The following is a 54,276-nucleotide window of genomic DNA, read 5'->3' as shown; positions in this document are numbered from 1 at the left end:
TAAAAAAAATTGACTAAGAATAAAACATAAGTTGAGATGTGCAACGTTGCAATCGGAGATAAGAACACTTTTTTCGGCGTGCATACGTCGATAATTGATTTCATTCGCGGCAGGCGTAATGAGATAATTATTCGACCATGGGTGTAGGCATTTTGCCGCTAGCCGTACGGAAGGCGCGTCGCACTGCAGAGATTACTCCATCGCGTTTCCTTCCCTGGCTCGCGCGACGCGCCACCGTTAAACAAGGATTACATGTCATCATTTTATACTCTCTGCTCCGGTTTTTACACGGAAAAAATAAAATTGCTGATTTATAACAATTTTGTAGTTAATCAAGTATCCATCATGTTTCCATGTAGACTTTACAGTAAACCACCCCCGTGGTTAAATGTGCTCTCCACTTTTGTAAAATGTACATTTGAAACATGTCGGACTTATCTTTTAACAATTTAATTGTTAAATCAGCAATCCATTTTTTCCGTGTACCGTAAGTAAAGGGAAAATATGTGTCCTCATTGTAATGATTCAGAAACTCTGATTATATTTAATTTCTTTTGTAACATAAACAGAAAATAGAATGAACGAAAATAAAGCGTCGAAATTTTCGATGCTTACATTTGAGATCATTTAGGAGAATTCATGAAATTTTTTCAGAAGAACTGTCCGTAGCTTTTTAAAAAACAATGATGATTATAAAAAAAAAACATAAAAGTTATGCATATCGATGCAATCAGACATAAATACCCTTTCGTTCGCGTGCACTCGTTGGTTTTTTAATCCATTCATCTCATAAAAAACTTGAACATGGTTAATATACTATTTTTTTGCGTGTAGTTTTTCCCAGTGGTTAGCGGCCGCGTAGCGGCCACAGGCCCCTAGTTTTTTAATATTAACGATAATAATTGGACCGCGTTTAGCAGAAAGGAACCAAGCCACATCAGCTATTGCGAAATTTAATTGGGCAGTTTAATTTTTCACAAGAGAACGTTTATGCGGGTTCTTTTGAAAATGTTAAGGAATTTGCCTCTCACTATGCAGAAAATTTCCCTGAAATTCTCACAACCGTTTTCATGTAAAAAATTGAATTTCCCAATTAAATTTGACGATAACTGATGTAGCTCTCTTTCTTTCTGCTTACCTATCGCGGTTCAATCTATAGAATCCTCTGAAAATCTTCAAACGAGATATTTTGGTTTATTCTTAAGCTAAATGCAATACAATTTTCTTTGTTCGATTCGATGTTAGGTTAAGGAAAGAATATGTTCACAGAGTGACTCCGACCACAGCCGTGAATATTGCATGGTATAGAATGAATTATCCACTCCCACATTTTTTTTGATCCTCTGTAGCTTTGCGCAAAATAAGCCATTGAGTTTTCTCTCTCGTTAAACGCTGTCCACTTGGACCGCTTTCAGCAGAAAGGAACCGAGCCACGTCAGCTTTTGCCAAATTTAATTGGGCATATACATTTTTTACATGAAAACGGTTGTGCGGATTTTTATGCAAATTTCAGTTAATTTTCTGCATCTTACGATGCAAATGCCCAAACATTTTCCAAGGAATCCGCACAAACGTTTTCTTGTAAAATATTAAATTTCCCAATTAAATTTGACAATAACTGATGTGGCTTGGATCCTTTCTGCTTAGCACGGTCCACTTGTGGAATTGTGGATCGGAATAATTTCGAATATTTAATCAGAGCGATTTTATCATCTTTATGCTCCCCTTCCTCCCCCCCCCCACCCGCCCGTTATTGCATAAGAGTTTTCACCGGAATTCAGCAGAAATTGGCGAGGTCAAATGCCACGCTTGTTGCTCCCGTAGGATTTAGATGTTCGTCATCGCAAAGGGAGTCATCAGAGTGACGCACTTCAAATCTTCACCCGTCCACGTCATTTGATAGCGCGGCGGCTTCGACGAGGCCTTTTACCTTTGCGCGGTGCAAACGTATATGTCGTCCAACGCGGTGTTGGACGACATATAGTTCCATCCTAGCGAGAGTATTATGCCACGTTTGGGCCGGTCTCCGATTGGTTAATCAGTTTTGGGCTTTAACTGAGGCTCCAGTTGGAATAAGAAACAAGGTTGCCACAGTCAGGGGAAACCGGGGCATGACAGGGAATTGCAAAAAGTCAGGGAGGGAAAATCACAAAAATGTCAGGGAAAATTGTCAAGTCACTTTTATTTCAGTTATAGAATGAGTTTGACGTTTCGAACAAAAAATTGTACCTAAAAATTATACTTCAAGTCTTGTCTTTTTTTGCATCTGGCATATCCTCCATTGTCAGGGAATTTTGCCAAAATGTGTCAGAGAAATCAGGGAAATGTCAGGGAATTGCATGTTTTATGTGGCAACCCCGAGAAAGCATCTAAATATGGCACACGGTTTTTTTTTTGAAAACTGGCTTATTTTTACATTTTCATTCAAAAACAGATCCACTGCGCTTAGAGGCACATTTCAGCACTGCTCATACTAAAAAATATCTTTTATGAAACCTGAATTATAGCTGAAAGTATGCGGACGTGAAAACCGTCAGATTTGAAAAATCGAATGCAATATTTTACGTTCGAATGCTTTCAGCGTTATTTTAGGATTAACAAAATAGATTCTTTATGAAGACCAGCTGTAATGCGGCACATATGCTTTTATTCCAACCTTAGATTACAAAAAAAATTGAGATTTTGGAATCTACATAGGTAATCCCAGCCTCAAAAGATTTCAACAGACTGTGCAAAAGAGCCTGTTCAAACTGAGCTCAACAGTTATGTCGTGAGAAAAGATCCACGAAAGCAGCAAAGGTCAATTTTGATGCTTTTCTTGCCCTTTCATCGGCTAATAGCCACTTTCGGTGTGAAAGATAACTGGCTTCCTATGACTCGATCTCACTGGTTGAAGGTGAATCAAGAACATCTCATTGTGACTAGTAACATTCACGTTGTTTTTAACTTATCACGCGTTTTTTGTTGTTTTCGATGCAATTATTTTCTGTTATGGCGCAATCTTTTTATGTAAGCTGTCGCACGTACCTATCCGCGGATCACAAAGAAAAAACCAGCAACCTTACATTAACATTCAGAGTGAGATCCTTTTCGCAATACTTTGAAAAAAGTAAGAACTCTACTTGTCCCCCCAAAAAAATATGATATTGAGAATAACATATTGAGAGAATTATCTTTATGAGTAATGAAATGAATGTACGACCAATCATTAAAAATTAATTAAAATTCAACTATTTAAAAATTTAATTAAATAAAAATTGAAAGAAGAAAATAAATTAACCTAACCTTGTAAGTAAACCTTAGAATCATACCTTACCAGTGGTATCTTATGAGTATATTAGTACTAGGTTACCTTTCATTTATAATCACTTCCAACCCATATTCTCCATTGTGGGAACTTTTCGATCCCATTCGATATTCAGCCAGGATGGGATAGAAAAGCTTCATAAAATGTAGCAGATGGATTAGAAATAAGTATGAATGAAAGGTGTCAAGGCTACTGATGTACTTATTTTATTACAAAAAGAAATGGGTATACATTGCAGAAAAAAGTCGAAGAACATATTTTGTTTATCCAGCCTGAAGGAGTTTTCACCGATCAAATGCAACACTTTTAAAAAGACTGTAGATGTTTTATCTCGAACTTCCGGGAGTAAGTGCTTTTTGGAAAATTTTTAATAAAAAAACGGCGAAAAGTTGTAAGAAAAAAGGAAGAAGAAGAGGTAAGCAGCGTGGAATCCAGCTGGGCCGATTTTGATCAAGACTGTTCAATTTTCCTTATCCCATGCAGTATTCTTCTGAGTGTAGGTCTTTTTCTCTTATGAATCGATAGTTACTCAAGGGCCGTTCAATTATTACGTACGAACTATACCTGAGGGGGACAGGGGGTCTGAGCTTGTCTTACGGGGTATACGAGAAGAAGGTTTGGGGGAGGTTCGCTGAATCTCACGAAAGCCTTTCATTGAAAAATGCAATATAAATACTTTTTCCCATTCTCTTCTCAAACTGTCTCCGTGATTATATGAAAATTGGGGAGGGGATGGCCAGGTCAGTCTTACGTAATCCAAAGGGGGGGGGGGCGGAAGGTTGTTTTACAGTTGCCTTTCAAGGGAAAGGAGATCAAAATGTTGGCAAAACGCCTTACGTAATATTTGAACGGCTCCTCAGCTTTTGTGAAATTCATGAATTTCTGGGAGAATATGACAACCTCTGAGAGCAGGAAGATGACGCGTCCAACATTATGACGATCGTCTGGGCCGTCTCTCATACTGATTTTGCAAAGGTCAGTAGGCAATTTTCCCTGAGCAACGGCGTTAATTTTGCAAAAATATGTCCCCGAATCCTGCAAAATCCTCGATTATCAATCACGTAACGATCAGACATCACTGTGCTGCCATAAGCGACCACAGCAGCGTAGACGTGCGCCCCCCATTATCATAAATTACCATCCTTTGGTACACATATATTAGACACCGAAAATAAATATGTATCGGTATCACAACTTTAGCATGCCTCTACAAGAATACATCAAGATCGACTGGCAAATCGGAGATTACTCGTATACCTTATGATTACTGATGTGCGAGTGTTTTGGTAACAATTCATGAAACAGGTTTTCGTCCTCTTCATATCAGCATAGTTTTGAGGCTGCATGCTTCCTGCCTCCTCGAAAAATGGTTACATGAAGTTATTGGCAGTTGGTTAGTTACTGAAGTTAGTCGCAGTGTTACACGTTACGCGGTTTGGGCCTGGATTAAATAAAGTGCCGTTCCGGGGATTGATAATGCAGATTTTGGTATGTCTTCATCAGATATATTTTATTTGAGGCTCACAGGATCAAAATCGAATCATCTCCAATTTCTCCGACCTTTGAAAATACGCTAAAAACTGTCATCTTGCTGGTTTTTTATGGAATTTTCCCTTTGAATAGAGCCTAACATTTTCCGAGCACTACCTGAGAATAATCAGCACTCAACGCTTTGAGCCTCAAAGATCATTAGATTTTTAAAAAATCAAGCGCAAAAAAATTGGAGATGGTCTCTTTTAATCTTACTTAATTCTAATTCTAGTTTTTTTGTCCTAAATAAAACATGTTATCGAATTTTCTTGCTCGAGGAAATTGATTTTATAACACAAAGCAATGAAAAAAAAAACATTTAAAAAATGTAAAATGTAAAACCATGAACAAAGTTATAATAATTAGTTTCGACAAACGTAAAATGAGTGACATTTGACAAGTGGCATCGCAATGAAGGCAATTTTGCTGTTTTGACTGAGTCAGTCTGTTTATTTGAATTGCATCAGTAATTTTTTTTAGAAAGACTCGATTTTGAAAATTTGGACGTTCCGGCCCTTCTCCGCGAGACCAAGCATCTCCGTTTGCAACGTTATAGACCTCCTTTGTACTTTATTTCTTCTTCGGAAAACTACTCAACGTATGATTTCTTGAAAACTTCCTCGAGTTATCTTATTCTTGGTAGCAGAATATTCTGTATGAATTTCAGGCTACTAAGCTAGCTTGTTTCTTCTCGAAAACATCAAATAGGAGCGGAAATTTTGAAACACTGCGATGGAGATACGTGATTTTGTACTTTGGCCATCGATGTATCGAATGGTTTGTCATTTAAACTTATGGAGAAGAATCGATAATCAGGGTGTTCGCAACAAACACCTGAAATCGGTTATTTACCGTAGCTTCAAATGGAAAAATATCGATAATCGATCATTCACGCCACGCCAGTTTCGTGGATCCTCTGGCAGGAAGAAGGGAACTTCAAACTTCACATGTGTCGCGTGATCATCGTTAAGCCGTGCACAATAATCAAACACGCAGCTGATGGATGCGCTGACCTCCAATTTCTCATCTCATCATTTTCTCCGTAAAATTAGCTCGGCACAGCATTGAATTTTCACGTTACATCCGCGTAATGAGTGGAATCAGTCCTGGTATTTTCCGATCCCTCACTCATGGTCATGGCGTGGCGTGCTTTGCGATATCGATCGATCTGTCATTTAAACTATAGAAAAGGATCTAAAAACAGGGTGTTCGCAACGAATACCTTAAAAATAGATTATTCAAATAGATTATTATCTAAGATTGATCATTTACGCTGTCTCGTGGAGCGAAACGATGATGAAACCCCGTTACCAGGACGGTAAAATATTTTTCCGGCGGGAATATCCGCGGCCCCGAAAACTCCTCAACTGGAGTCGAGATTTTTTCCCCAAGCTGGCGGAATTTTCTAAAACTGCAGACAGCTCGAATGTCGTAATAATTTGTCGGATTTTTGTCATTTTTGTTGAGTTGCAGCAGCCGGGAGCGAGGATTTAGGCTCCAGGAGCCAAGGTTTTTGGAGAGTGGATATAGATGGATTTTGGTTGTGGTGTTTGAAAATTTCCGCTTAGTTTTCATATTTTGCAGGAGAGGCTCCTCGACTTTTTTCGCGAGATTTTCAGAGAACATTGCTGAAAGAACGAAGAGAAATCGAACGACTTTAGTAAAAAACGGTACTGAGAAAGAACTATGGTTAAAATTTCTAAATTACCGGTGTTCGATTTGAACTCTTAATGTGTATATAATAGTCATAACCACAAAGCCACCATGTTTTACCACCATTAATGGTATATTTTACAATTCAGGTACATTTTTATTCACGAAGTGGTAAAATGACCAACATAGGGATAAAATGACGAATAGTTGTGGTAAAATTATTACTAATTTGATGGTAAAATTACCAGAAGATATAATTGTCACTTAGGTGAAAACACCACTCTTACTGGTTTCATGTTTACTATCTAAATTAAGAATTCACATGGAACACTACTAATTTGATGATTATAATCATAGTCTTCTCTGAGTAGAATTATCAGGGCATCAGGCCTTCTTTAGGAAAGTGAGACGTGATAGCATATTTGCAACGCTGCGAAAGCAAGATTTTTATTTTCACCATACAAATATTTTCTATCTTCGTAAGTTAGCAGGTTGAAATCTGCGCAACTGGATACGATACTTCATCAATTTCATCGAGGGAAAATTTCATGATATGTTTAGGATTTGTAACCCAAAGGGAAAATGAGTTTTGTCCCAAAAAACTAGAAAATTTGAAACTTGTGCCGGCTGCGTATCAGAAAATAATTTTTCACCCTATATACAGACGCCAAAGAGTGGAAAATCGGACCGTAGTTATGACGGGTTGAAGTTACAGTTCAAAAACGTCGCTTTGAAGAAAAACTATCTTAAGTTTTAATCAGCCAGCTTCGGGTGGGGCGCAAGGCGTCGGATTAAAATGCAAATTTGAGTCCTCTATTTCCAAAAGAATGAATTATGCAGCTAGAATCTTATTCTTTCGAGGAGAGTGTCTTTTGTCGGAGACTCAAATAATTGCGATTTTTCGACTCGATTTGGCATAAATCACTTACCAGCGGGTTGATCATTGAAATTGATAGACAAAGCTATAGACAAAGGATACATAAGGAGTATGGAGCTATGTCGGGTTTTACTTGGGTCGCCGGTTAGTCTATTACTTACCTCCTTTGTCCATTGCAACTACCCGCTTCCACCAATAGGATCCCTCCATATCCCTTTTGTCTTCTTTGTTTACAGCTTTGCCTATCAATTTCAATAATCGGCCCTCTGAAAACTTGCCTCTACACACTAAGGTTCCTTTTCTCGTAAACAGCTACATTTAAGTGTAGGTATGGAATCGTCTGCACTAACCCAGTTGTACCCAGACAAAAGTTAAACCTCTTCCTGGTAGAATCAGCCCTTTGAACTACAATTGTTGGCTCAGTTTACAAACAGCGTTCGTAGCTTTAATTTCCCTATGCACATAAGTGTTTTTACGGATATGCCGGAAATTGTAGTTCCCGGCTGCAAATTGTAGTTCAATTAATACAGAGCCAATTGGACCACATTTTGAAATAAGGAACTACAATTTCTGGCACATAAAAACACCTAACATAGGGAAACTAATGGCACCTGGCTAAAATGAGCTAGAAACAATAGCTCCTTATCGCAAAATGTTGTCCAATTAGAAGTCATATTTATTATGATTAAGAACCGACGGGGCAAAAAATTAATGGAACTTCAATGGATAACATGCATCGATGAGAATTATGAAAACAGTAGCACCAGGATTGCAGGATTTCATGATGGGTCAATGGCACTCATTTTTATTTAAACCATTTTCTAAAAGTACGGAGTGGAGTGAGCTCCTAGAAATTTTTCAGATTTTTTTAACCGCAAATTTCAAAGAAACCCTGTTTTAAAAATTACAAAAATGGGACCCGTTTGCATGAAGATATTTTTGACGCTGATGGCGTGGCCAAGCGGGGGAAACAGCGTTCGCTGATTGGCTGAACTCATATTTAAGCATCGCAATGCTATTGATATATCAACTCAACAGTTGGATTTTGATTGGTCGAGCTTAGGATCAGCTTTTTCTTCCCCTCGAAACGATGGTTTAAACTTTTCAATGATTTTTTTTTCGAAATTGTACGTGAGGATAACTACATTACAATACTGTAAAAATTCCTTACCACTGACTCATTCCCATTTGCCCGTAATGTTTCAAGAGAATATGAGAACACATACTGTTCATCCAAAATTTTCATAAGGTGTTCTTGAGGATAGAATGTCGCTCGACAGAGCAAAATTTTGCGAGAATTTTGCAAAACCGAGATGAATGGTTTTGCGGTTTCGCCGCTACATGCATGTTTATAAAATACACATGGGGCCAAAAAAGAGTAATAGAGATAAGTTACCACCAAAAGGAACCAAAGCAATGACGATCCTTCCACGTTGGCAACACTGTATTGAATCCATTATAAATAGTCGATTTTTGTGAAGCAGCCTGCTTGAATGTATTTCGATTTTTGTTCTAATCGCCTTATTAGGGTATGGAGTAAGAAATAAATACTATCGAGTAGTGCTGCAATGAGCAACGAGTTTCAGCATTGCCAACTTCACAGAATTGCCATTGACTGTTACCAACACGTCAATCTGCAGGCTCATTATTAAAATGTATGGACAATCCGATAGACAAGATAGACAAAGTGAATATGGAGCGATCCTATTGGTGGAAGCGAGTGGTTGCAATATGGACATTCGAGATAAGTAATAGACTAACTAAAGGCAACTCACGAGAGACCGTATTGTTAGTCCACCATTTTCCTACTTAGTCTATAACAAACACCTGATTTAACCAACACGATTAATATAGATAGCTTTGTCTATAAATTTGAAAAACCAGCATGCAGATTGTCATTCATGAAGATATCAGCGGCACTGAAAGAGTCTATTAATACTCCTTCAGCCATACCGAAACAAAATCCGAACCTCTCTAAGATTTCCCCTCCCCCTGCGTAAAATCATGCGGTTGAACCCTTCAAAACCTCCAACTTGTAGGGGTCCGCACCGTTTTAGCGGGCTGATTGTTGAAATAGATAGACAGAGCTATAGATAAAGAAGAGAAAAGAGATATGCAGGGATCCTATCGGTGGAAGCGGGTGGTGACAATGGACAAAGGAGGTAGGTAATAGACTAACTAATAGCAACCCTACAAAGACCCTATGGTTAGCTCATCATTTTCTTCCGTAGTCTGTAGGAACCAATCATTTCAACCAATAAGGTCGCTCCATACTCCCTATGTCTTCTTTGTCCATCGCTCAGTCTATCAATTTCAAGAATCAGCCCACAGATCTTTGTCGATCCAAAGGGAAACGTCGTAGCCGTCGACTGACTTTTGCAAATGTCAACGAAATTTACATGAAATATATGGATCCTCATACGGTGGTTTACGCAACCTCAGTTCACCTTGCTCCGAAGATCCGGGTAGACGAACCCGCTGCCACGGCATATTCCACTAGATTGCATCCAGTGCAAAATGTTACCGCTCGGCAACCACGTATTAATTGGACGTGTTTCTACCAAATGGAACTATGTGCAATAAGACATGAGCCCTGAGACCCATAAGAATATATGCATAACAGGGCTCACGTCATAATGCACACAGTTCCGTCTGGCAGAAGTACGTCCAATACATCTTAATTTCTCATTTTGATTATGATTTATGACGACCATCAAACAGTCGAAGAATCAGAATTTCCGCCCTTTGAACAAGGAGGAAAATGCGGTTTGAATTAACAAAATAAGTCAGGGCCGGATCTACTTACTTGCCGCCCATGGGCCGCCTGTATTTTGCCGCCCCCTTCTCATTCGTTTTGAAACATCAATAAAAACCATCAAGTGAACGTGCCGGAGGGGGAGGGGTTCATAAGACGCGTTTACTCGTGTTGGACACATTTTTTGCGAGAGCCCTGTCAACACTATACTAGCAAAAGTTCACGGAACTTGGCGCGATAGTAAAGTTCCGTAAACCTATCTCCCTGTGGAAAATGCCTTCCATTTATATGAAATGAACGAAAAAATAATGATAGAACATTAATGTGGTTTTAATAATTTTAACTTCCGCCGCTTCGCCGCGCTGACCGCTCTGTGTTTGACGCAATGCATGAAGTATTCATGCAGTCTTGTAGGCGCTATGCGTTTCACGCCGCCCGCTGCTGACTGCAGCGATCGCACTGTCTTTAACGCAATGCGGGAAGTATTCATGCAGTCCTGTAGGCGCTAATATATGTGTTACATACCAACCGCCGCGCCGCGCGCCGCCGAGGGTTTCTCCGTTGCATCTCAAGTTCTCGTCATCATTGCTCTCTGCCGCCGCGCCGTTCCAGACCAAATTCCGTGTCCGGTTTCTCTCTTAGTCTTAACTCGACTAATTAAAGGTCCTGTCTATTGTACCACAGAAAGACGAAAAATTAGAAATACACTCCCAGTAAATGAGAGATTTTGTCACCTTTTCTCGTTTGTAATTTTTTTCTCTGATTCCGAATTTTCTTTATAGCTACATTTAAAAAAATTGCAAAACTTGCCGCCCCCTAAATTTGCCGCCATGGGCCGCGGCCCATGTGGCCACCCCCTAAATCCGGCCCTGAAATAAGTGGTCTTTTATTTGTGTAACTCTTAATTCGTAGTGGTTGTGACCAATGATAGTGGTAATTTTTACTATTAAGTGTTAGTTCCATAAATGCGATGGTAAAATTAACACAAGATTACCCTCAGCTAGAACCATTCCTCGAGTTTTGAAGATTTCCTTCGAAAATTCTACTTCCGATTTTCCAATTTAACTTAAAAAAACCCGTCTTTTTGAGGCCGTCTGCGCTTTGAAGACTTAAGCACATTCCCAATACTTTGCCTTCAATTTGCATGTAGGCCAAAAAACGTTTTTTGTGTAGTCCGTGCGAGGATTTGCGTGTCTTGTGTGTGCGTGTGTGTTTTTTTTTTTTTTTCATATATTTTTACATATTTTGCCTCGCAAAAGATTACATTAAAGTCCGGGCTAACGATTTTGATGGTTCACATATTATTTTCTATTTCGATCTCAAAAATCGAGGATGGATAGGTACATTATCTAAAAATAATAACGCTTTCCTGCATTGCTTTGGAGATAGAGGCAATAATGCTTCAATGATTGGAAGATATACGGCATCAGGATTATTTCAACGATTTTTAATTTTAAATTTTACGTTATTACCGCTAAAAAAACTTAAAAAAGGCACGCCAGATTTTACCGGAAGTAAGATAAATTCTCTCATGAGTCTACTCAATTTTTAACAGAGATACCGTAGGGCATCAAGGATGACCAGACATCTGGCAACATTTGTCATTTTTTTTAATGATATTAATAGGAGATTGACTTTCTACAATGATTAGACTAGATGCTTAAAAAATATTTATATTACATGAGGTTTATGTTAAAAGATCGATGCATTTTAATCAAGGCTGATCATTGTAAAAAGTAAATATAAAATAAATGCAAATAGCAAGAATACAATGAATTATATAGGAGATTGATCATCGATGTACTGTGTTTAAAAAAAGACTGCAGTTTGCAAAGAGGAACTACAATTTGTAGTTCGTCCGTAAAAACTCCCATGTGTATGGAAAAACTAATGGTACATACATCGTTTCTGAACTGAGCCAGAAATATTAATTCCGAATCGCAAAATGCAGTCAAAACATTTCTTTCCTGATTACGTGTGGACGAAACTGATAAATCGATTTTTTTCTCTGTTTATTTTGGAAAAAATTTCTCCTTCCGCGTACTTGCAGGACGTAAATGCTCGTAACAGCTACTCTGCCGTGCTAAGGAAGATCGCTGTATGCACATTCCAGAGTTGCCAAATTTCCTTCGATAAAACGTTTATTTTTGAGGAAAGTTATGAATACTTTTCCTTGAAATTTTCAGGAACTTTAGATGAAATTGCAAGCAACATTATCTGAAAGATTGGAAGAATCCCCACAAGTTTCCTTGAAAATTCGTATCTTATCAGACGAAATTTGGCAACGCCTGAAGGGTCATACGGCGTTTTTCCCTAGCCCGGCAGTACTGTCACCATGGCCCAAAACATCTCGCCCATTCAATATCCTCCACAGCTGACCCTCCACTCCCTTCAGCAGCCTGCTTGAAGAAGGGACGGAGGGAGGGAGGCACTAGGGATTAGGCCACGGGGGAGGGGGGGGGGGGGGCTGCGGCACTTACACGCGCTTTTGGCGGGCCATGCGTCGCGCCCACAGCCCCACCCGCACCCTCTTTGTATACCGCACGCTCCATCTGCACGCTCCGTTCAAACTCCAGCCGAATTTCGTCCCGAACGAACGTCCCGCAGCTCTCGCTTCTGGAACGAAAAAACGGAGAGAAATAAAACCAAAACGGACTGAAAAATAATCGCATAGTTGCGGTCTGCACCAGTCGATTTTTGCCTGTTTTCCCGCACGCGTTCACACGCGAATTGCTGCAGGTTCCGTTTTTCGAGTCGAGTGTGTAATGTGGTGTAACATGTGACGTGTCGAGTAACCTTTTCGGCCACCGAAAAGGATGAAAGGCTCCTCGCGGTGGAATCTGTGAAAGTTACGGCGCAAAATTTTCTCAACCTTTTTTACCCATGGATTGAAGGACAGGCTGGATACCGAATTTCGGTAAGGATCAAAGTATACACAATTTGATAAGGTATCGTTGGTCAAATGGAAATCTGTCTTCTATTTTTGTACAGAATTTCATGTAAACTTGCTCTATAAAGGATGACAATCGCAGACTTGGCGAATGTAAGAGGCCCGTTAAAATATACAAATTGGGCATTTTTTCTTGCTTTCTTCTTTTTTTGTCGTAAAATGTACGCAAAAGTCACTTCAAGAACAAAAAAGTCATGAAACAATGTGCCTACGCAAAAGTTACTTCAAGAACGAAAAAGTCATGGAACAATTTTTGCATTGAGATATTGTCAATTTTTAAAAATATTCTTTGTGATGTTAAACGCTGAATAATAATGCAAACTATACAGCATTTAAAAGTAAATGTGCGTAATGACACGTTTGAAACTGACTGGAATAAAATAGTAAAAAGCTCCTAAAAATTCGAGAAAGCATTTTCTGGTAAACCCTATGGAGGTGGAAAGGGAGAATCTTTGATGTGGATCCAGTGAAAGGCATTTTCCGGGCAGTTTTTAGAGGCAATCTTTCTCTTTTTCTTTTAGAGATTTTAAATTTATTCTCATTGCTATGTAACTGATATTGGCTTTTCCAGCCGAGACGTTTTGGTTTTCTAATTGGACTGCATTTAGTAATTTGGAACTATAAATTCTGGCTCTTCTGGAAAAACTTTTATGTGCATAGGGAAACGAATGGCACTTACGTTGTTTTTAAACCGGGCTAGAATTTTTTGTTCCAAATTGCAAAATGTAGTCCAATTGTCTTTTAGCCTACTTACCTGCGATTCTTGTTTCTTGTATATTTATAGGATTCAGTTTTAAGTTGAAAAATCGATCTTATTATATGTTGATGTTGGTGCGGTCTAAAACTGTGCTCTGGCATCATAAACTTTTTTCCATTAGTGTGACAGCTTTAGACGTAGGATTATGGAGTGTTAATTTCAGAATGAGCTTTGATGAGGGTGCAATGTTACACAATTGAGGGATCACACCAAAATGCGAATCTCCTTACTCTTTCGTCTACCGGTGCCCATGAGAAGTCTTATCTACACGTGCTTTATTGTGTCAATATTGACTCCAATCCTGGAACAATTCCCGAGGAAAAATACGAAACTTTCTATTAAGTTTTGGTGTGCTCTATTCTCAGTAACAATAATTCACAACATTAAAAAAATTTATTTGAAATGAACCACTCGACAAGACAGAGCCTATACATTAAATCATGTATAATAATATCTTTTTATTCATATTCCCCATGAAAAACGGTACCCGATGAATTCGCATATTTAAAGTGTTCTTACCCACCCCATACACTGAAGAAAAATATTATCTCATCTTTAAATTTCAATCGACATAGTTGCCAAAAACCCGATATAGTCTAGATTTACCGGTATAGTGGATATTAAAATAGAATAGAGAGCTATTTTTAAAAGCCATAGCCAATACCACTTCCGTCGAGATTCTCTCATTTTTTCCTTTCTTTCTGAGGAGTTGAGGGGAAGGAGGAGATTCAAACTGACCGATCACTCTAATTTATATTCAAAATTTAGCTGAGCTAGAATCCGCTGATTGTGCTTTGAACACCTGTTCTCATACATATTCGCACAAGTTGCTTGTGTAGCACTCTCCGGCGCAGTGCGATCTATTCCCGACATTTATTCCCAAAAATCCGCAGGTAGGTACATCGTTGCGAAAAGCAGGCACTGGCACTCTCCTTTTTGACCACTATTCTCGCTGCTAACTTTTTCAAAGCGTCTTCTGTTTTTGCAGAAATCGAAATTATACCTAGCTTTTTTCTTATGCTTTTACGCTTCTGACTGAACTTTTGTCTAACTTTTCAGCGAAAAATATTAAATTATGTTGAGATGCTCGCGTGACTTTATTCTGAAATGACCATGAGACGACCTCGTCACTTTCGTCATTCTTAGATAAGGCCTAGTCAACATGTCAGGACGACAATGTTTAATATATTCAAGCAATCAAAGCATTATTGTTATGTCGTGAAACAAATAGGTAATAGTTTACTTCATCAGCACTATAGGTAACGCTGAAATTAGGTTACGACTTAAGAAAAAGGAGTTGGTTACGATCAAATGCGATGAACACTACAGAATTTTCATTTTAACCCCTGGATGCAACTATTCGGACTCCATGGATGTCCGTGTTGCATACGCACGCAAGTGAAGGCGTTTTGACTATTCGGGGATTCGCCACTTCAACTTCACCTGCGGCACCGCAGCGCGGCGAGCTTCACTGCGTGAATCCAAAATGGCAGAGCGCTTTCAATTCTGTGTTTATACTAAAAATATACCTGCCCGACAGAAATAGTTGCATACCGGCGTAAGATGTTAGTATTTCTTGTGGTGGTGATCGCGACTTACAATTGTCGCAATCTCAATGATCTAATTTTTAGTTATAGTACCACGATAAGTTCGCACATTCACAATGCAAATGGAAAAGGAGTGTTCAGCAAGAGTACCAATCCTGGAATGCTTTTGCTCTCTTTTTTATGAACACCACACAGAGAAAAAAACTTCGTGCATGGGAGCCGAGGTTGAGGTCATATGGATCTCTGAAGTTTTCTGATCACGCATCCGAAAACTTGAGGTCGAGCTGCCGAAGTTCGGGTCAGACATCGAGGCACTTCGGTGTGTACCGGAGTACTTCAGATGTGTGACCCGAACTTCGGCAGCTCGACCTCAAGTTTTCGGATGCGTGATCAGAAAACTTCAGAGATCCATATGACCTCAACTTCGAGTCCTACGCACGTAGTTTATTTCTCCGTGCATTTGACAGAAAATGAGCCATTTCTTTGGCTACTTGCTCCTCAGTCTATTCGATGCGCTTGGATCCGCCTGCCGGATCAAAGCGTTCATTTCAGTCCTGATGTTAACAACTGAAGAGTGTGGGAATACAAAACCTTTCAAGTGCCAAAAGTTGTTGCTAAGATCGTATATGTTACTTACTGTACATATTAGATTGTTAACACCTCCGCTTGTTAATTTTTTATTGAGAATTTCCCTCTAAATTTTTATCCTATTTCCAAGTCGACATTTTTCTCTCGTAAGCCACTGGGCTCCCGTTAAAAGAAGAAGATAATTGCACAATCTTAGTAACACACGATGACGCTTTCCAAGTTTTGAGTTTCCACACTTCACTTGAGCCACATTATCATGCGTTGCCATCCGGTATGAAAGTCGTCCCGGTATTTGGACCGCAGGACGCAGAAACGAACCAAGCCACATCAGCTATTGCCAAATTTTATCGGGCAATTTAATATTTTACATGAAAACGGTTGTGAGGATTTTTGTGAACATTTCAGTGAGTTTTCTGCATAGTGCGACGCAAATCCCTCAAAATTTTCAAAGGGATCCGCACAAACGTTCTCTTGTAAAATATTAAATTGCACAGTTAATTTGGCAATAGCTGATGTGGCTTGGTTCCTTTCTGCTGAACGCGGTCCAGTTAATCTCCCTGCAAACTGAAAGCTCTCGAAGCCGGTGAGACCTCTATTTGCAATAATTTTGCGGCTGCGTTAAATTACGTAGATTAGATAAAAACGCGACAGAGGAAAGCACCGATATCGAGTCATAAATTTTTGCTCCTCTGACGTAAGGGTGTATACCAACACCTACCAGTGGCGTGGCGTGTTTCGCGATTTAAAGATTGGTCTGCCATTTAAACCTATGGAATAGGATCGATGAACTCGGCGTTCGACCTTAATAATCGATTCTTTACCATAGCTTCAAATGGGGAAATATCGATAATCGATCATTTACGCCACGCCCTTGACACCTGCAGCTTCACGAGGGCCCTGAAGAAAATGAAATCTTACGGACACCTCGGCATATCTCAAAGTGTTCACGCCTTTTCGTTGTGCGGCGTGATGGAACGAATGCAGCCACTTCCTTCCGATCGCGTGACGCTTTCTCGCACACAAAAGTGTATCGACGCGTACAGACTGTCGGGCCCGCACGTTTAGTCAAACGTCATTAGCAGAGCTAACACATTATAATGGGGTCTACGGTATAGAGGTAAAGCACACGGTTATTCTGCCTTCAATTTCCGAGGTAGGCCAATAAACATCCGTCGTGCGAAAACAGTAATATGGTTGCGTGTGCTGTCTTGCATTGAGGGAAAGAGTTTCCGGTTCATATTGAACACCAACGTTCAGTTCGCTATCACAGAACCCGCACCATGGTTCAGCTAGTCGAAATTTCGTTTCCGTGACTGGAAACTTTGGTAACCTCGACCGAAAAACTCTACTCTTTAATATGAGCTAAAGCAAAGCCCAGTCCCAGTACGTAACCAACGTTTTTTTCTCAGAGTGTGTTGACTGAGAATCGATGTAAATCATACCAAATCCCATTTGACGATTTTAATGATAGCTCTTTATTCCATTCATGTCAGTAAGATGAATGATAAGTAAATTTTTCAAGAATAACGTAAATCTCCCGAACGTATTAAGAGAAGGAGTAGTTCCGTAACGTAAATGGAGAGCACACTAAACTTCCCATCACTCTCGGAAAATTTAACTATTTTGACGAGGGAAATGGCATCGTCGGAAAGAAAAGTACTATAAAATCAAAAAATATTTACATAACTAGAAAAAATTCGTCCGAAAAAGAAAAGTCGTTTATCACAATAATTAACATTTTAAGGGGGCGGCCACATGAGCCGCGGCCCATGGCGGCAAATTTAAGGGGCGGAAAAAATTTGCAATTTTTTAAAGTGTAGGTATAAAAAAAAATCGGATTTATAAAAACGAAATTAAAAATGAGAAAAGGCGACAAAATCTCTCATTTCCTGAGAGTACAGTAATTTCTAATTTTGTCGTCTCTCAGTGATACAAGAGACTGCACCCTCAATGAGTCGAGTTACGAGAGAAACCAAACACGCAATTTGGCCTAGAACGGCGCGACTTAGCGAGAACTTGAAACGAGGACTTGAGATGAAAAGGAGAAGCCCTCGACGCGGCGATCGGCATGTAAAACATATTAGCGCCTACAAGACTGCACGAATAATTCACGCATTGCATCAAACACAGTGCGATCATTTCGGTCAGCGTGAAACGCATAGCGCCTACAAGACTGCGTGAATACTTCACGCATTACGCCCAACACGGTGCGGTCTGCGCGGCGCGGCGGCGGAAGTTAATATCATTGAACCACATTTATTATGTTTGTTCTTTCATAATTTTTTCGTTCATTTCTTATGAATAGATGGCCGTGTCCACACAGAGATAGGTTTACGGAACTCATCTTTCGCGCAAAGTTTCGTGAACTTTTGCTAGTAGTGTTGACAGGGCTTTCCCAAAAAATGTGTTCAACACGAGTAAATGCGTCTTATGCACCCCTCCCCCGCTGGCACGTTCATTTGATGGTTTTTATCGAGTTTCAAAACGAATGAGAAGGGGGCGGCAAAATACAGGCGGCCCATGGGCGGCAAGTAGGTGAATCCGGCCCTGTGGTGAACAGGACTTTTTGCATTCGTGGATTCGTTTCTTCTTTTTACCCTGGAAATTCTTTGGTGGGAAAAGGGACTGCTGCCCTCTTCTCCCATTCCTATATATTTTAAATTTTCACGAAAAATGTGTAAATTTTGGTGAATTCTTCAGAGATTTTACGAAGTTTTGTTTCGTAATAGGTTTTTACATTTTTCAAATATTTTAGCCGCCTTCCTCTCTAAAATGTGACTGAATTTATGTCCCTAAATATCAATGAGCCTTTCACATTCATCTCATTTCCGGGCAGGACGATCAAAAAATGACAAACGGAATCACTGATAAATCTATTTCGGTCGCAGCTCCTCTTCAAGTTTGTCCGCTATGAATCATCGCCTGCCGTTCCCACGTGGTGCGCTTTCATTATCAATGTCAGCCGTAACTCTCAGCCTTAGCTTCAAAGTTCAAAATGACCCGCGAAACTGCCGACTGGCAAAATTGCGGAGGACCTAATCACCTCTCTGCAGGAAATGTTTCGGGCGCGTTTATGTAATGGGGAATCGTCATCTTTTGTGACTTACGTACTCTCGCGAAGAGTTACTTGCACGTCAGGCCGCTCCAAAGACCGTAACATATTGTTCATAAATTCACGTGGACTTGATGTAAAATCCTGCGGTGGAATCGAATTGCTTAGGATGACAATGTCGAATACGGAAACCTACCAGGAAATATACAGGGTGATCCCACGTTAAACTCCCAACCCGCAGAAGTGTGTTTTATGTGTCAAAATAAGACTTTTTTCGTCCATTAATTTTTTAACCAAAATTGCTTTTTAAGGTGGCTATACATCGACTCTCCCCCCCCCCCCCTCCGCATAGTTCTGGTAAATACATTGTTTTTCCTGCATTTCGACAACGGTAGTGCACCGAATCTCATGAAAATCAGTACGTCCCAATAATTTTATACTTTGAATTCATTTGTGGCATTAGAAAAATCTCCCTCTCAATTAAATATAGAGTTTCCTCGGTGGGGGGGGGGGGGGGGTCTTAAATTTAAAAGAGCCAATAACTTGGTTCGTGCATAAAAGTTGTATATTATTACCCACGAGACCCTGCTTTTATCAGAAGTTTAGATCTATCTAATACCTTTGATAGTTTCAGCGTATCAAATTATGTGTGCATATTAATTTTCATGATATTCGGTGTATTACCGTTACCAAAATGCAGAGAAAACGATTTATTTTCCAGAACTTGGGGGGGGGGGGGCTGTAGCTCCCTTATGAAGTACCGTTGGAAAAAGTTCAATAGTATAGAAACAAGTCCTAGTTGACATCTAAAGCATCCTCTTGCGGTCCAGAGGTTCAATCGTGTAGAACCCTGTATATCTAAAAGAAGCTTCATCACGTTCTGGCAGTCAGTAAACTCAATTTCTAACTGATCGGAGCGTGCGTCAATTTTGCGGTTTGAAGGTCACCGCAAACGAATCTAACCTACGAAATAATAAAATGCCTAATATGGTATGGGTGTATAAAATTGAGCTTCAGATGAAATTGGTGCAGCATCCAATTAAAGCCCAAAGCGAAAACAGACGAAGAATAAGACGCACGAGATAATTCACGCAAATCAGGTACTTATTTCGTCACTGTCCCTTTTATGTCGCCAGTTTTACAAACGCATTTTATGGTCTGGAAGATAGCAACTGCATAGGTCGTTATCATCACAGTGCTTTCCATTTCCATTCATAATTTTTTCAATGGCGTGATCCGAAAATCCATGACACTCAACCCTAATTTCCTCATAAAGCTACCAATTTGAGGATACTTTAGGGAGTGCTAACTTTCATTAACTTCTATAAAACTACTTGAAGCTATGAAATCCGAAGAAGTTTCTTGATTGCAGGACACAAATTTTGTCTCATACACTGAAAAAAAAAACTCCAGGCGTGAAAGCCGTACTTACGGGCTATATAGATTTACCATCCGCGTTCCGGGCTCAGAGACCGAAAGTTCCGGGCGTAGCATCCGGAGCAGTCGGAGATACAGCTCCAGTACCCGGAATTTTCCGCCTCTGAACCCGGAACGGCCGGTATGTCTATACAGCCCATAACTTTTTTTCAGTGTACTATTTTTCAATTGAAAAAATGACTTTTGGTCTATGGAGTCATGCATCTTTTGAATTCAGATATTTTTACTTATAGATCTCTTGACGACTTTTTCCACCAAACGAAACGGCGTTGCTGAATTCTCGTCACCAAAACAGAGTAATTTACGGATTAAATCGGCTCGTCCGGGCCGATGCACATTAAATCACCATCACAGGCGCGTTAGATCTCGCATTAAGTCGAGGCGGAAATTAGCCCAATCTCGGTGCTACGCAAATGCTCGTCTCGCGTGTTCGCCTCCCCTCTCCCCCCCCCCCCCTCGATTCTGGTCGGAATTCAAATGAAAGTCATTTGGTTCCTGCCAACAATGAATTCGACCAGCAAAGGCCTTTCTGTGAAACTCATTCGGATGATGCGATGCGAAATCAACATTCATCCGTTGATGTGTATCGATGGTTTGCTAAAACTATCTGTGAAAAATACAAATTTATGACGTGACAGGTAGAATATCTGAATAGGTAGCCCGTCAAACCTCACCTATGAATTTGAATACCTATGAAATGTAGGAAAGTTGATTTAAAAGTGAGAGAATGTGCCATTTTGTGACGTCATGTGGGGGCATTTCTCAATTAAATAGATGTATTATAGCACACTACATCGCATATTTTCATATTTCCTCCAACAATTGTTCAATTCAGAAACCAAGGGAATCCTCCTGCTCAGTTCTCCTATAGTAGTTTAATTTAAACATTTATTTACAAAATTTCAGACACTTGCAAATTCTTCATTGGGGTCCATCATGTGGACCGCGTGAAGCAAAAAGGAACCAAGCAACATCAACTTTTGCCAAAATTAACTGGGAAATTTAATTTTTTACAAGAAGACGTTTGTGCGGATTCCTTTGAAAATTTTAAGGAATTTGCCACGCACAATGCAGAAAATTCACTGAACTTTGCACAAAAATCCGCACAACCTATGTATTGTACAAAATTAAATTGCCCAATTTTTGGCACTAGCTGATGTGGCTTGGTTCCTATCTGCTTAACGCGGTCCATATGGAGATTCAACGAGAGAATAACTTGTTTCTTTTCCTGGTTTTCCCATCGCGACTATAAATAGATTCGCTATGTAAGGGAGGGATCACTTTCTCTCCCGCATTCCCGCAGCGCGGGAAATGGAGAAATTTCTCGGCTTTTAAATCGGTCGTCGGCGGCGATGGGATTAAATATTGACAGGGCCTGGGCGTGAGCGCGTGGGCCGCAGCATTTTTCGTCGAAGGCCCAAAGGAAGGCGATAAATTGCCCTGGTTCCGGAGCCACTTGCCCCCCCCCCCCTCTCTCACCGATCCGCGAAGAAAATTCAAAGCTCCGGCGGCAGGCATTCCTTCGAGCTTTCGCTAAACGCTGAATCGATTCGGGCCCGTCGCACAGTGGATTGAGTCAAACAGAGAGGTCGGGCATGACATTTTTTACTAAAACTGCAAATTTTAATGTTTTATTTTGTCTTATTTTAAATTTCAAGGGGTGCTTCAAGATGAAAATTTCACAAGGAAACCAATGGAACCACTTTTAAAACCCCAAAGTATTGTAAAAAACGGAGTTATAAGCTTTTAAAGTGGCCAAATTATGTCAGACTTCTCCCGTTGATTCAATCCACTGTTCGGCGCCTCTATGGATTACTTTCCAAACCGAGATCTCTTCCCTGGTTTCCTGCCTATTTCAATAGTGGAGCGGAGAAAGGGCCTCCGGGTCTGGAGGTCGTTTTTCCAATTTAACTCCGGTAAATTCACGAAAACGGAGATGGGAATCTTGAGGGAGAAGAAAGAGATAAAGGGGAGGAGAATGGGAAAAGGAGATAGAATGAGAGAAACCCCTGGGAGGTATCTCTCTATGTCCCCCAGACCCCTCTAGATGAGGCTAGAATGGCAATTCTTCGCTTCTCCCCCCTCCCCCCACAAAAATTTCCCAATTCTGCTCATGCAACTCATGCATATACTGCCGTGCGAAGGAAGAACGCCGTATGAGCCTACAGTCGTTGCCATATTTCCTTCCAGAAAATTCGAATTTCCTGAGAAAATTACTAAGATTTTCCCACAAATTTTTGAGTCAATTTTGTTCTCGATTTAATCTAAAAAATCTGAAAATTTCAAGAAAAAATATGCGTAACTTTCCTCAAAAATTCATCTTTTATTTGGGGACGTTTAGCAACTCTCGAATGTTCATACGGCGTTCTTCCTTAGCACGGCAGTATAGCACTGAATTTTGATTAAAGTTCCATGCTTCACAATACTAAAAAAGTTTTGCTCTATTTCAGAAATATGATTTCTGAAAACAGTAAGTCATCCACACATTTTGGCATTTTACAAGGATATTTGGTTTGTAACTCATTCTGGTGCGCTATTGATTTCAAGGAAAAATGTTGGTAACTTTTCTCGAAAATAGACATTTTGTCCGGGGGTTTGGCAACGCCAAAATGCTTATGAAGCGTTATTCTTTGGTCGGAACGACTCTCTTAAACGCTTCCTGCTGGAATTTATTTAGCAGCCTTAAAGTTTAAGCAAAATTTTCCTCGTGAGCTGTTCTCATATTATCTGTCTGGCTCCCGATTAATGTAAAAGTTTGTCTTACTGAGAGGTAAGCTTTGCATGAAATTGCGAATTGAATGCCGGGAAAGTGATACTTAAAAGCCTAATTTGGCAATCATCCACCTCAATATTGCGATATTATGCACTGAAATTGGTATACTTCACAATTGACTTATGTATTGAGAATTGCTGATTCTCTGCACAATTTGAGAACTATAAATATGTTGCCAGGTCGCGCGATAAATTTGAATTTTGTGCAACTGTGATGAGCTTACCAAATTATATGATAAAAGTTCTTTGATCCTCAGCTGAACAGGGAAAAATTATCTTTTTCGAGACCATCTTGCAATCACGATAATATAATCACTAAAAACCATCAGCTACTCATAGGAACCTATGACATGACGTCTTCAAAAATCAAATGTACCATCCCAGCGAAAGGCGTTGAGTTGAAACAAAATAATGTCGTTCGTTTTCATGCTACCCTCGAGAGGGAATCAAGCTCGGGATCTAAGTAATACTGTTAGGGGGCTGATTTTTTTGCTCAGAATATTGTCTGGAGAAACCCTCCCTCGGCGCAGCGGTCGGCATGTTACACATATCAGCGCCTACAAGATTGCATGAATACTTCACGCATTGCGCCAAACCCACTGCGGTCAGCGCGGCGCAGCGGCGGAAGTTAAAATTATTAAATCAGATTTATGTTTGTTCTTTCATAATTTTTTCGTTCATTTCTTCAAATGGAAGGCCTCGTCCACACAGAGATAGGTAAACGGAACTTATCTTTTGCGCAAAGTTTTGTGAACTTTTGCTAGTAGTGTTGACAGGGTTTTCGCAAATAATGTGTCCAACAAGAATGAACGCGTCTAATGCACCCCTCTCCCTTTGGCACGTTCACTTAATGTTTTTTATTGATGTTTCAAAACGAATGATAAAGGAGCGGCAAAATGCAGGCGGCCCGTGGGTAGCAAGTTGGTAAATCCGGCCCTGGTCGCTAATGTTAAACTTTTGAGAGTTCAACGCACAATGCGATACCATCAGGAGATCCGCAACCTGGCTGCTAATTTCGTCAATAATAGGGCCAGTCGAACACCCGTCGTCCAATAATGCGCATAACCACGTGTGGTTATCTAGCAAGGACGAAGAACGCTGTATGTCTATTGGAAAATGACAAGAAGTTTGTCACTTCGTCCCAGTGCAAGTTACTTAACTGTAACATTTTCGCAAATTGGAGCATTTCAGGTTGTCTTTTAAGTTGCGGAGTAAACCCAAGACACAAAACGAATGGTGATTAATATTGACCACTGAAGGTTCCGTTTGGTCCGGAGAACCGAGCTCTCTTCTTAGTGAGATATCAGCTTTTTCCGATAATGTTACCAAGGCAACGAATATCGTCCAAATGAAGTAGGCGATACGACCTGTAATTTTAACGTAACGGCCTCTTTAATGACGAATAAAATCACTGATGAACGGATTAAAGTTTCCTCGGTAAAGAGGAAAAAATAAAGGCCGGAAATGTCCAGTCATTAATAGAGGTCAATGGCTTATACCAAGGGAGATCACAACCGCGTTAACGATTGTGAAGTAAAAATCGCCTGTTTTATTTCGCTTGGATTAGGAAAATTGGGAGTATCATTCACAAACTGATAACGCTGGTTTGCCCAATGTTGCCGTCTCACGAATGAAATTTCAAGGAAATAACTCGAACCTTAGAATGTTGCCAATCTTTCCTCGATCAAATATTTATTTCTGAGAAAAGTAGGAGCAATACTTCTCGCAATATGACAAAACTGGGTTATGTCAATTGAATTTTACTTTGTTTGCTTGAAAATACTTTTTGAAGCAGGCTGCCTAGCAAAAAATCCTGGACTCTTCTATTTATAGCGGTTTCAATGGAGGAAACATAGTATTATCAGCTTTTAGAAATAAATATGGTAACCTCGAATTAGGTTCGAGAATGACCAGGTTTAATGACTATTGAAGAAGAAATATGCATACGTCAATAGCAGTCAGCAATGGTCGGCCATTTCTGAGCAGCATGCGTGTCAACTCATCAAATTGCAATCGCATCGATACGGTAACGCTTTAACTCAATGAGAACTTTAAAAGCATAAACTCGGCTTGAAGCGCCTTCAAATCCTGTGATACTCTCCGCTTTATCGGAGAGTTAGTTTAGTTGCCTATCCAAACCAAACCCAACTATGATCATTGATTTCACTACACACAGTGCGAGATGTGTCAGCCTTAGCTGGTACCATGCATTTCAGAATAAAAAAGTGGGTGATTGAACTCCGGGCTGAATAATCAGTACTTCCTTTCTTGTCTCTTTACGTCTAAATAGTTTACAATACTCGCACTCGACACCAATGGATTGCAATTTGCTGGCGATTCCTAGTTGCCTCGGACACAAGTTTTTCTTTACATTTTCCCGTCACCTGGATTTAACTGCGAATAAAATTTGACAAAAAACTGAAATAAATAAATTGAAAAGTTTTTCAGAGGAATTTCCTCGGGTTTTCTTTAGTACGATGGAATTGGTGATTTGTGACTAGGACATGGCAACAGCGCACGCACACGCAGGCAATTAGCGCGGTTATCAATTCCTTCCTTGGAGCCGGGAAAATTATTTTTCCTTCCAGAAGAGTCCCATGTTGGCTATTAATCCCGTTCCTGCTACGCAAGCTCTAAACTGTCCCTTCCGTTGGGAGAAGATTTATATAGCCCTCCGTCGGCCGTCCCCAAGTTAATATCCCTTGACAGACGTCCGACTCATCGGATGAACGCGCCACGCGAATAGAAATTATGGGCATATTTCATGGGAGCCGGGGGATGCAGGGGGATGGAAACACCCCCCCCCCCCTCGAATAGCGCTCTGACATTATTATTCGCTGCCGGAAATATTTATTCTCTTTCCGGGAATATTTTCAGCCTCCAGAAAAATTTTTATCCGTCGGTTGATAACATCGTTTATACTGCACGGAGATGGAAACCTCGCTAGAAATTGGTCAAACAACTTTTCTTGATTTCTTTTTTAATTTAAAGTTTAAACTACACGTCATTTTAACTCGCACTAAAAAGGCATTTGTATGAACTGGGTCGCATTTAGCAAAAGGGAACCAGCACGACTACAGTGTTTTCAAAATCGTTTAACTTTTTCTTTCCTTTTAAAAATACTCAATATAAGCACAGTATTAAAATTTACATAATTACTCGCCTTTAAAATGAACAATTTTTTGGTGGAAAATGAAAACTTTCGGGTATTCTGAGCGATTTTTCAGATAATTATGTAGAAGCAACCTTTTTACAACACCGTAATCGCGCTGGTTCCTTTTTGCTAAATACGATTCAACTAAATGTGGAGGTGAAATGAACTTCCGTAATGTTATATAACAGTGTGAAGATGGTAACCTGAGTCTGCAAACGGCCTGACTATCGAAATTAATAGACAAAGCTATCCTTTTACTGGAAATAGGTGGTTCCGATGGACAAAGGAGGTAAGTAGTAGATCAGTGGCGTGGCGTACTTTGCGATGAATCGATTGACCTGCTATTTAAACCCATGGTAAAGGATCGATAAACATTAAGGTTTTCGCTACGAACTCTTTCATAATCGGTTCTTTACCACAGCTTCAAATGAAGAAATATCGACAATCGATCATAAACGCCTCGCCACTGTAGTAGATCAACCAATGGCAACCCACCAGAGACCATTTAGTTAATCCATAATTTGTTGTTCATTGTAATCACCTGCTTCCACCTTCCACCATTACGATCGCTTTATTTCCCCTGTATCTCCTAGGTTTATCGCTTTGACTATCAATTTCAATAATCAGTCTGTTGTTTGCGGTGAAAAAACACGATTATATTTTTGAAAGAACAGGGATGGAAATCGCAGGAAAATCTGTGCATCAGTGGGTGACCATGTGGATTGCATTTTGCAAAAAGAAACCGCAAGTATTCCAAAAATAGTAATTCCATGTAAGCAATGCTTTTTTATTGCGCAGGTATCCGTGAATGGCAGTGTTTACTACTCGGCCCATAAAATTTAGGCCAATCCAAGAGCTGCAAGCTTTAACTCAGAAATAAAATCCACCCTGGAACAAACAGGCTCATTCTTAAAACTCCTTATCCGGGTGGACTTATTTTTGTGTATGAATACGCGTCAACTTTTCGCTTCATGTAATACGCAGATTAACATGTCTAATAGAACAAAAACACAGTCCGAACAATTCTGCAGATTTTCCTTAACTAGTAAACGGACAAATGACTCGGGGAAATGCGCATTGTAAAACATACACAGTGAATAATATCCGTTACAGTAATGTCCACTTCAAAGTGTCCAATGCACAATTTTTCTGATTGTCACATTTTCAATGCGTACATTGCAGAGTAAAAAGTACTTGAAAAATTCCATGTCTGAAGTTGACCTCTTTTACAATTCCTACTCATCTCCGGGCTGCATCGTAGTTTTTAAGGCTCGCGCGGTACATTTGGACCGCTTTTAGGAGAGAAGGAGCTATTCCACATCAGCCATTGCCACACTTAACAGGGAAATTTAATTTTTTACAATAGAACATTTGTGCGGATTCCTTTACAAATTTTAAAGAATTTGCCTCGTACTATGCAGGAAATTCATTGAAAACACGAATATACGCACAACTGCTTTCATGTAAAAAATTAAATTGCCTAATTAATTTTGGCAATAGCTGATGAGGCTTGGTTCCTCTCTGCTTAAGGCGGTCCATTTAATGGTCGGAATGAAAATTCCGGCGCGGAACATTTTTGGAACTACAAGCCTTACAAACAACAGATACCCTGAGTACAGAAGAGCTTGCTAAATACCCAAAACATGAATCTGTATCAGGAGGTGACAGAACCGGGCCCTAAAATGGGACATTTCCTCTGAGCACCGACGGACGTTTTTAAATTTCTACGAAGTGCGAGCCGATTATTGAAATTGATAGACAAAGCTATAGAAAAAGAGGACGAGGGGAAAATGGGTGGCTGTCATAGACTAAGGGAGAAAGTTACAGGGTCCCTCGCGAGTTGCCGTTAGTTAGTCTATCGCCTACCTTCTTGGTTCATGGCAACCAACCATCTCCACCAATAACAACACTCCATTTTCCCTTCGTCTTCTTTTTCTGTCGCTTGGTCTATCAATTTCAAGAATCAACCTGCAGTTCGGGATTCTGCGTCTGCGTTATGCGACGGAAAATGGAGGTATAACGGATCTGGAGAGCCAGTAAAGAATAGGTGGTCCAACCTTGACCGACCTTGACCTCTTTCGCGACGCGGTCTCACGTGATTACCCCGGCGCGTCTCGGCCGGCGTCGCGACGCTAGCGGCGCCGCTTCACGTAATAACTCCGCGTCCAACGGATCACGCTTCGACCAGGGTCAATGCATCCAATCGGTAGCGAGTTTCATGAATTTCATGGATGTGCTATTTCTCAAATTTTCATTTCAGCAGATCCTGAAATCATATGAGCCTTGCACCCTGCTCTTCAAATCTCTATAGACTTGTATCGTGGTTATGAAAAAACGACGTCAAACCATCAAATTACTGATGACGCTAAAAAACAATGGGGAAAAAACTCGCTTGGATCTACAGTACAGAATCTTGAAAACATCGAAAAAAAATACTTTCGATTCAATCGGATTTTTGCTTAAATCGAGAACCAAAACTCTTAATTTAAGCGGATTTCTTTTTGATTCAAGCAAAAATACGATTGAATCAAGAGTATTTTTTCTTGTCATTGTTTTCAAGAGTCTGGACTCAAGATTCAATGTGTTTTTTTTTTCCAGTGCACCTTTAATTAGTCGAGTTAAAAGAGGAACTAAACACGCAATTTGGCCTGGAGCTTAGCGCAGAGAGGAATGATGACGAGGACTTGAGATGAAATGGACAAGCCCTCGGCGCGGCGGTCGGCATGTAACACATATTAGCGCCTACAAGACTGCATGAATACTTCACCCATTGCGCCAAACACAGTGCGGTCAGGAGCGGTCGGCGTGAAACGCATAGCGCCTACAAGACTGCAGGAATACTTCACGCATTGCGCCAAACACAGTGCGATCAGTGCGGCGCGAAAAACTCCGCACGTGGAACATTATGGCGAATTTCCGTACAGCCAGAGTTATCCAACCTGCAATGGGGAAGGGGGAAATAATTTATGAGATATTGCAGGATGATATTGGCACAATATTGAGGTACGTTACGTAAGAGAGATAAGGATACTTACAGATATTGAAACAATATATCTTGGGAATATTGCCGACCATATTGTCAATTTATATTTTTGAAGGATATTGATACGATATCGCCCGGCAGTATTGCAGAACAATATAGATTTTTTAAAAAAAAGGCATACGAGTGATAGTCCAGTAAACGAAGACATATAGGGCCCGTTTCCGGCCAAAAATCAACGTACGGCTGGATTTAGACCCAATCGATTCTAATCGGCCGAATCCAGCGGTACGTTAATTTTTGGCCATCAAAATGCTTCGTTCACTGGACTATGATTGAAACATGCAAGTGAAAATTAACACTCAGGCCCCAAAAAGCACCAGCACTGCTTTTCGTTAATATCGACTCATAATATCGTTGCTAACATCCTCGGGAATATTGCTTTTGTATAACCAGGGATGCTCCCTCAACGTCCCTAATTCACTATCAATATTGCAAGGATATGGAAGGGGGGTGTGTTGAAAAGCAACGTTGAGGCATTGTCCTTTTGGAAGGTGGATACTGCTTTCGGGCCTGTTGTTTTTTGAATGATTTTTTTCTCAAATCAAACCTTGTTTTGAACCCATTTTTGAGTTCTTTCTTCGTTTTTTACAGACCAAGATGGCACCGTCTAACGTGATAAACACGGCGGCTCGACTTCTGTTCGGGCCCGAATCGGTGGTTCCTCTTTTCGAGGAGCAGAAAGTTGGCAGACCGATAACGGAGCCGGGAAAGAAAGCACCGGAGAAACTGAACCCGGAACCAACGCCCGTGATCGAAGAACAAACGGCAGACAGCCCAAAGCCGAAGAAAGAAGATGCAGATACCTACAGAGTCAAGATAGTTTGGAGGAACGTCATGCTCTTCGCCTATCTCCACCTGGGAGCTATCTACGGCTTTTACTTGATTTTCACATCCGCCAAGATCCAGACATCTATCTTCGGTGAGTTCCCACGCGCTTTTACGCCGTAAGTACGCCTTAAGGCAATGCCTTTAGAAGCGAATCCAGCAATTCCGCAACACCGAATTGCCTCAATTTAAACCTATGCTAAATAATCGATTCTTGTCGGAGCACCTGACCCCTCTAAGAATCGATACAGTTCCATAGGTTTAAATGGAGGAAACCCGGTGTTGCCAAACTGTTGGATCCGCCAGTGAATGACACGGAGGGTATGCTCATCGATGTGTAGCTTGCTGATTGCATATGGTCACAAAAAATTGGCTCTAGTTGAGTTCTTACAGCAGTTACAGCCGTAAGATAACAAACAAGATAACCACTTGACGGAACCCTTGGCCAATGCGCAATACCAGGGACTTTTTGTAAGGCGATAGGTGGGCACTTCGTCATGGGATATGGAGGCATAGCATGGCACTCCACCAAGGGAATTTGGAGGACTTCCTAAGCTCCAAGGAGGGTTTGACAGGCCTCTTTGGGAAACTGTCGAAGAGTTGAGATGTCTCAGAAACAATTTTGAACTGTTATTACCAGAAAATTGATCAAAATCAATTAGAAATTTGAAAGATACGTTACCAGGGTGTCTAGCGACCGGGAAAACCGGGAAAGTCAGGGAAAGTCAGGGAGATGAAATTGGTCCGGGAGAAGTCAGGGGAAGTCAGGGAAGAAAAACGCAGAACCGGGAGAGAAGCGAACTCCCGTCGAAGATCGCGATTTTTTGAATAACTTCACGGCGCTTCGATACTTAGCCGTGCAGCGCTCTCTCCTGGTCTGAGGTGCCATCTGAACCGTTAGTGCTGACGTAAATAAAGAGACTACATAGCGTAGTCTCTTTATTCTATGGTGCTGACTAGTGGTGCTCCCTCTCTCTATCGCTGTGTTGCGTCCGCGACGCCTCCTTTAGCGTCCGCGACACCTCTGGAAGTGCCCCCGACGCCTTTTGAAGCGTCCACGACGCCTTTAAAGCGTCCGCGACGCCTCCTTCAGCGTCTGCGACACCTTTGGGAGTGTCAGCGACGCCTGTGCAAGCGTCCGCGACAACTTTAAGGCGTCCGTGACGCCTCCTTAAGCGTCCACGACACCTCTGAAAGTGTCCGCGACGCCTTTTTAAAGCGTTCACGACGCCTTCCAAGCGTCCAGGACGCCTCTGGTAGTGTCCGCGACGACTTTTGAAGCGTCCATGACGCCTTACGCAACTTAAGGCGCGTCTGTCCGCGGCGTCCTGGACGCCGGCGGAAAATGCTGCTACCGAGTCGAGGGCGAGAAGACGCTCACATTTCGGAGCACGGCACCTTAGGAGCGGAATTTGTGGATTTTTTCCGCTCTGTCCGCTGTCAATTTCTCGAATTTTCGTTGATCGGACAGTATGCTTTGAGCCGCGAAAATGGCTGGAGGCGCTTTTTTTTTAGGAGGGTGTGGATTCGATCGACAAGAATCGACCGAAAAATAAAAACGTGAATCGATCGACACCGATTCGATGGACAAATTATTAAAAAAGCGGTGTCGATTCGATCGACATGAATCGATCGGAAAAAACCGTGAATCGATCAGAAAAAAACGTGAATCGATCAGAAAAAAACGTGAATCGATCGGAAAAAAACGTGAATCGATCGGAAAAAAACGTGAATCGATCGACGAGAAATGATTGACAATTAATTAAAAAAAAAAACCGGTATCAAGTCAATCGACATGAATCGATCGAAAAACCAAAACGTGAACCGATCGACGTAATTCGATCGACTCACAGGTTTGTCGATCGACTCATAGGTTTGTCGATCGATTCACAGGTTTGTCGATAGACTCACAGGTTTGTCGATCGATTCACGGCTTTTGTCGATCGATTCACGGCTTTCGTCGAACGATTCACGGATTTTGTCGATCAATTCACGGCTTTTGTGTTCGATTCGCGGGTTTGTCGAACTGAACACATTCGAAAATATGTAGGAAAAGCAGCGGACTGAGCGGAATTTGTCGGTGTCTCCGCTCCGATCTGTTGGCGACAGATCGGAGCGTCCTCCATCGGCGTTTTCCGCAGCGTCTCTCCGCCGCTAAGGTGCCGTCCCCGCGCAAAATCATTAGACAGATTTATCGGCGTCTCTCCGCGGCGTCCAGGACGCCGCGGACAGACGCGCCTTAAGTTGCGTAGCTTAAAGCATCCGCGACACCTCTGGAAGTGTTCGCGACACCTGTGGAAGCGTCCACGACAACTTTAAGGCGTCCGCGACGCCTTCTTAAGCGTCCACGACACCTCTGGATGTGTCCGCGACGCCTGTGGAAGCGTCCGCGACAAGTTTTAGGCGTCCGCGACGCCTGTGGGAGTGTCCGCGACACCGCTTGAAGTGTCCGCGACGCCTTTTGAAGTGTCCACGACGCCTCCTTTAGCGTCCGCGACGCCTCCTTTAGCGTCCGCGACACCTCCGGAAGTGAACTATTTCTTCCTCTATTTATTTAATTCCCGAAGTTGCAAATGTCTATAAAGTTTTTTGAAGTAAGCAAAGATCAAGTTGATGCAATAGTGGAAGAAAGAAAAGAATCTTTTTTACGAGAGTCTCCGTTGACACCATGACACCCAAAGACCGCAGAAAGGTTTTATTCTTGAATTGTAATCCATCGCTTTGAAGGGTGGAAAACATCGTACAGACTGAAAGCAAATCTTGGTAAAAGGTCATGAAAAGTCAGGGAGAAAGAAAATTCAATAGGTCAGGGAAAACCTTGAAAGTCAGGGAGAATGAAAAGAAAAATTTGCTAGACACCCTGGTTACGCACTATTGAAAAAAAAAATTCTCACATTTTTTAGGAGGCGCCAAAGAAACTGGGGACACTTCATCTTCCTCTGTTGCTTCTGATTGATTCAGAGAAAATGAATAATTGAAATCGTCGTGAAATTCACGGCTAAAATATCAGAGGAAGAAATCGGAAAAATGATACTTTAGTGTTTGAAAAATTCCCCACGTCACAAATTTAAATCATGTGACACCTCAAGGTCAGGAGCCTCTTACCCAGCTCTCAAATTTCATAATCTGTATCTAGCATCCACGGTATAACGGTGAGCAAGGAAGTCGCTTCCAAGGATTTTCCCTTCTGAAACGTGAACGGTGGCTGTATACAAAGTAATTAGCTAACGTTGAGTCCCTCAAGACAGGTGTAATTATCCCAGGGATATGAAACTCATCTCTCTTGACGCGTAACTTCATGCCCTTTCTCGCCCGGCGATAACGTTGTAAGCTCGCAAAGTTTTCAAAACTGCCAACAGCAAGCTGCAAACTCAGCAAAAATCGCTCACCCACTGAAGGTTTCCCTTTGAATTTGAGCGACTCTTGCCGCACAGAACAGTGTGGGTGTCCCTTTCTTGCTGCTCTTAACGCCTACTTGCAGTGGTGCCAATTTTCGGGAAAACTCAAATTTTATTATCGAGCCGTTCAGCATACTATACGTCGCGTCGCGACTCATAGAGTAATGTCTGCAAGTTTTAGACTTTCATGGAGCCTTCAAGGCAGCTTTTATAGGAGATGACAAGAATATCCTTAACGTGACGAGGGATTTTGAATTTTGTCCTTTCGGAATGACTCCTGTACAAGTTTTGGTAGATGTATCCGTCGAGAATGTCACTGCTTCATTTTTCTTTTTTTTTTGGAAAATACAATTGTTTCCGTTCGGCCCCAACCAAGTAGCACTGCAGCCTGATTGTTAAAATTTCAATGGCTTTAGCGGCAAGATAAGACGAGACATAGCCCTATCTACGCCGTGTAATATATCGATTTTCGACTCTCGTCGAGCCAACTTAAATTTCAACAATCCGGCATCTCAGATCGCAATAAAGTACACGTAGATGATACAATGTGATTGCAACTGGATTGCGGGCTGTTCTACTTGTTGCTTACCTATCGATTGAAGGGGATCCTGGTGTTGACCTTATCGCGGGAAAATTGAAATAAGTTGCAATTTTTCTTTGCATCATAAATCGCCTATCTCTTTGATATTTGAATCCCATGTTATTGCTCGTTAAATCGGCATTTATTAATCGATTAACGTAAACATACTGCACTTTCAATGGTAAAAAAGTTACAATTTTATTTCATTAGATTGAGCATTTATTTAAATATATTTGTTGCACTGTGCTAATTGGACAACGGTCGCATGGACAGAACTGGTGACCCAATCACAGGGTGGCCTAAACAAGGCAAAACTTTCCCAAAACAGGTGCTCGACTTCCCTCACACCCGACAACCTTCCGGCCTTCCGCGAAGGTGTCAGTATTAAGCTCTCGAAATTTGGAGCACAAGTGCGGAGCCTCAACCCCCGGGAGCCTGTTCCCGAATCTCACCGCACGCTCCGGATAAAAATAGCCTCTTAATCTTATCTCAAAAGCTCACAGTTTATTAAACATAGTGCGCCGCGCCGCCCTGAGTACCTGGTATCAGCCTGGCAAGGTACCGTTGCCAATTTAGATGGAATTCAAGAATATGGGCATATACCCAGGCATATTTTTTTTTTATAAAATATGCTCAAAACGCAAAATAGAGCATAGCAAATCTACCGTCCGCAGCGAAAAAGCCGTAACTCCATTCCAAACTTTGTATTTTCTCTCCACACATACTTTCCTCTTACTGCACGGAGAAAAAAACCTCGTGTAAGGGGACCCGAAGTTTAGGTCATATGGATCTCTGAAGTTTTCAGATTGAGCATCTGAACACTTTAGATCTAGCTGTCGAGGTTCAGATCACACATCTGAAACTTCAGGTCTTACATCGGAAGTACTTCAGATGTGAAAACCGAAGTTTTTCGGACGTGAGAAACCGAAGTTTTTCGGATGTGAGAACCGAAGTTTTTCGGATGTGAAAACCGAAGTACTTCAGATGTAAGAACTGAAGTTTCAGATGTGTGATCCGAACCTCGACAGCTAGATCTAAAGTGTTCAGATGCTCAATCCGAAAACTTCAGAGATCCATATGACCTAAACTTCGGGTCCCACGCACGAAGTTTTTTTCTCCGTATGGAAAACTCAATTGCAACGATGCTCCATTTTTTCATTGAGAGTTCTAAATGGTATGCCAGAGTCGACTCGAAAAAATGACGGATGAATGATTGATAGTTTTTCTGCAAAACAGCATTTTATCAGAAAAAAACTAAAAAATGTTGAATGGAGATTCGACGTTTTCAGTTTGGACGGCAGAAAAATGATGCTCTCATTGGCATCCAAGGCACATGCCTCCATGTAAAGAGGCTGCGATTTTTATTCTGGTGTTGAGAGTAAACAAATTGGATCTCCGGAAAGGTAAACAAGGCGGATGCTGCGTTTTAATGAAAAAGTGGCGTGAGCACTCCACCTCGGCTCTTTTTCGCTTGTCATATCGTCGCTTTTCTGACGTAAGGGCGTATCTGAATTTTCACATGAGCTCCAGAGAAAGCATCAAGTTATATGGAGTGTAGGGCTCACTTGAAAATCGAGATGTGCCCTCACGCCAGAGGATCGACGATATCCTCTAAATTTAATTTTACGCACGTTCCGAGAGTGGACTGACTCTCGCTGGAATTTTTCTCAAATTAAATGTTGCAAAAAAGGAGGATCCTTAACTCTCACATAGCAGAAAGGTATGTTAGGCACTAAGCACGGGGTTGGGTTGTAAAGTTCGTTTCTTAATTTGAAATTGCACTCGCCGGTTAGGGAATTTTCACTTGTGTTGAAAATAATGTTTCTCTCTTATTCTCAAGTTTGATTAGGAACAAAAAGGAAACTTGTTTTTTCGTTTATTCCGTTTAAGAGGCCTAATAGTTGGGCTAAGGTTATTTGAAGTGTAAAATCGGAATCTCTGTATCAAATAATTGGACGCAGTTCAAAGTAAATCAGGAAGAACTACTATTTTGACAAGAGCCCTGTCATGCATGTACTCTTATGGATCTCAAGGCTCATTAGGAATGGATGTAGTTCATTTTTATTTAAATACGTGCGATTACACAACAATTTCCGAAACTGGTTCTCAAAGTTTCAACTACTAGCTTAATTGGTTGACAAAGCTCCTATTCTGCTATATTGATGGTCAAATTCTGAAAAGACGTAACTTATTTGCACTCAAAATCCATTCATACCTTATTTTTAATAAAAAATAGCAAAATTATGGATTGAAATAGATGTGCGGAATGACTATTAAAGAGCAAAAAAAATTCAAATAAATTTTTCTGGCATAATGAGAGTTGTTTTTCTATTTAAAAGTACATTATTAAGTTAACTATTAAAAAGGAGAGGAAATTTGCGGTGTCGCGTTTTGAAGTATGTATGTCCAGAGTTTATCCATCGATTTGCTTCCAACATGAGCTTATGCAGCAGCATATTGCGTGAACTCAATCTTCTTTCTGTTAGATTTAATAAATATTTTCATTGTTTTTCCTCCAGGGTTTTTGCTGTATCAAGCATCAGCAATTGGAATAACAGCAGGGGCCCACAGACTGTGGTCACATAGAGCATACAAAGCCAAATGGCCGTTGAAGCTCATCCTAATCATCCTCAACTCATTAGCTTTCCAAGTAAGTAAATACTGAAAGGACTAAAACTCACACAATCTTTTAAATTATTCAGAAAAATCTCTCTAATCAAACTGGATTATCTGAATTACTGGAATGTCGTTGAGATACGCTTGTATTGAATACAAATACTGCGACACTGGCATTCAACTGAAATTTCGAACTTTATTTAACTTAAAGCTTCCGAATTGTGTCATACAAGTAACTAAATTCGAGATCGCGTATTTCAATGAATGCAGTGCCCCATCATTTTCACTCTAATTGTATTTTGTCGATGGAAAACGAAGAATCATATTCCTTTTGAAATGCTTCCCTTTCCAGAAGAGAGGGATATTAATGGGGATTTTTAAGAGATTATTTCAATCATTTTTCAAAAGAAATGAAGAAGAGGAAGTAAAAGTAAAGCATGTCGAAAAACTGTAACATGGATGTGTGGTGTCTGCGTTCACCCGTCGCTTTACTCATATATTTCATTCTTTAAAATTGTGAAATTTTGATGGAATTGCAGTATATTTTTTATGTAAATACAGAACTTCCATCGCAATTGAATCAGTGAGAACGAAAACACACCAACTCGGTAACTAGAAAATGCTCAATATTCATTAAAGACAGTTAATTTTCATAAAGGTCATTGAAGTTAGTGCATCTGTTCCAACTTGGACCTTTAAAGTGTCCTTTCATACTTGTCTTTTGGCACCAAAAATATTTTTCTTAGACTAGCTTCTTCACCTACGGTGTAGTTTTGTGTATGTCTTGATTATTTTCGTTTTTTCGACTTGGTGTGTTTTCGTTCTCGCTGATTCGATCATGCTGGAAAATTCTGTGTAAAAGAAGAAAATGTATAGTTCAAAACTGCAAAATGTAGTCCAATACTGCACACTGCTGTTTTATTCATGATTTGAAAATAAGCAAGTCAACAGCGTAGGTTGAAGTTCATTGATTCGCTATGTCAGCTACACTTTTGAACATAGCGCCTGGATGGATGCAACTATACCTACTTGACGGATATCGGTGTTGCGTATTCGAAAAAATGAAGGGGTTTCACATTGGCATTTGTTTTAATCGACAGAACAGCGTGTTCGAATGGGCGCGGGATCACCGAGTGCACCACAAGTACAGCGAGACGGACGCGGACCCGCACAACGCCAAGCGGGGCTTCTTCTTCTCCCACGTGGGATGGCTCCTGTGTCGCAAACACCCGGACGTCATACAGAAAGGCCGATGCATCGACCTCAAAGATCTTGATGACGAGCCCCTCGTCCAATTCCAAAAAAGGTATCTCCTATTTTTTAAGCTTGATAAGATCATTTTGGATCACAGACACAGAGAGACCCTCCATTCCTATCCTGGCAATGGTGGAAGCTTCCGCTTTCGGGACTTTAACATTCAACTGTTGACTTACACCTGCTGGGTGGGTGTTAAACAACGTGTCGGGTATCTCGACTCGGGCAAACATACTGAAGTTCGGCGAACTGTTTGGCTCACTGTGAGTACGTCACCCGAAGCTCATCATCCACCTGGTGGGTAGGTCGACAGCCGAAAAAATGGTGATAACTGCTGCTCCCTTCTACTGTAAGGAAGCGTTGAATCGCCGAAAGTAAAAGTTTCAATAGCGCTGTCTCCACTCGTCAAAATTGCGTCAAAATGGATGCTCAAAGTGAATCGATTTCAACGATAAAAGGCTCAAAGTTGGGGCTTGATGCGATTGATGAGTGTTTCATCTCAAAATAGAGGGGCGCGACTCTTTTTTGATCAACAATCTCGAGCAGATCGTATTTATCGATTCACTGAGAGCTTTTATTTTGACGCCATTTTGACGAGTGGACACAGGGCTAATGGTGCTAGACACAAAGCGAATGAAATCAGCTGGGAAAAAGTTTCCATCCGCTACCAAGAGGCCAGTTGATGGTCTCTCCTCGTCTCTGTTTTGAATGGAGCTCGTGGCAAAGGGCGAGAAAGTAAGGACAATTAGACCCTGGTAAAAATTGGCGATAGGAGCTGCGTTTCAAAATACCTTAGGAGTTCTTATAGCCGACTGAAGAAGGCGATAGAAAATCATATAGCTGGCTGTAGAAAGTGGAAAAAATCATACGGCCGGGCTACACGAAGCGATAAAAAATTAAACAGCCGGGGTATAGTTCCTGTCGCCGGGCTTTACACTTTATCGCCTGGCTGTTGCTTTTTCGCCATCGGCTATAAGAAAGAAGGCTATAAGGCTATAAGAAATCGTGTAGAAATTCGTGTGCTTTGTAAATCCTTAAGTTTGAACGGAATCACCATAATATTTACAAAACGCACGTGAAATGAAACAGCGAAAATGAGAATAATCCATACAGAGTGTGCAAACATTTCAAAGTCATGAGTTGAACAACGCTGACTCCACGAGATTAATTATTAGAGCCTAACACAAAGCGGAGCACAAAGCGGAGCGGCGACGCACTGGCGCCTACAAACCTAACAGGGATACTTCACGCATTGCGCAATGCGTGAAGTATCCCTGTTAGGTTTGTAGGCGCCAATGCGCGTCTCACGCTGGCTGCTGCCCGCTGCCGCGCCGCAGCGTACACGCGCTTGAAGCAACTATTTCACACCAGAGGTATTGCACAGCATCCTACGAAATTGAAGGCGCTCCAACATATGAGGAATGGCAGGCATCCTTCAAAAGTACGGAGCTTTCCTCGCAAAATAAATCAAGATACTACGGCCCAAAAAGAGAGCGGTAGTCCAAAAACTCACTAATTCCTAGCATCCCTAATTAGTAACGTTTAGCATACACTTTATCGTCAGACTGTTGCTTAATCGCCATCGGCTATAAAAGGCTATAAGAAATCGTGTTGCCGGCTGTAGAAACTATTGGAAGTCTTACAGTCGGCTGTAGGTCTAAGGTATTTTGGAACACAGATTCTACTGCCAATTTCTACCAGGGGATAAAAGAGTTGGGAAACATACAATTTAAAGCACCAAACTCCGCTCCATTTTCAAAGCAAACAAAATCATTTTGATTTCGCAAAAAAAGACCTGAGCTATCGCAATGCCTCCACGTCAAAGCTGTTGAATGGGGCATTTTACGTTGTATAATTCCCTCTAATGTGGTATTATTTTGACGAATCTGACAAACCCTAAACAGCATAACACCTTAAAAGTTTTAAGAAAAAAATTAAAAATATTAAACATAAGGGTTGATTGGTCGGATTCGACCGAGATTATCCGTAACTACATTTCACGCTGGATAATAGGAGTGCATTTTGCAATAAGGAACCACTATATCTGGCCCGTTTTAGACACAACTTACGTGCCATTGGTTTTCATATGCAGGTATGTGCTTTTATGGGAGAGCCAGAGATAATGGCTCCTCGTTGCGAAATGTAATCCATTTTCTCTCGTGTTTTATTTTATTTAACAGATTGGAACTACTTATCGCCTTCCAACTCTTGGGAAATTAAACGTATAATAATTAAAAGTATATTTTCAAGTTCTAATGTTGCTTAGTCTGTTTTTCAAAACATAAAACGTCAGAAACATCAGGGAAAGTCAGGCAACTTCTGAAAAAGTTAGAGTGCTCCTGGCCAATGCCACGCAAACGCAAATTCGGTTTCAATTAATTGCTGCGAATTAACGACATTTTTTCGTTGACAGGCACTACCTGAAAATGGTACTTCTATTCTGTTTCATCCTCCCCACGGTAGTGCCCGTTTACTGCTGGGGGGAAACGTGGGGCAACGCATGGTACGTGGCCACATTATGGAGGTATGCTTTCATCTTGAACGTAACTTGGCTGGTCAATAGCGCTGCGCATCTTTGGGGACAACGTCCATACGACAAGTAAGTGGAAATTTTTCGACCTTTATTCGATGAAACATGCTTTAATTGTTGTCTCCAGACAGCTCACGATGCGCTTGCCTAAAAAAAACACGAGAGTTTTGGAATTATATTCGTGCAAACATGGCACTACTTTTAGTAGAATACATTTACCATATACGGATTTATGTCGGACTGAATGAAAGTGAATGAATATGACATGCTTGATCAATGATCGTATTTTACCTATTTATTTGCCAAAATGATCAACGATAATGTGCCATTTACTGGTAACCACATGGCAATGAAGTCATTTCACCTTCATTCCAGCGTATAGGCAAACAAATATCCGCAGAGTTCGATTAGTTGCATGCTTGAGGTAAGTTCAAAATAGACAGCAGTAAGCGATGAGAAATAGGGGTATATTATTTGTGTCGGATACTAGGGTGAGAGGAAATGCAGAAAATCGAAAAAATCAAAATATTTACAATCCTTAAGGTAGATTTACACAAAAGCTTGAAAATAGATATCATCAAAGGGATTGTAATGATTCGCCACTTCAAGAACAAAAACTACTAGGCAAATAAAAAATATACCCAGTTTTCAACATACTGAGATAGGTTTTGGGCCCGTCTTAAAGCATAGCTGCATTATAGATTTGGTCCTGGTTCTTTTATGTATTTTTTGTACCGACAATGACTAATTGTACTCGAGGTTCTCGAAATTTTTCTTTAAATGATATTCTATCAAATGCGCCAATTCAAACCTCCCTTGATCACAATGTAAACCATGTGAGGTCTTACTGAGGAAAGGCTACTTTAAATCACTACGTAAATGTAAGTTCAAGTATTTTTCAGGGCTCAAAATGAACTGTAGTTCATTTTGCATGCATTATACTCAAAATGGAACTTCTATTTCTTGCTTAGTTTAGAAAAAAACGTCTGTACTATTACTTGCGTGAGCGGATAGACGTTTTTATAAATGAGACAGGGATATTGTAGTTTCATATTGCGTAATACAGTCTAAATATATAGGCAAACCGTCTACGGCACAGTGACGTCCAATTAATTAACTTTCTGTCATTTCAAAACAAACTTTAAAGTACCTGGAAACACAATCCGACCTTGCATAGGTCAAATTAGATCACGGTCCAAGGTTTATCTTCCAAAGTTTTTTCCTGATAAACATTCGGAAAAGTTGGAATTTTTCTTGACCTAAAATAAGTTTGGTATTTGTCAACAAATAGTTATCGCAGATCCAGTGAATCATTGCCACCTCTCCCCCAAGCAATGCCAAAAAATGATTAGGCATCTTATCCGGAGACACAGTCTAATTTTTAGCGTTTGATCATCTCATTCGAGAAAACTCCTTGCATCTAACCCTCCTGTGGAGACCGATAATTGAGAAAGATCCAGAAAATATGAAGGGCAAAGCGCAAAGGTGCCGCTGGAAAATTTTCTCAGTTTACTGACTGTGCATGTGTTATGTATAAAACCTGTTTCAGTACCTATGGTCTGGAGATATAGTAATTGATGGGATGTCCAGTGACGAGGCATGAATGATCGATTATCGATTTTGGCCCACTGGAAGTTATGATAAAGAATCGATTTTTAAGGCGCTGGTGACCCCCCCCCCCCACCCCTACTGCCCCGTGTCTATCGATCCTTTCCATAGGTTTAAATGGCACATCAGTCGATATATCGCAAAGCACGCCATGCCACTGGGATGCCCTTCATTCCGTCATATCGCAAAATGGAGTTTTAGAAATTATCAAGAAATTATGAGAGAGCATCACAAATGTTGTCTTTTTGTTAAAAGTTAACGCAAAATACACAAGACATAGATGCGAAAAATTCCCAAAATCAGTTCGTGAGAGGATGATTGGTAGTTATTTTCAAGTCAAAATTATGTTCATTCAAATAAACGTATTGTTCGTCAAATAACTGGAGGCTATGCTTCTTAAAATTGTTCCTCTCTCGATGTCACGTGCTCTCAAACTTATCAAAGAAACTTCAGCACACCAAGAAATTCATCTCGGGCCAAATATGGTATGATAGACTCTTTAATTTTTAGATCTTTTGGCTCTCAGAACTTTGGTTGAACGATCTCAAATATCTTCGTTTCCAAGACGAAAGAACGCAACTACGTTTCAAAGTTTTAACTTTCCTACCCGTAAATTGTAGCATTACTAGTAAACTGTTGGCTTTTCTAACTGTTTTCACTAATTTTTCGCTGATTTTTCTGATTACTTGGAAAAATTAATACAATTTTGGAGAAAAATGTCTAGGTCAAATTCTTGTAAGCTATCAAGTTGATTGAGTCAAGTTTGGAACCTTGGGAGGGAGTTATGTTCTTTCGTCTGGGAAAAGAAGATATCAGGAATGCTTGTGAATATAGCTTTAGGAATATCGGGTCTTTTCTTGAAATTGATAGACAATGGATAGACAAAGAGAGCAAGAGAGAATGGAGCAATCCCGTTCGTCGAACCGGACGGCAGTCCGGTGGCTGTCATAAAGTAAGGGGGGAAATCAGTTAGTCTAATACACACCTTCATCGTCCATCGCAAATGCACCTCCTTCTCCACCAATACGATCGCTCCATTTGTCATTTTTCTCTTTAGTCCATCGCTTGTCTATCAATTTCAATAATCAGCCCGCTGGACTTTCAATGAACTGGGGAATATTTCAACGCATCCATCTTAACGGAAGCTCGACTGAACGAGCTCATTTTTGGCACTTTTTCCCCTCGTTTCAATACGTCTCGTCCTAACTCCTTTGCCTTTTCTCCCAGATTCATCAACCCAGCTGAGAACATAAGCGTGGCGATCCTAGCTTTGGGCGAAGGCTGGCACAACTACCACCATGTCTTCCCGTGGGACTACAAGACGGCAGAGCTGGGCAACTACCGGGCCAACCTCACGACCGCCTTCATCGATTTCTTCGCCAAGATCGGCTGGGCCTACGACTTGAAGACGGTTCCCCTGAGTTTGGTCCACAAGAGGGCAAACCGAACGGGCACCCGGAAACACAGCCACGAGGGGGAGGTCTGGGGTTGGGACGACGAGAACATGCTCAAAGAAGACAAGGACCACGCAGTCATTTTCCAGAAGGATGAGTGAAGATCTCAATTAAGGGCCCAAGCAAAGCATCCGGTCTGTCCCAAGGAGAGAGAATTCCTGCTCACTCCGTGTGGGCAGAAACATCATTTGGGGATGGCTAAGGGGGCGCTGCCCCCTCCCCTGCATTTTTAATATGATCTTTTTGGGGTGGTTTTAGTCAAATTCCATTAATTTAAGGGAATTCTCGAGATTTTTGGAAGGTTCGCCCCCATCCTTGAAGAAATTTTATTCTTCCGATCTCTTGATATTCGGCTGAAATATTGCCCCTATTGTATGCGTTTTTATTTATAGCGATCACTGTAGGGACGATTCAACAGCACCCTGTTATCGGATCGAATCCAAAGGAATATCAATAACACACATTTTTTATGCTATCCATGAGAATGTATCCATTCATATCGGTTTTTTGTGGCGTAACATTGATATTTTGTTTCCTAATATTGGCATCCTAAAGCGAGATCAAGATGCTAAGATGGAGCCACGCCGACCCTCATAAAAAGAGAGATTTTTCCATGCGTGAAGCGTGAGGCACCACTGTTGTGGATTTTTATAATTACGCTGTCGGAGTCCGATTGGCCTACTAGCCGTCTTAAAATTACTAAAAATACCGAAAAATTATAGAAAATTCTAGGAAAAGTTTTCACCGTGGAATTGTAGCCAGTAGGTACTTCCTTCTAATTTAGACTACAATGACTTGGAATTATGCTTTCTGAAGGTCTTGAAACTGGATATGAGCATTAGAGTTGAATAAAATGAGCTTGAACCAATCAATCATGGTTGGAAGGAATCCGATTTTCTTTTGCTGATCCAGAAAATTCCAACAGCGCTTCCTGGTTTAACACGCAACTGATCTATTTCCATAATCCATGCACCGCAAAATTGTGAGTGATTCATTTGCGTATTGTATCATTTCTTTTAGATTGGGTGATCTTGCTGTAAATTTTTATTTTTTGGTAAGTTCGATCTAGAGATCTTGACGATGAATTGGATAGATTCAACCAGAATCACTGAGCTGGACCAGGGACCTTGAATCACTGAGGCCTAATTTCTTCTCGTATTGTCTTATAACTTATTTGACAACAAAATTAAACAGCATTCTACCTCCATACCCTTCTTGAATTTTCGCTTTAGTATTTAAATATGTATACTGACAAAACTTTAAGGTATAATGTTGCTTTGTTTTCTTATAAAAAAAATAAATGAATAAAACACAAAAGAACATTAAAAATCGTGCAATGCAGTTAGACTAATTCTGGTTAGTGCTGAGTAATTTTGGAAAATGATGACCAGACTATGGAACGTAGAAAATTTTATTGTACGTACAAACAAATTAATATTCAAGTACAAATCAAGTGCCAGGAATAACTTAACAGATTGTATATTTTCACCTTGTAATATATCGCTAAACCAAGAAACTTTCTGAAAAGTATCAATCACTAGTTTTGATCCATATCATTTGGTCTTGGCTTCGTGAAAAAATGGTCAAAGGATATGAAAAATGAATGTGAAATATACCTAATCACTGTAGGATATTAAAATGTCCTGGAGATGATAGAGAGTAATCCAGTATTCTGATCGATTATATATTTCTGTCAAGATGTACTCAGTGTTTGATGTTGTCAAGAAATATTTTTATGAAATTGTTTTCCTAACAAACATATTGAATGTTGTCAAATTGTATTTTATATTTTTTGAGAATATATTTTTTGTTTCCCAATAACATTAGTGATTCTACTTTCTGACTGTAGATCACTATTGGTTAAAATTGTGTCTTGGATCATTTTTTCGATACACACGTATAAAGAAAAAATACACGGTTCGGTTGAAGTAGATAACATGTCGACTGTCTTGTTTCAAGAGAACATGAGAGAGATATCATCAGAGAGAGAGAGAGAGAGAGGGGGGAGAGAGAAAGAGAGAGAGATGATGCTACTCAAAGGCGGTAAAACGATGCAGCCGGCATGCTTAATTCTCGAGTCAAACGAAACATGAGAGCCGTCCGCCTTCAAGAGTAGTGTGGGTGGTATCTGCTCAGTTTGAAGGAGTTTCTCAGTCCAGAGGTCTCCAAAGAAGTTCAAAGTGCAGTGCTGAACGTCAAAAGTCTCTTCAGCTGTTTGTAATATCAAGACTCTGCTGCCGTCTTAACTTAGCACCGGATAAAACAAGACTTAAAGCTTTTCTTGATATTTCTTGTAAAAAAAAAGTTTCACATCTCTTGTTTCAAAATGAGGAATGGAGTCTTGTACATGGATCACAATTTTTATACCTCCTTTACTTCATCAATTTATTCATCTTTTAAATTCCCAAAATCTCCACTTTTTGGTTTCACATGTACGAAAACTTAGAGACCCTCTTCATTACGTCTCATAGAAAGTGATACCAGATGAATTTACAATACCCTTTTTCATAATGAGAAAATGAGGGGGAAATTAGGACAATGAAGAGTCGCTCAGACGGTCATAGAGGCTGTAAATCGAACTGATCATTAATGTAACAACTTGAGAATTTCGCAAAAGAAAGGGAAAAAAAGAACAGAAAAAAAAGTTAAATTATCCTCGGATGTTATTTTGTATTATCCTTCAGGATAAATAAACGGTGTCTATTAATAAACTCATTTCTGGGTATAAGAAGACAAAAAAATGCATGAATAAATAAATAAATTTAAAAAAATATTACTATACAAGACAGGACCTACTCAGATATTTTTCTAATAGAATCATGAGGTCTATTCCGAGCTTGAATTTGCATTGGGTTTTTGAGCCTGGATCTGAGTCCTGGTGAATGGAGACGAGGTTACACGGTTGTGCTGAAACATTGCTCGTCTTTCCAAAATTACAATATTAAAATGCACATTTCGTCGCAAATAAGGCAACCTTGGGTGAAGATTTCTCGATATTTCTCGCCGAGGGGCAGCGTGATCGATAAATAAAGATTTTGCATGGGTATACCATATTCTTAAACCATGATCTTACGCTGCTTTAAATAAAATTATTCGTTTACGATTCAGCATTTTAAAAAATACAAAATATATAGGTATATTATTCAAACGAAGGAAATGTAATCCATTATCCTGACCTTTCGTTTTTTTTTTTTTTTTTTTTATAATATTTTTATCATATGAGGTTAATAAAAAGTTTTCAGTCAGTCTTTGACATCCTGAATAATTGTCTTGGTATTTATTTACTAATTTTACAGAATTATATTTTATTTCTTATTAAAACTAAGAAATACAGTGCAATCTGTGTAAGTGCAATCTGTGATGAGCCTCGAGACTCATTAGACCATTAGCTAAACGTGGCTCATACAGGAATCCACTTACCCCTCTCTTCCCCACGCTCCTGATCACTGCGTCGGCGTCTCGACGAACAATAGCTAATGACGGTCGCCAAGCTAGGCCGGGATCCTCAGCCCCTCGCCCAATTACTTACGCTTCATTAACCATTTCACCGTCACGCTAGGATTCGCCCAATTTTCAAAAAAAATTGTTTCGCGAGTTTTTAGCAATTTTTTCCTTACTCTCCGTTGAAACACGAATTAAAAGAGGTCTCATTCATAAAAATCGGCCAAATAGAAGAGAAGTTACAGTATTCGAAATCCGAAGAAATCAACAAAACTTCTCCAAACAAAAAATAAAATGAAGGGGGAAAAAAAGAAATGTATAAATTACAATTTAATATGATTGACCTCAGAATGTGACAAGCAATTCAATTATAAAAAGGAGAAAAAATTGAGTGAAATTACAAAAAATTAGCCTCTTGCAAGGGGCTTCCTTGTATGAGTTTTGACCTGAAGACAAGTAAATCCCGTTACATTATTAAAACGAAATTGACTCCATAGTTTAATGCCTTAGTTTCTTGAATACGATTATTTTAAGCTCTCGAAAATTTATACCAGCAATTTTACCCATGGGGTGATTTCCTGAGAGCTGATAATATCACGAATTTCTCATAGAGCCCTTCAAAAATGGCTTGCTTTTTGGGCAGCCGATTCGGCCATCAAACCGGGGTTTAAATGGAAGCTGATAATAACACAAAGCTCTGAGAAAAATTTTGAGATGAGTATAGGAACGGTTTGTAAATTACGAGGAGAGGCGGGCATTCTGTTCAGCATATCGATACATAAGTATTTTCACACGTAGAATTTAATTTTCACGTCAGGGAGTCGACATATTTTGATTTTTTCGATTTTATACGGAAAATGTATGGTTTTTCGGGATTGAAATTACTTACAATTGTTTCATGAAAAATGAATGCACCCAAAATGACTATAGCATTTTGACTTTCACATACGTGCACTCACTAAATCGATTGGTAAATTCAAAGAGTGGGTACATCGACCTGGTATATCAAGTTTCTGCAATTTTTCACGGCAAATCGGTAGATTTTCGGGATGTGGATTGCTTACTTTCAATTCATGAATGAATAAAGCATGGACATGGTTAAGCTTCTTTGCATGAAAAGACGTTTAAAATAAAAAAATCAAGACATATTTAATACAATTGCATTTATATCGAGTAAATCTCTTTTCAATAATATAACGGGATTTATAATACCGGTGATTTGGGTATTTTAGCCCCAAAATACCTTTAAATCGACTTTATCTTCTAGGAGTTTTTTTTTTTTTAGTTATTTTCCTTGTTTAATTTGTTTGTTCCCTCGTGTGAAACATTTAATTATATCTGTGAAAGTCGGAACAAGAACAAAAGCAAAAGTACTCCTTTCTGAAAAAAGGTGCATCCCGAACACAACTTCATCTACGACCTATTTAGTTGGGGAAAGAAAGTTGGAAATAAAAGTTACTGGGAGCTCTTTTATTGAGATCCTCCTGTTATATCTTTCTGTTTGTCTGAATATATTCTGGTAGGAATTTGTAATCTGAATATATTCTTTTAGATGGGATTAATTCTTTGGTGATTCTAGCGTTAATTTCATGGTATAATCATTCGGCAGAGAGATTTTAATGAGACTTCTAAATATTTTCTTTGTAGACTAAAATTCAAGTATCAGAAAAGCGCACGTGTCGCCAATCCACATTTCGATGGCCAAAGTTCAAAACCACGTTTTTCCGTTTTCAATGTCTGTGTTATTTTTTCTTCGGAAAACTAATTAACGTAATTTCTTGAAAAGTTCCTTGATTTTCCTCTCTGTTAACAGAAAATTTTGAATAAATTTCAAGCTAAAAAGTTGGCCTGTGCTTCTCTGAAAAAATAAAGTAGGAGCGGGCATTCTGAAACACTGGAATGGAGGTACGTGGTTTCACAGTTTCGTATTGATTTATACATAAAGAATCAATCATTATTGTATTTCTTCAAAGACCAAGACAGCTCTTGTTTTATATTGGCCCATTATATACGTCCTATATACCGTTTTTTCAAAAAATTATGATGGCATTATTACACCAAGGCTCCCAGCTCCATTTAGGCCACAGGATGCGTGTCTTCACAACCTACTTTTTAACAGGACAACGTTAGGCAGAAAGGAACTAAGCCGAACCAACTATTGCCAAATTTAACTGATCACTTTAAGTTTTTACATGAAAATGGTTGTGCGGATTTTTGTGCAAATTTTCGTGAATTTTCTGCAAAAAGCGAAGCGAATTCCTTAAATTTTCAAAGGAGTCCACACAAATGTTCTCTTGTAAGAAATTAAACTGCCGAATCAAATTTGGCAACAGCTAATGTGGCTTGGCTCCTTTCTGCTAAACACGGTCCAATTTTAGTTTTAATTTTGAAAAAATTGTAAAAACAGAGACTTGCGTTGCTTTAGACACGCGCGTCAAAATTCAGTCAATTGTCATTACACTTCACTGAATTTTAACGCTCATTCGCAAAATCTCTCTGTCTGGGTGTCTCGTGGGTTGATATGTAATCTCTTTGGAGTAGTTATACGAAATATAGTTTTTTTTTTTTGTTATAAGTTTAAACCATACCATTAAGGAGTGGTCTGCGGAGATTTTGGAATCAAAAGCTCCCAACAATCTCAAAAAAAATCGAAATTATGACTTTTTAAAGTTTGTAGCTCAAAAAAACGGATACAGCTCCCAAGAAAAACTGTATGGCTGTTGAATGGCGAATCCTGGTTCACGACGCTCAAAGAAGCGCGTCCTGGTCGAGTTACTTTTTTGGATTATTTGATCAATGCAGTGTCGATCCTTACAATTTGACAACGCTCGGGGGTTGTTCATTTAAATGAATGTGAAACAATCGATATGTATCAAAACAGGCTGCTGTGCGCAGAATCGATCATTTATAATGAATATAAATGGAAGAAAAACTGCGGCATCACACGAGAGAATCGTGTCCGAAGAGGCAACACCGGAATTCATTCGGAAATGCATTTTTAATGAGCAAGCTTCGAGCGCGCGAAATCGCCCGCGAAAAATTTCATAAGAACTCTTCGACTTGCTCCTTTATCATGAAAATTTATTAGTTGACTCCCCTGAGGGTTATGTTAATCAATATGTTTTAATACGCATCGCGTGACTTAAAGGATGAAAAAGCCCCGGTAGAAATTACTAATGACCCGCTTCCAGTTGGGCGATTTCGTTTTCGTGAGCCTGGGCACAAATCCATCTCTAAATCCAACCGGTCTTTGCCTGGACTGTTACACCGCCGTGCTGAGGAAGAACGCCGTATGAGCCTCCAAACTTTGTCATATTTCCTTTAATAAAACACGCGTTATTTGGGAAACTTGTCATAATTTTTCTTTAAATTTTTCAGACAATTTTGTGCGGAATTGAATTTAAGTATCTGAAAATTTCAAGGAAAAATAAGTAACTTTCCTAAAAAATACATGTTTTATCTGGAGACATTTGGCAACCCTCGAATGTTCATGCGGCGTTTTTCCCTAGCACCGCAGTACAAGTCTCAAAGAGCTGACTGAGTGGTGAGTAAGTGGAGAAAAATCTATTTCGAAAATTGAAGATCAGCTGGGTATTACCTACGTTCTTAGTTGCGCAAGATTCAAATTGTTGACCTCGGATTGGCCAATACCTTCATAATTTGAGATCAAAATTCAATTACAATTTCAAGTAATGAACACGACCGTCGTAAAAATGGATCTTCACCGATGAAAAAAGGGAGTGAAAAAAAAGAACAGTTGTGCATAGAATTATAAATGAACTTCTTCAGTAATTATTAAATCTTGAAGTTTTGAACAGCAGAGAGTGCATTTAGTTCACAGGAATTTTCCCACATTTTTTTGGACGATATCAAGCCGCACGAAAAACGAGTTTAAAATTGGGTCTTTGAGCTGAAATTATAATGTACATCGCTTAAAAACAAAGGTAGCATCCGAGAATATTCCTTCCACCGAGGTAGGAGCCGAGGGTACACTTTTGCCTCTTCTGTCAATCTTGAGTACACCTAAAGCGCGAGGGATATTTTCGGACGCCATCTTGGAGTTCCCGGCGAGCCTGTTCAAACGAGAGCGCAAATAAGCATCTTTGAACTCGTTCCGCATTTTTGCAACTTGACAGGTATCGTTCAAGGAATCTTGAAAAATTTCTGATAACTAAATGCACTCTCCAAGTCCAACCAAGTGCAAGGTCTAAGTTTCGTAAACCTATCTCTGTGTGGACAAGGCCTTCCATTCACAAGAAATGAACGAAAAAATTATGAAAGAACAAACATAAATGTGGTTCAATGATTTTAACTTCCGCCGCGCCGCCGCGCCACGCCGCGCAGACCGCACCGTGTTTGGCGCAATGCGTGAAGTATTCCTACAGTCTTGTAGGCGCTGTGCATCTCACGCCGACCGCTGCTGAACGCACTGTGTTGGACGCAATGCGTGAAGTATTCATGCATTCTTGTAGGCGCTATCCATTTCACGCTGACCGCAATAACCGCACTGTGTTTGATGCAATGCGTGAAGTATTCGTGCAGTCTTGTAGGCGCTAATATGTGTTACATGCCGATTGCCGCGCCGAGGGCTTCTCCTTTTCATCTCAAGTCCTCGTCATCATTTCTTCCTAAGTCGCGCCGTTCCAGGCCAAATTGTGTGTTTGGTTTCTCTCTTAACTCGACTATTTAAAGGTGTTGTCTCTTGTATCACTGAAAGACGACAAAATTAGAAATTGCCATACTCTCAGGAAATGAGAGATTTTGTAACCTTTTTTCGTTTGTAATTTTTTTTTCCTAAATCCTATTTTTATTTATACCTTCATTTAAAGAAATTGCAAAATTTGCCGCCCCCTAGATTTGCCGCCATGGGCTGCGGCCCATGTGGCCAACCCCTTAATCCGGCCCTAGTCCACAGGAAAAGGAACCGTAGTCCACAAAACTAAAAACTGGCTCATCGATACTGGAGCATACAGGAGTGTTCTGCGAACATTTTTGGAACGAGGACGCTGAAAAATATACAAAAAAAACCAGAGCTATGAAACTTTGAAGTTCAATATCCAATAAACGCAGTTGCTAAAAAGGTCCCTAGTAGCAGAACCATAGGAGGAAAAGATAAAGATAATCTACGAAAGTTATTTTTTTTATATAATGCATGCATACGAAAGTGTTAAAAGTGAACATTTTTAGGTAACCATTATATAAAAAAGTCATAATTTTCGTGAGCTTTTCGCAAACATACTAAAAAATCCTCTATTTTGCGAAAAGCTCACGAAAATGATGGCCTTTTTTTAATATAATAGTTACATAAATATGTTCACTTTTAACTCTTTCGTATGCATGCGTTATATAAAAAAATAAAATGATTGTCTACAAAAAAGAATTACCTACCTTATCTAGCTTTTATCATTTTTCATATATTATGATCAGGTCTGAACTTTGATTTTTTTTAATATAAGCGTTACACGTTTTTTGTATAAAACTACCATATAGATAACAGATATGTTTTTTTTAATACTTTTTTTTAGAAAAACAAATATTTGTTCTGCTACTAGGGTTACTCTAAAAAAAAGTTAATCCGTCATGTTCGAAGTGTAAAATTACTGGATTAAAGTGCTAGTCTATGCCCTCAGTATAGGGTCAAAAATGAAACAAACCACTCACTACATATTCTTTAAAACCTCAGAAAGGTCCCAGCAAAAGGTCAGGGTTTAAAGTTCCCATGCAGATTGTGCAATTAAATGCAAATGTTTTCCATGGATATAAATGGAAGAAGTGCTGAAATTTCAGCTCGATCTGGCAACTATGTTCCCGCTTCCTTGACTGAGGTTTCTTCTTCAGGTCATACTTCGTTTACTTGGTACTTGATACTTAGATTACTTAGATACTTATATTTTGAACCATGAATTAATTCGAGAATAGGTCGATAATCTGAAAAGACGTGAAATCTGACAGGCCGAGCCATTTGCTCAGTAATGTTGACCTGCTGTTTGATGGATCACACTTGAAAATAATATTTACTTTTCCATGTCCAAAGAGTTTCCACTCATTTGTTACTTCTCCTAATATTGAAATTTACCATAATAAGTATTGAATAAAGCCCATCGCTATCGTGGAGAACTTTGACAACCGCCGAGTCATTCCTCATTATCGGTGATTGCAAGATAATTCAGGGAGTTTCAAAATTGCCCACATAGCTATCAATTTGGCTCAAGATGATTCAGCATCAGGCTGAAATATTGCTTCTTTCGTCAGCAGAATTGGACGTGTTTATGCTAAAAGGAACTATGTTGCCCGTAAACCCTATGCACATAGTTCGTTTTAGCGTAAATACGTTGAATTGTCATTCATTATGCCCTAATGGTAGACGTGCTTCTTGTACACACGACGCTGATATGGAGTCAGTAATAAACCACAAAAGGATTTCATACCTCTCTGCCATCTGTGATTCTAAAATCCCATATCTAGGGCCGCGTCATCAACACTTTTTGTAAAATCTTAGTTAGACTCCAGACTTACGTAAGTCTGGAATTTAAAACGGACCTTATCCACGGCTTCTATATTTTAATATTATTTTGAACCTCCTCTAAATAATAAGCTCGTGAAAGTACCTTGAAAATCAGCCCCTAAATATTCTAAAATCGAATTTCCAAGGATATTTCCTTCGGAGGGACCCCTATATGTTTTGATTTCATTCAGTCTACTCGGGCAGCTTTTGACTCGCTGAAGCTCTGTGAAAAGTTTTCAGCATTCCTGTCTCCTCGTTTACATTTAAATGAATCGTAACAATGCTCTCTTCACCTCTAAAACCTGAAAGCGGGGAAAAGTATGAAAAAATCGGAAAATAACCTTGAATTACCGAGCGAATGCTCTGATCAGTTGCGGCTATTTCTCTTGGCGTTGCAGCTGTCTCCACTGCACTCGTCGAGACACGTGAGCATACCTACATTGTTATTAATTTTCATATCGACGGTGAAACTACCAGACCACGTATCTCGTTTGCGGTGTTTAAAAATCTACGCTCGCGTTTTATTTTTTTGAAATAGACCAAATCGATACCATTCCTTGAAATTTTCACAGAATTTTCTCCGCACGAAGAGGAAAAATCACAGAAATTTTCAAGACTGGACGTTAAGTAGTTTTTCATTTAA

At 40.0% G+C, this 54,276-nt stretch overlaps 1 protein-coding gene across 2 annotated transcripts; it reads left to right on the top strand.

The window, feature by feature from the left end:
• The first annotated feature begins 4,667 nt into the window (after positions 1 to 4,667).
• Positions 4,668 to 45,508, top strand: LOC109039871 (acyl-CoA Delta-9 desaturase). 2 transcript variants are annotated; one of them, XM_019055571.2, is made up of 6 exons: positions 4,668 to 4,795; positions 30,014 to 30,341; positions 36,745 to 36,875; positions 37,942 to 38,147; positions 40,509 to 40,694; positions 43,461 to 45,508. In XM_019055571.2, exons 1-6 carry the CDS (start codon positions 4,784 to 4,786, stop codon positions 43,786 to 43,788), a joined length of 1,191 nt encoding a protein of 396 aa, XP_018911116.2. In that variant the 5' UTR covers positions 4,668 to 4,783; the 3' UTR covers positions 43,789 to 45,508. The 2 variants fall into 2 exon arrangements, with proteins under 2 accessions (XP_018911116.2, XP_018911117.2); XM_019055572.2 differs by lacking the exon at positions 4,668 to 4,795 and adding an exon at positions 12,651 to 13,039.
• Positions 45,509 to 54,276: the final 8,768 nt, after the last annotated feature.

This window comes from Bemisia tabaci, chromosome 5, assembly GCF_918797505.1.
Source record: "Bemisia tabaci chromosome 5, PGI_BMITA_v3".
Taxonomy (NCBI): domain Eukaryota; kingdom Metazoa; phylum Arthropoda; class Insecta; order Hemiptera; family Aleyrodidae; genus Bemisia; species Bemisia tabaci.
The sequence above is the reverse complement of the archived record's forward strand: the minus strand, read 5'-3'. Positions and strand labels throughout refer to the sequence as shown.

What these genes read in the sequence shown, in the direction of transcription:
- LOC109039871 (XM_019055571.2), top strand. An exon ending in TCAACTCATTAGCTTTCCAA is followed by an intron (nt 36,876 to 37,941) that starts GTAAGTAAATAC and finishes TTTAATCGACAG; the next exon opens with AACAGCGTGTTCGAATGGGC. An exon ending in CTCGTCCAATTCCAAAAAAG is followed by an intron (nt 38,148 to 40,508) that starts GTATCTCCTATT and finishes TTTCGTTGACAG; the next exon opens with GCACTACCTGAAAATGGTAC.